Source organism: Lolium rigidum, chromosome 3 (assembly GCF_022539505.1).
Source record: "Lolium rigidum isolate FL_2022 chromosome 3, APGP_CSIRO_Lrig_0.1, whole genome shotgun sequence".
Taxonomy (NCBI): Eukaryota; Viridiplantae; Streptophyta; class Magnoliopsida; order Poales; family Poaceae; genus Lolium; species Lolium rigidum.
In genome coordinates this window covers 204,421,258-204,493,346 of record NC_061510.1, presented here as the reverse complement: position 1 = coordinate 204,493,346, position 72,089 = coordinate 204,421,258, and the positions used below count along the sequence as shown (strand labels likewise).

The 72,089-nt window shown below is 43.1% G+C and overlaps 3 protein-coding genes across 8 annotated transcripts; 1 reads left to right on the top strand and 2 right to left on the bottom strand.

The window, feature by feature from the left end:
• Positions 1–16,730: 16,730 nt before the first annotated feature.
• On the top strand, positions 16,731–20,037 carry LOC124695981 (protein LIFEGUARD 2-like). Its single transcript, XM_047228776.1, has 4 exons — positions 16,731–17,013; positions 17,143–17,256; positions 19,267–19,424; positions 19,526–20,037. Exons 1-4 carry the CDS (start codon positions 16,731–16,733, stop codon positions 19,724–19,726), a joined length of 756 nt encoding a protein of 251 aa, XP_047084732.1. The 3' UTR covers positions 19,727–20,037.
• A 21-nt stretch (positions 20,038–20,058) lies between these two features.
• On the bottom strand, positions 20,059–22,574 carry LOC124698859. Of its 2 annotated transcripts, XM_047231269.1 has the most exons (5): positions 21,562–22,574; positions 21,304–21,456; positions 20,686–20,775; positions 20,469–20,591; positions 20,059–20,377 (listed from the first exon to the last, which is right to left on the bottom strand). In XM_047231269.1, exons 1-5 carry the CDS (start codon positions 21,653–21,655, stop codon positions 20,184–20,186), a joined length of 654 nt encoding a protein of 217 aa, XP_047087225.1. In that variant the 5' UTR covers positions 21,656–22,574; the 3' UTR covers positions 20,059–20,183. The 2 variants fall into 2 exon arrangements, with proteins under 2 accessions (XP_047087225.1, XP_047087224.1); XM_047231268.1 differs by having other exon boundaries at positions 21,304–22,574.
• Positions 22,575–23,328: 754 nt separating this feature from the next.
• Positions 23,329–27,177, bottom strand: LOC124702909 (E3 ubiquitin-protein ligase RNF181-like). 5 transcript variants are annotated; one of them, XR_007002785.1, is made up of 5 exons: positions 26,762–27,177; positions 25,374–25,631; positions 24,382–24,509; positions 24,234–24,286; positions 23,486–24,123 (listed from the first exon to the last, which is right to left on the bottom strand). XR_007002785.1 is itself a non-coding variant. In XM_047235095.1 (3 exons), exons 1-3 carry the CDS (start codon positions 26,962–26,964, stop codon positions 24,093–24,095), a joined length of 492 nt encoding a protein of 163 aa, XP_047091051.1. In that variant the 5' UTR covers positions 26,965–27,177; the 3' UTR covers positions 23,329–24,092. The 5 variants fall into 5 exon arrangements, 3 of the variants coding, with proteins under 3 accessions (XP_047091051.1, XP_047091050.1, XP_047091049.1); XR_007002786.1 differs by lacking the exon at positions 24,234–24,286 and having other exon boundaries at positions 23,329–24,123; XM_047235095.1 differs by lacking the exons at positions 24,234–24,286; positions 24,382–24,509 and having other exon boundaries at positions 23,329–24,123.
• Positions 27,178–72,089: the final 44,912 nt, after the last annotated feature.

Sequence of the window (72,089 nt, the reverse complement as noted above, 5' to 3'; positions counted from 1 at the left end):
CAGATTTGTATTTCGATATTAAAGAATGGACCGGGGTCCACAGCTCACTAGAGGTGTCTCTCCCATAAGATAAAAGCATGTTGGGTGAACAAATTACAGTCGGGCAATTGACAAATAGAGAGGGCATAACAATGCACATACATGACATGATAAGTATAGTGAGATTTAATTGGGCATTACGACAAAGTACATAGACCGCCATCCAACTGCATCTATGCCTAAAAAGTCCACCTTCGAGGTTATCGTCCGAACCCCTTCCAGTATTAAGTTGCAAAGCAACAGACAATTGCATTAAGTATGGTGCGTAATGTAATCAACAACTACATCCTCGGACATAGCGCCAATGTTTTATCCCTAGTGGCAACAACACAACACAACCTTAGAACTTTCTCGTCACTCGTCCCGGTGTCAATGAGGCATGAACCCACTATCGAGCATAAATACTCCCTCTTGGAGTTAAAAGTAAAAACTTGGCCGAGCCTCTACTAGAAACGGAGAGCATGCAAGATCATAAACAACACATATGTAATAACTTGATAATTAACATGACATGGTATTCTCTATCCATCGGATCCCGACAAACACAACATAGAGTATTACGGATAGATGATCTTGATCATGTTAGGCAGCTCACAAGATCCAACAATGAAGCACAATGAGGAGAAGACAACCATCTAGCTACTCGCTATGGACCCATAGTCCAGGGGTGAACTACTCACTCATCACTCCGAGGCGACCATGGCGGTGAGAGTCCTCCGGAGATGATCCCTCTCGGCAGGTGCCGAGGCGATCTCCGTAATCCCCCGAGATGGGATCGGCGGCGGCGGCGTCTCGCAAGGTTTTCCGTATCGTGGTTTTTCGCATCGGGGGTTTCGCGACGGAGGCTTTAAGTAGGCGGAAGGGCAGCAGTCGGGGGCCGCACGAGGGGGCCACACCATAGGGCAGCGCGGCCCCCTAGGCCGCGCCGCCTTGTGGTGTCGCCACCTCGTGGCCCCACTTCGTATGTTCTTCGGTCTTCTGGAAGCTCCGTGGAAAAATAGGCCCCTGGGTCTTCGTTTCGTCTAATTCCGAGAATATTTCGTTACTAGGATTTCTGAAACCAAAAACAGCAGAAAACAGGAACTGGCACTTCGGCATCTTGTTAATAGGTTAGTTCCAGAAAATGCACGAATATGGCATAAAGTGTGCATAAAACATGTAGGTATCATCAATAATATGCATAGAACATAAGAAATTATCGATACGTCGGAGACGTATCAGTCACAAAGGGGTACCTCTATGACGCCTGTACAAAGGTCTAAGGAGAAAGTTCGCATTGGATTTCTCGCTTTTGATTATTCTCAACTTAGACATCCATACCGGGACAACATAGACAACAGATAATGGACTCCTCTTTAATGCATAAGCATGTAGCAAAAATTAATGTTCTCATATGAGATTGAGGATATATGTCCAAAGCTGAAACTTCCACCATGATTCATGGCTTTAGTTAGCGGCCCAATGTTCTTCTCTAACAATATGCATGCTCTAACCATTAAATGAGTGGTAAATCTCCCTTACTTCGGACAAGACGGACATGCATAGCAACTCACATGATATTCAACAAAGAGTAGTTGATGGCGTCCCCGTAGAACATGGTTATCGCACAACAAGCAACTTAATAAGAGATAAAGTGCATAAGTACATATTCAATACCACAATAGTTTTTAGGCTATTTGTCCCATGAGCTATATATTGCAAAGGTAAAGAATGGAAATTTTAAAGGTAGCACTCAAGCAATTTACTTTGGAATGGCGGAGAAATACCATGTAGTAGGTAGGTATGGTGGACACAAATGGCATAGTGGTTGGCTCAAGGATTTTGGATGCATGAGAAGTATTCCCTCTCGATACAAGGTTTAGGCTAGCAAGGTTATTTGAAACAAACACAAGGATGAACCGGTGCAGCAAAACTCACATAAAAGACATATTGTAAACATTATAAGACTCTACACCGTCTTCCTTGTTGTTCAAACTCAATACTAGAAATTATCTAGACTTTAGAGAGACCAAATATGCAAACCAAATTTTAGCAAGCTCTTTGTATTTCTTCATTAATGGGTGCAAAGTATATGATGCAAGAGCTTAAACATGAGCACAACAATTGCCAAGTATCAAATTATTCAAGACATTTTAGAATTACTACATGTAGCATTTCCCGATTCCAACCATATAACAATTTAACGAAGAAGATTCAACCTTCGCCATGAATACTATGAGTAAAGCCTAAGGACATATTTGTCCATATGCAATAGCGGAGCGTGTCTCTCTCCCACACAATGAATGCTAGGATCCATTTTATTCAAACAAAACAAAAACAAAAACAAACCGACGCTCCAAGCAAAGCACATAAGATGTGATGGAATAAAAATATAGTTTCAGGGGAGGAACCCGATAATGTTGTCGATGAAGAAGGGGATGCCTTGGGCATCCCCAAGCTTAGACGCTTGAGTCTTCTTAAAATATGCAGGGGTGAACCACCGGGCATCCCCAAGCTTAGAGCTTTCACTCTCCTTGATCATATTGTATCATCCTCCTCTCTTGATCCTTGAAAACTTCCTCCACACCAAACTCGAAACAACTCATTAGAGGGTTAGTGCACAATAAAAATTTACATGTTCAGAGGTGACATAATCATTCTTAACACTTCTGGACATTGCACAAAGCTACTGGACATTAATGGAACAAAGAAATTCATCCATCATAGCAAAAGAGGCAATGCGAAATAAAAGGCAGAATCTGTCAAAACGAACAGTCCGTAAAGACGGATTTTATTGAGGCACCATACTTGCTCAAATGAAAATGCTCAAATTGAATGAAAGTTGCGTACATATCTGAGGATCACGCACGTAAATTGGCATATTTTTCTGAGCTACCTACAGAGAGGCAGGTCGAAATTCGTGACAGCAAAGAAATCTGTTTCGCGCAGTAATCCAAATCTAGTATGAACCTTACTATCAACGACTTTACTTGGCACAACAATGCACAAAACTAAGATAAGGAGAGGTTGCTACAGTAGTAACAACTTCCAAGACTCAAATATAAAATAAAAGTACTGTAGTAAAAACATGACATGGGTTATCTCCCAAGAAGTGCTTTCTTTATAGCCATTAAGATGGGCTCAGCAGTTTTAATGATGCACTCGCAAGAAATAAGAGTTGAAGCGAAAGAGAGCATCAAGAAGCAAATTCAAAACAAATTTAAGCCTAACCCACTTCCTATGGAAAGGAATCTTGTACACAAATAAATTAATGAAGCATAATGCAACAAGCATAGAAAGATAAAACAAGTGTAACTTCAAAATTTTCAGCATATAGAGAGGTGTTTTAGTAACATGAAAACTTCTACAACCATATTTTCCTCTCTCATAATAACTTTCAGTGGCATCATGAACAAACTCAACAATATAACTATCACATAAAGCATTCTTATCATGAGTCTCATGCATAAAATTATTACTCTCCACATAAGTATAATCAATTTTATTAGTTGTAGTGGGAGCAAATTCAACAAAGTAGCTATCATTATTATTCTCATCATCAAATATAGGAGGCATATTGTAATCATAATTAGATTTATCCTCCATAGTAGGCGGCACTAGAAGACCACTATCATTATAATCATCATAAATAGGAGGTAAAGTATCATCAAAGAAAATTTTCTCCTCAATGCTTGGGGGATTAAAAATATCATGCTCATCAAAGCAGCCTTCCCCAAGCTTATAATTTTCCATGGCATTAGCAACAATGGTGTTCAAAGCATTCATAGTAATAACATTCCCATTAGCATGCATATAAAGTTCCATGGGTTTTTTAATTCTCTCTTCAAACACATCATGTCCTAATTCAAGATAAAGTTCATAAAGATCTCTCATATTTTTGTTGTTTTCCATTAAGCCTAACTAGTGAAATCACACAACTTAGTATTCTCAACGGTACCCATTTTAGCAAGTAGTAAATAAAGCAAACTAGATAAAGTAAATGCAAGTAACTAATTTTTTTGTGTTTTTGAATATAGAGTGCAAGACAAGTAAATAAAGTAAAGCTAGCAACTAATTTTTTTGTGTTTTGATATAATGCAGCAAACAAGAAAGTAAATAAAATAAAGCAAGACAAAAACAAAGTAAAGAGATTGGATTGTGGAGACTCCCCTTGCAGCGTGTCTTGATCTCCCCGGCAACGGCGCCGTGAAAAAGAGCTTGATACGCGTACAGACACGCGTCCGTTGGGAACCCCAAGAGGAAGGTGTGATGCGTACGGCGGCAAGTTTTCCCTCAGTAAGAAACCAAGGTTTATCGAACCAGGTAGGAGCCAAGAAGCACGTCGAAGGTTGATGGCGGCGGGATGTAGTGCGGCGCAACACCAGGGATTCCGGCGCCAACGTGGAACCTGCACAACACAACCAAAGTACTTTGCCCCAACGAAACAGTGAGGTTGTCAATCTCACCGGCTTGCTGTAACAAAGGATTAGATGTATAGTGTGGATGGTAATTGTTTGCAGAAAACAGTCGAACAAGTATTGCAGTAGATTGTATTCGATTTAAAAGAATGGACCGGGGTCCACAGTTCACTAGAGGTGTCTCTCCCATAAGATAAATAGCATGTTGGGTGAACAAATTACAGTCGGGCAATTAACAAATAGAGAGGGCATGACCATGCACATACATGATATGATGAGTATTGTGAGATTTAATTGGGCATTACGACAAAGTACATAGACCGCTATCCAGACATGCATCTATGCCTAAAAAGTCCACCCTTCAGGTTATCATCCGAACCCCTTCCAGTATTAAGTTGCAAACAACAGACAATTGCATTAAGTATGGTGTGTAATGTAATCAATAACTACATCCTCGGACATAGCATCAATGTTTTATCCCTAGTGGCAACAGCACATCCACAACCTTAGAACTTTCTGTCACTGTGTCCCGCATTTAATGGAGGCATGAACCCACTATCGAGCATAAATACTCCCTCTTGGAGTTAAGAGTAAAAACTTGGCCGAGCCTCTACTAATAACGGAGAGCATGCAAGATCATAAACAACACATAGGTAATAGATTGATAATCAACATAACATAGTATTCTCTATCCATCGGATCCCGACAAACACAACATATAGCATTACAGATAGATGATCTTGATCATGTTAGGCAGCTCACAAGATCCAACAATGAAGCACATGAGGAGAAGACGACCATCTAGCTACTGCTATGGACCCATAGTCCAGGGGTGAACTACTCACTCATCACTCCGGAGGCGACCATGGCGGTGAAGAGTCCTCCGGGAGATGATTCCCCTCTCCGGCAGGGTGCCGGAGGCGATCTCCTGAATCCCCCGAGATGGGATTGGCGGCGGCGGCGTCTCTGGAAGGTTTTCCGTATCGTGGCTCTCGGTACTGGGGGTTTCGCGACGGAGGCTTTAAGTAGGCGGAAGGGCAGGTCAGGAGGCGACGCGAGGGCCCACACGATAGGGCCGCGCGGCCAGGAGGTGGGCCGCGCCGCCCGGCGTGTCGCCGCCTCGTCGCCCTCACTTCGTGTTCCCTTCGGTCTTCCGGAAGCTTCGTGCAAAAATAGGCCCCCGGGCGTTGATTTCGTCCAATTCCGAGAATATTTCCTTTGCTAGGATTTCTGAAACCAAAAACAGCAGAAAACAACAATCGGCTCTTCGGCATCTCGTTAATAGGTTAGTGCCGGAAAATGCATAAATATGACATAAAGTATGCATAAAACATGTAGATATCATCAATAATGTGGCATGGAACATAAGAAATTATCGATACGTCGGAGACGTATCAAGTGCCTCCGGTGATGATTTCCCCCTCCGGCAGGGTGCCGGGAAGAGCGTCAGAACCCCCGAGATGGGTTCTGCGATGGCGGCCGCGACATAACTTTTCGTGGATGGAGGCTAGGGTATCCTGGGTTTTCCCGAGAAGATGTATAAATAGGCGGAGGATTTAAGTCGGTGGGGCGCCTGGTGGGCCCACGCCCCCTAGGCGCGGGCCAGGCTTAGGCCGCGCCATGGGGTGGTCTGGCCGCCCTACTGCGCCTCTTCAACCACCCTGTGGACATCGTCTTCATTTCGGTAAAATATTGACTTTGGCTTTTGTTTCGTCCAATTCCGAGAATATTCCCTGTACAACTTTTCTGAAATACAAAAACAACAGAAAACAGGGAACTGGCACTTTGTCATCTTGTTATTAGGTTAGTGTCGGAAATCATGTAAAAGTGCAATGAACTGTAAACAAAACATATATGAATTGGTGTAAAAAGATCATGGAGCATCAAAAATTAAAGATACGTTTGAGAAGTATCAAGCATCCCCAAGCTTAACTCCTACTCATCCTCGAGTAGGTAAGTGATAACAAAATAATTTTTGAGGTGACATGAAGCCAACACAATCTTGATCAAGCATGTAAAGCATTATTAGCTGGGATCTAATTACTCTAACATAGGCACGATAGATATAATTCAATAGAACTTAGCAACTATGTTATAACATGAAGAGTAACTCCAACAAATGATCATGAATAATAGTTCATTGAAAGCAACTGTGTGTTTATGATCATCGAGTAAACATAACAAAGTGGTACTCAACATGTCCTTTATGGAATAGCAAAACATAAATGCAAGGACACCTTCAAAGTTCAGAGGGTGACTAGATACAAGTAATTTGAGAGCAAGTAATAGCACAATCATGAATCAATAAATAATAATTTTGGGACTATGCACATTGCATTTAAGAATGACAACTATGCTCTCTTAATCGGTGCATAAAATAGAAGATGAAGACTCAACATAAAAGTAAAAGAGAGATAATCTTTGCAGAGTAAGCAAGATAAACAAGTTTTATAAACCTTCCAAAAAGTAGGGTACTTATTAGCTTTGAGATATCATTGCCCCTATCATAAGCATCTTGAATGGTTAAAGTTAATGTGAGTCAAAAATGAGCTATATGCTTGCAAATCACAAGTTGAAAATCTCATGCCCCTTGAATGCGAGTACCTAAACCTCATGCTACTCAACTTAGGTCCCAAATAAGTTCTTGTCATTATAAGTATACATGTATCATTGAGAACCACCAATGGGGTACCTCTTGCCCGATGATATGGAGCTACTCTTGTGGAGCAATTCCATGCCAAAATGACAAGACAATCAGACAGTGAGCACCTCAGCAATTTTTTATTTACTATGGGCATAGTTTTTTTTATTGCAAATGCTTCATAGAATGCTCACTATGGCTTAGCTGTAAATTTCCACCTTGAATGATGCATTGCTTAGATTAGCAGCCCAGACATTTCTCTAACTCATATACAAACTCCATGGATATAGTTTCCATTTTATTTCGCACCACTAGGCATCCATAGAGAAAAGAACATGACATCAACTAAATATAAGTGCAATGTCGAAAGTGTTCCCCATGAAAGCATGGTTCTACTAACTCCCAACTCGCAATTTGCAAACATATAAACTTCATAAGATAGGCATAATGATCAAATTTATTAAGTGCAAGAAAGTAAACGTGCCATCAAGTTCGTGAGAGCTTTACTGACTAATTTTCTCATGCCAAAATTTAATTTGGAAGATAAATAAAAACATGATGAATTACTTGGAATATCAATAATGCTACTAGGTAGATATGGTGGACACAATTGGCAAACTTTGGTTATTTGTGGTTGGATGCACGAGTAGAGATCATACTCAGCACAGGCGAAGGCTAGCAAAAGACTGTGAGCGGCCAACTAACAGAGCAATAATGGCCATAATCATGCATAGCGACAAAACATTATCAATCAAAGCATAAAGTGATATTACACGTCAAAAACTAAATGATCATGGAGGCTTTAGTTGACAGGTTATAGTCATAACATGGTGTAAGCATGCGCCAAGTCAACCCAATAAAGCATCAAAGGAGAATACCACAATAGTATGCTTTTTATGAAAACAACACATGATTCTTTCAATGACACATTATGCACTCTCAGCCATTTGAAAAAAGTCATGATACAACGATAAATACTAAGAATATGACAAGAATAACATTCAACATGACATGCCAAAGTCTATGCCACAGTCTAGACAAGCTTCTTTTTTGCATCACTATAGTCATGAAATATTTTACTCGTATCCAACACCAATCAAATTATTTGAAATAACTCTCAGAGATAAAATTCATTATGGAACAGAGAGATAATCATGCACCAATAAAGAATACTAACATGCTCTGAACAAAATTCAAGTGAAAGAACAAGAGCTAAATGCAGTACCGGAAAACTAGAACACTCGCAGAACAATAACAACGAAAACTAGAGCGTTCTATGCAATTAAAAAGGAGCGGGTATTTATCCAAAAAAAATGTGTCGAGATCCAACCTATGCTACAACAAACAAAACAAAACAAAAAAACAAAAGTAAAAATGCTCCAAGAACAACACATAGCGTATGAAGCAACAAAAATATAGCGCATAGAGAGATGACCTATTGCTTTGTTGATGAAGAGGGGATGCCTTGGGCATCCCCAAGCTTTGACACTTGTACCTCTTGAATATGTATTGGGGTGCAGGGTATCCCCAAGCTTGAGATTTTTTCCATTATTCATCTCATCACATCATTCTTCTCTCCCTACACTTGAAAACTTCCTTCATAGAAAACTTCACACAATTTTTCATTAGCAGCATTAGTACAATTAAAATAAACAAATCCACTGGGTTCAGTACTAAGATATATCAAACGTATATTCAACCATTAGCTACTGTAGCAACTCTTCAAAAAGCTCTTTGATCAAAAGAACTTAAAAAGAAAGATATTTAAGAGGCAAATGCAAATAGTGCAGAAATCTGTCAAAACAGAACAACAGATAAAGATCGATTTTTTTTGAAAATCCTCTGTTGCTTATCTCGAAAAGTGGTCAACTAACGAAACTTAGATAATAACCTGGGGCATATTTGTAAACAATGACAGATCAAAATTCCGCTCTGGCTATTTTTAAGATTTTTTTATGGTAATAGCACATAATCTGTTTTCAGGACAGCAGCTTCCCCAAACATTACATTCTTCCTATTAGAGGTTATTCTTGGCACAAAAACGAAATAAATATGATAAGGAGAGGTCATTACAGGGGTAATAACTTCCAAGAATCAACAAAAATAAAAATTACTGTAAATAAAACATGGGTTGTCTCTCATACGCGCTTTTCTTTAACTCCTTTTAGCTAGGCGCAGAAAAAATGGGAGCTTCAAGTATTATCAAACGAAGGAGCACTAAGATCAATGCGAGAAGTATTTTCAATGAAGATTTGTATTTTATCAATATGAATTTTAGAAGACCCATTCTCTGCACTTTTAGGTTCACCACTTTCATCAAATAGATTCTCAGGAACAATCCAATCAATTTTTTTCCCAAGCTTCATGCATTGCTACTAATTTGAAAGGTATTGGTATTTTACCTTCTCTACTACTTTTGGTTTGGTCAAGTGTACCAAACATATCTACACATGAGCCTAGCTTTTCTAACCGGTCAAAAAATTTCCTAGCTTCTATAACCATATCTTTAAATTCTCTAAGCAAAGTTTCCAGGATAAAATCTTTCTTTTCATCATCCTCAATTTCATGGAGTTCAAGAAACATTTTCTGCATAAAAGGATTAAGGCTAACAAATCTAACCTCCAACATTTGAACTAAACAAGCTACAACAGTTTCATAATCAGGAGCAAGTTCTACCAGGGATTTATCCTCAATATCTTTATGCTTACTAACATGATTGAAGAATTTTTCAATGTTATCTTTCTCAATTATAGAACCACTACCTACAGATAGGTCCTTCAGATCGTACTTAGGAATCCACATAATGAAGTAGAAACGAAATGACAACTATGTAAGAAACATTTTTTTTGTGTTTTTTTATATAAAGATAACTATAAAAGTAAACTAGTTTCTTTGTGTTTTTGATATAATGAAACAAACAAGACAAAGTAAAGTAAACTAAGCAAACTATAACAAAGTAAAGAGATTGGAGATGAGAGACTCCTCTTGCAGAAATCCTCTTTCTTCCCGGCAACGGCGCCAGAAAAATAGCTTGATGGTGCTTATCGTTACGCCGACTTCACACTGTTGGGGAACCCCAAGAGGAAGGTATGATGAGCACAGTAGCAAGTTTTCCCTTAGTGAGTAACCAAGGTTTAATCGACCAGTAGGAGAAAGGTGTGACTTCTGAAGGTGTTGCTGACTGACTAGTGGCAGGGCGCACTACCGGCGTCAGCAACAACCTGGAACCTGCACACAACATAACCAAAGTAATTTGCCCCAACTTGCAGTGAGGTTATAAATCTCACCGGTTTGCTGAACACAAAGGATTAGACGTATCGAATGGAGGAGATGTTTGCAGAAAGTAAACAAAATAGGACCACAGTTGAATTTATCAAGTAAAGGAAATAGGACCGGGTTCCACAGTTCACTAGAGGTGTCTCTCCATAAAGAAATAGCATGTTGGATGAACAAATTACAGCTGGGCAATTGATAGAATATCGACCATACATGACAAGATGATTACTAGGAGATTTGATATGGGCATTACAACATAATGCATAGACCGTAATTCAACTGCGTCTATGACTAATAATCCACCTTCAGGTTAGCGTCCGCACCCCTTTCAGTATTAAGTTGCAAGCAACATACTATCGCATTAAGCAATGTGTGTAAAGTAAATAATAGAATTACCCTCGGATAAAACATTTTTGTTTCCCTAGTAGCAATAACACATCTACAATCTTAGAAGTTATATAGTCACACTCACAGAAAACTAGAGGCATGAACCTACTATTGAGCATAAATACCCTCTCTTGGAGTCACAAGTGTCCACTTGGCCAGAGTTTCTGGTAGCAACGGAGAGCATGCAAGATCACAAATAACATATGACATGAAAATATAATCAATCTCAACATAGTATACAATATTCATCTGATCCCAGCAAACCAAACATATAAGATTACATAAAGATGATCTTGATCATGTAGGGCAGCTCACAAGATCGATACATGAAGCACAAAGTGGAGAAGACAACCATCTAGCTACTGATATGGATCCATAGTCTAGGGATGAACTACTCACGCATCACTTCGGAGGCGGGCATGTCAATGTAGATGCCTCCGGCAATGATTTCCCCCTCCGGCAGGGTGCTGAGAAGAGCTTCAGAACCCCCGAGATGGGTTCTGCGATGACGGCCGCGATGGAACTTTTCGTGGATGGAGGCTCGGGTATCCAGGATTTTCCTGAGAAGATGTATAAATAGGCGGATGATTTAGGTCGGTGGGGCGCCTGGTGGGCCCAGACCCCCCTAGGCGGGGGCCAGGCCGAGGCCGCGCCATGGGATGGTCTGGCCGCTCTGTGGCGCCTCTTCGACCCCCTCTAGACTTCGTCTTCGTTTCGATAAAATATTGACTTTGGCTTTTGTTTCGTCCAATTCCGAGAATATTTCTTGTACAACTTTTCTGAAATACAAAAACAACAGAAAATAGGAAACTGGCAATGTGGCATCTTATTAATAGGTTAGTGCCTAAAATTATGTAAAAATTCAACGAAGTGTAAACAAAACATATATGAACTGGTGTAAAACATGCATGGAGCATCAAAAATTATAGATACATTTGAGACATATCACCGGCCCTTATCATCTCTAATCACCACCGCCGTTGCACATGCACGCGCATCCACGAGAAACGCCACGTCCACATTGAGTTTGACATGGTTCGACAGAGGTCGCACCCATTTTGCACCACTCGGAGCTGCACAATGATAACAGGATTTGATAAAATTTGTTGTTAGTTCCAGAATGGATGTGGCCCTATACTTCACTGGTGGCACCGGTTCATCATGGGTTCGCCGTCTTCTAATCCACTAATTATACCAACATGCCACCGCTATCAGTTCTCGGACATTAATCTGGGGCAAGCTTGCCATAGATTGTTCAGGGCATCGTAGAAAAATCTCGAGAATAGATGATCCCGCTTTGTCTTCTCGTAGGACATCATTGATCTCCTGCAGGAGTTTCAGCTCAGTCTAGACCTCCACAGCAGCTGTGCAGGTGAACAAGAGATGCTTCACATCCTCAGCCCCCCTAAGCAAATTTGACATTGACCCGATGTCCCCACATGTCTATTAACCATGTAAAGCATTCCAGCAAAAAAATCACCTTACTTGGAACTTTCATCTTCCACAGATTCTTCCAAACAGGATTAGTACTAGAAGGAGAACCTTGTCTTGTGTTTGGGCATCTCCTTGATCCAAATTGGTGTTTCCACTCCACGTGATATGCAGATCTTAGAGAAAACTGACCCATTCTAGTCTGATTCTAGGCCATAAAATCATCAAAGGCGCCTACATTCAGAGGTATCTCAAGAATCCTATTTACATCCACTGAATTTAGAAGGCTTCGAAGCAGTTGTTCATCCCATTGTCCAGTCACAGGATTTACAAGATCCTCTACCCATGTATATACAGCATCCCCTCAGCTAGATATATCCTTACGGTCAGTACTTGATGGGATCCAAGGGTCATTCCATATGTTTCTTTTTTAGAGATGGTCCCATATGGATGCGAAGTTAAGTGAAAAATCCCAAAGTTGATAAAACAAAATCCATGGAAAGAGAACACTTGAACTGAAAGGTAAAGCCCATTGATACTCGGCCGAAGCATCTGGGACGGCCTAGTTATTGTGGACTGGGTTCCACTCAAAAAAAGTTATTGTGGACTAGGTCAATGCTGCAAAGCCAGGCTCAACTGAAGCCCTTTAGCTTCCCCTCTGGAAAACACGGAAGAAATTGGGTCCTGAGTTTTGGATTAGAGAGGATATGATGGTCTTCTTGGCTGTACAAACGACAGTTGCATAGCAGATATTGACTCCGGTACGTAGCAGGCCGTAGAGTTCTCAGTGGCAGCCGAGACCATAAGCAAAAGAAGAAAACAGTAAAGCACAAGCTGCAGCTAGAGCTATAATCTTACTGCATTTCTTGCCCGCCACAGCGAAGTTACCCTTCTCTCTTTCGGTCGACCAAAGCAACGAAGTCACCCTTCACTTCAAACTTTTTTCCTTTTTGGAACTGAACACGTCCTCATATGCTCTTGCCTCGTCTTCTCACTAGGAATCGAGGTCCTCATCGATCAAAGCTGTCCTGTAACTACTCCACGCACGGTCCGCCGTACACCGGTACAATCTCATCACGAATCACAGCATCAGGTCACGACGTGTCGGCTACCGCAGCAGTTACATGTCCTTATCACGTTTGCGTCTCCACAATTTTCATGGCACGGCACGTACGGTAATTTGAAAACCAGGTGAGTACTGTACGTAGTGTGAATAAGTTTCGATGAAAGCGGGGCTACGCTGCGAAAGATGAGATCATGCATGGGAATGGCGCCCGGTTTTGGTCAAAGAAACGAGCGGTTGGAGAAGATACCTGCACCAAAGAGGAAAAGGGATTGGCATTATCGCGGCTGTTTTTAGGTAAAGGATAACGAGAGAGCTGGGCTGAGGCGGCCCACTCGGGTTTCCGTTTATGGGGTAGCATTTGCATGTGTGCCGCGTAGGCTACTGGCCCAGCCACATTCTATCTCGACAAACTCATCAACAATAATCGCTTTTTTTTTGTCTCCTACAATTCAAAAAAGGTGAACTTGCACGAACCCAACAATCTACAAGTCTATTAATCCGGGGTCGTGGTTTGGCATGGCGACCGTATTTGTTCCGGGAGTTCGCTACGCGCAGTAAATGCATGGCACCATTCAAGAGTGTCGCTAAGCCATAAGCATAAATCATGCTATGTACATATACAAGCACTACCGTCGCAAAGTTGCTAGCTTGCCTATTAACTGCTAATTCATCCGTAAGGAGAATTGAGAAGCACTTTGTTGCCAGAACACAGGGTACCTCTAGGGAGTTCTCTATCTTTTTTTAGGTATCAACCACTATATATAGGGGTGTGCGTGTGTGTCTCATTTGTCATTGTCTCCTTTTACTCTCTACCAGATTTTCATAGTGGGCTTTGCGTTGCCGTGCAACCCGAGGATGATGGCCAAGAAGGGGATATCTCCAGGGAGAGTCAACAAAACGGAGCCCGAAAATAGTTTGGAATTACTATATATATTGTAAAAACAAGTCTCTTGCATTACTTCGAGGTATGGTTTTTTTCCTAGTGGTAGCCACCTAGCAATGCACCATCTACACAAGCAGGTCCACTTTTGGAATTATCGGAACAACATATGTTATGCATATGATTTTTAATGTATGATTCGCGCATCCATGCATTCATACATGTGAAAAAACATAATAAACCCACCAAGTAAATAGACGTACATACACTAGACTCGAAAGTGGAAGGGGCTAGTGGAAGGGAACATCTCGATTCTCGAGGGAGAGGCAACATAATCGAATCAGTTTTGTATGGAAAAAGGAAGGGGCTTGCGGCCCAATTTTGTGTGAAGTCGCGCTTGGAGGAAGTAACGCATCATGTATGCCTTGAATTTCTTTTGGCAAAAAGATTTTTTTTCTCAATGTTAATTTTAGATTTCCTAGAATGAGTTTCTCTGATCGAGGCTAAAGTTTCTTGGTTCGAAGGTTTCTTTATAGTGAAAAGTGAAACCATAGATAGCACATCTTAGTTTCAAAGTGTATGTACGAACGGCCGTGACATATCCATTTCTCACAAACACAAAACCTCTCTCTGCATTCATGCATGTGACAAAAGCATAGTAATCCCGCCAGAAGTAGTGTCGTATGCAACATATGTTTCGTGTTGGAAATGAAAAGGGCTCGGGGCCAACTTTCGTGCGAAGTATCGCTTGGAGGAAGTAACGCATCAGGTATGCCATGTGTTTCTTTTGGAAAAAGAATCGGTTGCTCATAGTTACTTTAGTTTTCCTAGGACGAGTTTCTTCGATTGAGACTAAAGTGCCCTGGTTCCAAGGTTTTATATAGTGAAAAGTGAAACCATGTGTCACACATCTTATGTTTGAAGTGTCTGAACACACAATAGTGGCGTATTCATTTCTCACAACACAAAACCTCTCTCGGCATTCATGGATCCAGCCATTCATGCATGCGACAAACTCCCACCAAATCACTTGTCGTATATAGGCTGGGCACGAAAAGTGTCGCAAGCAAAGAAGTTTTGTTTGGAAAATGCAGAGTAAACTCACGAGATCACTTGTCGTGCACCGGCCAAGCACAAAAGTAGTGTCGCATGCAATGAAGTTCCGTGTGGGAAATGAAAGGTGGTCACGGCCAAATTCCGTGCAATGTCACTGGGAGGAATTGACACATCATGAATGCCATCCATTTCTTTCAGAAACGGAATTGTTTACTCAGGATTATTTTAGGTTTCCTAGAATGAGTTTCTTCGACTAAGGCTGAAGTGTCTTGGTTTGAAGATTTTTCATAGTGAAAAGTAAAACCACAAGGTTGCACATCTTAGTTTTGAAGTGCCTTAACGCACACAAGTGACATATTGATTCCACACAACACAAAACCTCTTTTTTGCATTCATGTATCTAGCCATTCATGCATGTGATAAAAAGCATAGTTATCCACCGGATCATTTGTCGTTCATCGATCAGACAAAAATAGTGTCGTATGCAAAGAAGTTCCGTGTGGGAAATGGAAGGGGCTCGCGGCCAACTTCGGTGCGAAGTCTCGCTTGGGGGAAGTAGCACATCAAGTATACCCTGCATTACTTTTGGAAAGAAAAAAATTGCTTGCTCAAAGTTATTTTAGATTTCCTAGAACAAGTTTCTTCGAGTGAGGCTAAAGTGTTTTGGTTCCAAGGTTTTATATGGTGAAAAGTGAAACTACAGGTCGCACATCTTAGTTTTTGAAGTGTGTGAACACACAACAGTGACATATCCATTTCTCACAACTCAAAACCTCTCCCTGCATTCATGCATCCAGCCATTCATGCATGCATGTAACAAAAAGCATAGTGATCCCGCCAAATCACTTGTCGTACATAGGCGAGGCACGAAAAGTATGGTAAGCGAATAAGTTTCGTGTGGGAAATGGAAGGGGGCCACGGCCAAATTTCATGGGATGCCGCTTGGAGGAAGTAACGCATCGTATATGCCGTGCATTACTTTTGGTAAAGGAATCGTCGATTAGAAGATATCCATTTCTCGCAACACGAAACCTCTCTCGATCTGGGGCAAGAAAAAAAAACACAAAACCTCTCATGCTAGCATTAGAGGCTAGAGCTGTAGGGTACCAAAAGTCCACAACCAGTGTCACACTGTGACGGTAGGAAAATTACCACGATTCAAGGAAAGAGGTCGGTGGACATGACATCGTCTCCTCTTTCGATTCCACAGAACATATGGGGGCCATGGCAATGCCGCACTATCTCTCGTGTTGTACTGACACCCTGGGCACAAAAATGCAGTGACCCAACTGCTCCCTCCGCGTGGCCACAGCCAATCTCTACTCGCCACGACTAGGATCGTCCCGTGGGTGACGCCTCCGTCGCTGAACTGTGGGTCCATTATCCAGCCCCACACGTCAGTGACAAGCACGCGGTATATAACGCTCCCTAAGGCACAGTCGAAATGCTTCGTCTACCTCGCTCCCGTTCCCCCGGCCCCCCCCTCCACTCGACTCCTCCCTCCCTCTCCCTACTCCCAAAACCCGGAAACCCTAACTAACCCCCGCCGCGCCCGCAATGTCCAAGCTCGAGGTCGATCCGGAGCTCGGCGCCGCCGCGGAGAAGCCGGCGGCGGCGGCGCGGGTCGCCGCGGCGCCCAAGAAGGTGGCGGAGGAGGAGGACCCGCGCCTGCGCTGGGCGTTCGTGCGCAAGGTCTACGCCATCCTCGCCCTGCAGTTCGCCTTCACCGCGGCCCTCGCCGCCGTCGCCTGTCTCGTCCACCCCATCCCGCGCTTCTTCCTCGCCGGCTCCGTCGCTTCCTGGTCCGTCTTCATCACCATCATCCTCGCCCCCTTCCTCGGTATGCCCCTGCCTGCTCGCCTCCCTCCCTCCCTCCCTCCCTTAACTGGGGTTTCGATCTACGCCGCTACAATCAACGGGACGGTGCGTTAATTTTTTATCTTCTCTGACGCGGTGTCGATTTCTGCAGTGATGTGGCCGATGCTCAAGTACAGGCAGAAGCACCCCGTCAACCTCTGGATGCTGGCGCTATTCACGCTCTGCATCAGCATCAGCGTCGCCGTCACCTCCTCCACCGTAGCGGGTAAAGATGCAATTACCCTCCTCCACTTTTCTTTCGATTCTCACCATTTTATTTTTATCTCGTCATCAACTGCCGCGGATGTGCAAAATCCTGCCAAACTTTTTTGGCCAATCGATCGCATCTCCGTGTGGTTAACTAATTTGGTGTTGATGGTATTTGTTTTTGGAAACGGTGCTGTTACGTGTACGTTGTTTCCGTGGACAGTTATTACCAAACATTTCTGATCCTCACCTGTTGTGGGCAACTGAACTGGGGATGTTGTTGGTTTTCCATAGATTGTTCAACACAGCAGATTCGTGGTCGCGTCTGATGAATGTTTTGGCCAAAAAGGAGCGTGCTAGTTCTGCTGTTGCCTAGTGATAGATGGTTTGTGTGATGCATGGTAGCACATATTTTGTTTTTATATGCTTCTTTAAACTAGGACCGGTTCCATTTAACTGGGAGTCCATGATACTAACTTGGTTTCAGATAACTATTGTATCTATTGTATGCCTTATCAATGCTATGGATGGTTTTGGTTGTTCTAATGTCTGACCCTGGACCTAGTTCAAATTGTTGCAGAGTTTAAAATGCCAAGGAGCTGGACATAACTAATTAGACTATCATTGTCTCAAGTTTTAAAAAACAAAGCAAATTTGGGGATTTGGGGTTTGTAACCATCTTAGGTCTATTTTCAAGCTTCAATCAATAAATCTTTTCCTGTATGAGGAATTGCGGATACCACATTCATTATGTTGGATAGCAGTTACTTTTTTCTACGTGTGGTTAATTTGGTGTTGCTGGTAATTATTTTTTGGAAACGGTGCTGTTACGCAAGTTGTTTCCGTGGACAGTTATTAGCAAACATTTCTGATCCTGACCTGTTGTGGGCAACTGAATTGGGGATGTCGTTGGTTTTCCATAGATTGTTCAACAGATTCGTGGTCGTTTAATGCATGTTTCGGACAAAAGGAGCGTGCTAGTTCTGCTGTTTCCTTAGTGAGTAGTGATAGATGGTTTGTGTGATGCATGGTAGCAGATATTTGTTTTTTATATGGTTCTTTAAACTACGACCAGTTCCATTTAACTAGGAGATCTTGTGATACTAACTTGGTTTCAGACAACTATTGTATCTAATCTATGCCTTACCAACGCTATGGATTGTTTTCGTTGTTCTAATGTCTGACCCTGGACCTAGAATTGAAATTTTTTGAGAGTTGTAATCTGGTAACAGCACAAAGAGCTGGACAGAACCAATTAGACTATCATTGTCTCGAGTTTTAAAAACAAAATAAATTTGGGAAGGTGGGGTTTTGTAACGATCTTAGCTCAATTTTCAAGCTTCAATCAATAAAACTTTTACTCTACGAGGAATTGATGATACCGCATACATTATGTTGGATAGAAGTTCTTTATTTGTGTTTGCAGAGATTTCTGCATAGTTTTTATTTCTCAAAATTTTCCCAGACAGAGCAACTTGATGTTCAAGTTAACCATCACACTTCCTTCACCATTTGGCTTACCATGTCCATTGTTTAAGAATTAGTCTGTACTCAATACAGTGTCCTCTGTTTATATGCTCCGTTGCATTCAGCTCAGGCCATTAAAGTTAGTGTAGTATTGTTATATGTACCAGTTGCTAGGATAACCGCCCCTGTTTCAGTAAGACTAGCCTGTATTTGTTGTGAAGATAAGACCATGTTGTATGATCTCTGCAGTATTTTTTTTTTGTGATGGAACAATTATGGCCATAATAGTTGGAGAAACTTTAGCTTTAGCTGTTATTTATTGAGCGGTTTGCTACCTTTACTGCCTGTGAAGGTTAATGTGTGAAACTTATCTATATTCCAGTATCACTGGTGCCTGATTTTTCTTCTTACTGATAGTATTGAATTGTTCCATTGATTTTCATGATACACCAGCAAGTTTGTTAGTCCCTACCCTGTTATCTCTGGTGTCTTTTTATTCTCTAAGCTCTTCTTATTATACCGTCAAAATTTAACAGTTTCTTTGCTTGTATTGCTATAACAGGGAAAGCGCTTCTTCAGGCTGCAATCCTCACAGCTGTTGCAGTCGCTGGCCTCACCCTCTTCACATTCTGGGCAGCAAACAGAGGCTATGATTTCACCTTCATGTTTCCCTTCTTATTCACGAGCCTCCTTGTTCTGCTCGTGTACCTCCTCATCCAGGTTCTCTGTCCTCCAACCTGTTTTACTTTTGAGACATTTCTGTCTTGCGCTGTCCTGTAAATCTCACACTTAAAGTGCATTTCTGTTTATCTGCTGGCCAGATGTTCGTTCCACTGGGAAGGGTTGGTGTGACTATCTATGGCTGCGTCGCCACCGTGCTGTTCTCTGCCTTCATCGTCTTCGACACCAACATGCTGGTCAAGCACCACACCTACAATGAGTACGTCGTCGCGGCGATCTCGCTCTACCTCGACGTGATAAACCTGTTCATGGCCCAGCTTTCCTTCGCCGCCATCCAGTGATCTGCCGCTCTCACCTCCCTGCCAGATGACAACGCTCTTCCAGTGCAGTGCTTCATGAACAAAGTTGGTTATGTACTTATGGCACCTTACCTATATGTTCAGAACAGCGGTATAGGTCTACATAGCTGGAGACCATTTGTAATTAGGCACAGCTCTAGCGTGCTATGGTACATTCCGTTGCCCTATTAGCTCTAGATATTACCGAGACCTGGAAGCACATCTTATCACCTTATATAGTCCTAATTGTCGGGTCGCTGCAATGGACATGAAGTAGCCATTCGGTTAAGTTCTGTTGATGTGCTTTTCTGTTCTGTCGAATTTGATTTCTGCTAACTCTTTTATTTCAATGCAATAACATACACAAAAATTATTTATACTGATCCTAGAATGTGAAAATTGGGACCATATATGCCCATATCATCAAACACCACACACTTATAATTTAGCAATCAACAATTCACAGAATTGTGTGGACCAAGAATATGGCAACCAGCATGATGATCTCCGGCAGCCTGTGTGCTGCTGGCGCCCAACCACCTGGGGCACTGCTCTTCTGGAGGGCGAAAGACACTGGTGCTGGCGGCGACGTGCTCGTGTTGGACCCGTTGAGTATGCCTATCCCGAGGCTGGAGCAGTCAGTTCCCAGGGAACCTGCACGGTTGAAACACCAAACCACCAGTTAAGCAGCGTTAGCCTCGTCGTGATCGTACGTTCGTAACGTAAGGCTGTTAGAGCCACTCACACTGGCGGTAGCAGGGGAAGGTTTCGTTATCGAAGAAGTTCTTGAAGCCGTCGCGGCAGGCGCACCGGTAGGTGAAGCCTGTCTTCTCGCAGTTGCCACCCCCACAGTACTGCAGCAAGCAGGCTGCACCATTTGAGAGGTTCAGGGTTAGAATTCAGCGGCGATTGCTTGGGCAAATATTGAAGAGTCGTGATCAGCTGAAGGGATTGTTAATTACGGTCGTAGACTGAAAGGTTTGTCATTGCTGCCGGCGGGAGCAGTGATGGAGCCGGAGGAGACTCGTTTTGGCACGACGACTTGATGGTGCCTGTTCAACAAAGCAATAGATTCAAGCGTTACGAGGTAAAACCGTGTATCTGCCTGCCTGCTTTTGTGTATTCTGGAATAATAGAACTTGAACTTTGAATAACAAGTAGGAGTGCGTGTAGACGTGTAGTGTAGGGAACTCGAGGCTAGCTGCACGAGAAATGGCGCACATTTCTCAAATACTTGAATCAAGACTAGCCCGTTTCGATCTGAGTGAAATCGCAGGCCTGTGATGGCGATGTCTACAATCTGGTAGTTTCTCATCAGAGATTTGACTACTTAAAAATGCGCCGTTGTCATGTGCCAAAACATGTGCTGACTTACTAACCACTCTGACCTCCATCAATTGATGCAGATGATGGGGATATCCCCTTAAGAAAAGAAAAACCACTCTGACCTCCAACACCATAGTCTTACCGTAGTTTTAGTTCAAATTTAAACTCAAACCATTACGGAATGGAGGGAATATATATCTTGATTCTAGACCGGCCGGAGGATATATGGCGTGGCCGCGCCGTGGTTTACTTACAGTTGGGTATGACGCATGGGAGGAAGGGGAATTCCATGTCGCCGAGATGGTTGCGGCTCCACCCGGGGTTGCACTGGCACGCGAAGCCGAATGCGTAGTCGCTGGACTCGTCGCAGCTTCCCATGCCGCACTTCACCTTGCCGCACTCACCCTCTGCATATATATCCATCCGGCAAAACCATTGATTGATTTGGCACGCCGTACGGACGTGTGTGACAAAGGAAGAAGAGGAAGAAGGAGAAGAGAAGAGAAGCAAACCTGCACGAGCTCCCGAAGGTAGCAGTAGCAGCACGGCGGCGATGGCGTGCAGAGACAGCAGCACGAGGGCGGACGGCTTGCTGGTGCGCCCCATTTCGCCCTCTACAGCTCTCTGCTACTTGTTCGGCCTGTGTGCTCCGAAGCTTGGCGTACGAGGATGATTAGATGGAGACAAAGCTTATGTACTATATATAGACCATTGGATCTGGGATACAGCCGCGCGCGTAGAGAACACAGAGGACGTCAGATGCGTGCCTCGTTTTCTTAGGCATGCCCAGGAAATCGTAGGCCCAGTCCCGGCCGGCTACCTTGTCATCTCTTCCAGAATATGGAAATATCTTGGTTTTCTAGACTCAACTCTTTGCAAAATTATATATGCACTCCCTAAACTGAACTGAACATTTGTGACCAGCCCGGCCCCTGTTTGTGACTAACAGTGTGTTATGCTTCTCCAGTCAATCAAGTCACTTGTGCGCGTGACTATCTTTTCCTTTAAAAGTACCCTTTGCCTGACTATTTCTTCGTACCGGTACGTACATCAAGGGGACTTCTCTACAGGGTTGCTTTTGCATGCAGAGAAATATGGGCTGGGTTTTGCACATGGGACCCATTTTGCAGCGACACTGAATGATTCTAGAAGCCACGCAATCAATCAAAACTTAGAGCATCTCCAGCTGCGTTCCCCAAAGGGATTTGAGACGCGTCAAACAAAAAAATGTTCCCAACCGCGTGTTCCAAAGATTTTTTTTTTATCAGGCGCGGTTAATACGGTGTCAAGCGCCCCAAGCCCGTCCCCGCTACATAGCGGACGCTCGGGGCACGCCGGACAAAACGAAAAATGAGGCGCGGCGTGGCGGGACCGACGCGTCAGTAGCACATTCAAGTTTGAACCTAACCGTCGCCTACCTCACGACGGAAGTTGTTGTCGCGCAGTGACACACGAACGAAGCATCGCAGCTTTGACTTAATGGCATCGAAGGGGCAGGCGAGACGTCTCGTCGGTGCTGCGCAGCCTCCACGCGTTGCGTCGTTCGCACGCCACAGCGCGTTCCCGCGCTTTCTTCCCGCCGCTTCTGGACTCTTCCCGCCCTATCTTCCCAACGGCGTCTATAAAGCCCCCCCCCCCCGGCTCAATGGCAGCCACCACAGCCGCCGGCACCCCTTTCTCCGCCGCAAGCACAACCCTCGTCGCTCGAACACCACTGCGCAATGATGAACCGCCCCGGCGCCGGCCAGTTCCCTCCACCATCGTCTCCACCACCACCTCCACCACCGGAAGCATCGCAGTTCGACATCGACGCTGCCGCGGAGGAAGAGTCGCAGGCGAAGCGGCAGCGGGTCGTTGGACGCAATAAACGCTGGCGCGGATGGCCACGCGGCCATGCACGACGAGACGCGTCCTGCGTCGCCTGGGAAATCTGGGACGTCATTAACGTCGCTTGACCAAAGGTAGGCGACGGGGTTTTAGGCTTCCGAGCCGCTGACGCGTCGGTCCCGCCATGCCTCGCCTCGCTTTCGTTGTGTCCAGCGTGCCCGGAGCGTCCCCTGTGGGGCGGGGGCGGGCTCGGGGCGCCGGACACCTTATCGGCCGCGCCGGATAAAAATAGGCTTTGGGGCGCGCGACTGAGAACGTTTTTTTTCCGACACTTTGGAGGACGCAGCTGAAGATGCTCTAATTCCTAGGTTGTAAACTCTTGACAACTGCATAGTATCTTTTTGAATAAAGGCTTCTTTCATGTTATCCTAAGAGTTGATACTACCATCGGGTGAAGATAATAACCATTCTTTTGCTCTACCACGTAAAGAAAAAATGAGAATATCTCAAGTACTGTAATATCATTTTCAACATTCTTGAAATTTTTTATATCACTAATTTCGCATAAATCATGCAAGTGCATAGCAACATCTTCACCAGGAGAATAACTTAAGTTCTGTAATATCATTTTCAACATTCTTGAAATTTTGTATATCACAAATTTCGTATAAATCATGCAAGTGCATAGCAACATCACCAGCACCACCTGCAAATTGACCCTTACATATTAAATTTAGTAACCAAGGACTAACTTCAATGGAATCAAATTTAATTTCAGGGAAGGTAATGAGGTTGCAGATAAATTTTGCATTTGGCACATTAGTGAAGTCATATAACTTAATATTGTTTCCTTCACCCATAGTTCCAGAGAAATAAAAGTTACACTATTTTTATGTGTTTTTAGTATGAGGTAAGTGTAATGCAAAACAGTAAAGAAAGTCTATTTTGTGGTTCCCTTTCTAAGCTTGTTTATTGGGGTAGCTTATGCAGTGGTATGATTCAATGATGTTAGGACTAATAGAACCACAACACGATGACAAATGGTGTCTAGAAGTATTTGAGCCATACCGCTGCACAAATTTTGCAGCAGCATGTAGAAGAGCTGTGGCTGTTACTGTTGTACGTTGCGCCCTCGAGTGCTGAAATTCACCAAACAAGGCATATGTCCTCAAGACCCAACTCGTAATCAGATAATTTTATCTCTCTCTGACCACTTCTAGAGAATGCTCAAATTATCTGGGGAGAACCTGACACATGATAACAAACAGGTAAAGAAGTCAAGCCGGTACCGTGGGCAAATTTTGGTTTGGTGCTTTAAACTGAAGTTGTATTTTCTGTTTTGGTTATCTTATGCTACCTGATCACCCATTAGGATATTGCTCATTTGTTAAAGTCTGATCTTCCAAATGTCTGTTTCAATGGATTTCATTAGAGTTACAGCATAGCAATAGCATTTTCCAAATTGGAGGGTATTATCGATTTCGGAGAGCAGTCCAGTGATATACATTTTGTAACGTGCCAGTAGAAATTCCAGAACCGCTAGCCCCTTTATATATAACTGTTTATGCGATTTCAGGAAGCCAAGTCTGTAGTCCCGCTCAGGTGCAAGCGATTAGCAAAGTCGCTTTGGTTACTGCAATAAAAGTGATGAGAGATTGCTTAGTACTTATGTGCAAAACATTTCTCTTCAGTTGTGGGTTGATCGCTTGTTGTTGCAGCGTAGGAAAAGCTTGTTTCAACAAACAAAACAAAAGAGACATGGTTAAGTGAAAAACTGGTGAGAACATCCCAACATAATTGAAAGCTGCATTAAATTGGTTTGCAAAAACCAATTTTCACTTTCTATATAGATGTACCACATTCAGGGTTAAGTGAAAAACTGGTGAGAACATTTAAAATGGAACTTTTTAAGTTGAAAATACATAATATTTAATGCAGCATGTACACTTCCTTTTTCAGGGATTTTTCCTGGTTTTCTTATATCCGCGAAATATCAGAACTATTCAGAACACAGTTCGCTCAAATACAGAAATCAGAATTCACACAACGAAGTAAAGTGCTGGAGACGAGTTTGATCTTTATGCATTTTAAATTGAAACTAAAAACCGACTTTACTTTGCTGAAACTGACAAGTCTCTCGAGCATGCTAAGTCCCTTAACTGACGGCATTTTTCAGAAATATATCACTCTCAGAGGTATCATACTAATTTTCCCATGGGCAGAAACATCCCAACATATCAAAGTTTTTGCAAACCATCTGATTATTAATTAGCAAATCATCTGTACTTGCAATATATGTTCAGAAAAGGTCAAAGGAAAAACTCTGTTCCGTCCTCAGTTAAGTTAGTACATGCTGCTATGTTAGCCCAAGAAAGATGGCACTTCAAAAAACAGCATGCTGTTTCAGGAGAGGGTTTCTACTGAAGGCACGAGCGTCCTGCAGCAGGGGCAGTCCGGTTGGATGGCCAGCCAAGGGAGGACGCAGTCGGAGTGGTACCTGTGGGAGCACGGCAGCCTCGTCACCCGCTGATGCCTCTCCCGGACCTCATCGAGGCACACCGCGCAGACATCGGCTTTGGACAGCGTCCTCCTCATCTCAGCACGGCGGCTAGTAGTTACCGTCATCGCTGGAACCGGACAGGGGGACCTGAACGTGCTAGCTGCGACTGCGAGGTCCTGCTGCTGCTGCTCTTGCTGGATGCTGTGCTGTCTGGAGCTTGCTCCATTATCTCGCTCTCGCGTTCTCCAGCCCCACCTGTGTTGATTCAGCAATTAGAATGGAGCCAATTCTTAGTGTGGCTGAAGACTGGTCTGCAGCTTTAGCCTATTTTTCAGAAACAATTCAGAATGGCGCAAAATACAATACAAAATGATGCATAAAGGCAATGTGCACATTGAACCGTCAGAAACATGTATACTACTTTTGATCACTTCAAGTTTAAGGTTACTCTCTTCACAATCGATTGACATGATCAGAACCCCATCATGAACTGCATGCAGATGGAGATTACAACACTCCATCCATGTCTAGAGTCTAGACAACACTACACCTATAACGCAGCGCCTCTAAAAACTACTGAGAAAAAATAAATCATAGCAGCGCCTCCAAAATCCAAATGCCGGTGATGCGTAGGACACAAAACCTGGAAAGTAGGGGGTCACAACTTCCTTGTGTGGATGCTGTTGCCGTACATTCTGGGAATCATGCGAATCGAACCAAAATAAAGATCGGAATGCAGATTAGCATAATTCTCCACATATGTCGTGTATCAGAAAGCTGGAACGTCAGATGCTGCCATCCAACCAGCCAGTGTTTTATACTACGAGTAGTAGACGCAAACAAGCCTTCAGGGGTTCTCTGTTTTAGAAAAGCCCTGTGCGTGTGCCATCAAGCAGATGTCATTTTCAGTGGTTTGAGCAGTGCCGATGCGCTGAACTGATGTAATTCCTGCAAGAATTCACGAATACGTTTTACTTAATTTTAGCATTCTCTCAAGGCTAGGTAATTAAACTGCTTGTTGTTTGGTAGTACGTAGTAGTAGCATTCTCTCAAGGCCGGGTCCGGGTGATTAAACTAGTACCTATATGGTGTTTTAAAACGAATTTAGCAACGGCGACACATAGGGGTGCAAGAACCTAACAGCTCGGCTAAGTCGGGTATACCATATCACTGGCAGTGGAATTCAACAACGGGTTGCCTCGCCAATTCAAGTGTATAACCAGCACATGTACCTGAATAAAATCTGATAAAAGTCTCTGGAAACACGGTCGATCTACGCTATTGGTTAGAACCACACGATGCCCCTTTCCTATGGGTTGATAACGTTCACAGTATTCTCCCTGTTCTTATGAGAGGAACGTAATAAGGTCGGGGGAGGAACGAACCTCGAGGAGGAGGAGGGCGAGGCGGCGCCGCGGAGCTTCTCCTGGAGCCGGTTACGGGCCGCCAGCGCCGGTCCGACCATGCCGGTGGCCGCGTGCGACGTCGAGGGGCCCAGCTTTTGGTGGTGGTCGCCGCCCCCCACGCCCACGACGTCGCCGTGGTAGTGCACGCGGCGCCGCCGCGCGAGCTCCACACCCGGAAGCATGGCCTCCTTGGGTGGGTTTCCCTCCCCTCTCCTGGAACTGGAAACGATACCGGCTGCGGGCTACGGCGTGTGGGATTGGGAACGGCCGGGGAAGACGAGTTCCAGGCTTTGGTAGATGCTCTGCTCGTGGCTTTTCTCTCCACCTGGGATTTTGTAGTGGCGGGGAATATCAGAGGGGACGAAGCGCCTTGCGCGGTGCCGCGAAACCACGAGGAAACCCGTCCATGGAATCGCCGAAACGATGTTTGTCAAAAATGAAAAGTCTATCACCGAGGCGAGCTGATTGGGATATGACTGACGCTACCGTCCAGCACTTTTCTGCCCTTGATCTGCTTCCTAAGCGCAAGTCATGCTTCGTGGTACAGCGCCGACCGATGCACGCGCGCCCACCTGCGCCGAGTGTCTCCCTGGTCCCTGCTGCTCCTTATATCTTCAAAAGAGTGAATGTATCAGTTTTTCAAAGCATATTAAGAATTCTTCATTAAAAAGTGTCATCCACCACATCTCATCTCTTTAATCTTTTTCTTTTTGCTCCTGTGTCTCCCCCGTTCTGAAAAGTTGGAGCTGCTCCAGCTTTTGGTACAAATACGTGAAGTTGATTTCGTAGAATAAAAAAGCGGGGAGCGGCTACAATTTACATCCCATTGCCACCGATAACTGACTGAAACATTATGCACATCTTATCTCGCCCCTCCTCCTCTTCCCGGCACGTTTTTTAATGCCCAAACTCTTCCCTGATTTGACTTCATCGTAGCACGATTTAAGTATGCCGCTACCGAATTGGGGCCGTCGGCGAACGAATCGACATACCTTCCGCAGGAGTCGAACTTGTTCTATTCGTTTTCGCCACCATGCAAATCGAGCTTTAGCTCTGCCGCTGCTAGGAGTTTGTCGCCCCTAAACTTGCTCTCGGACGTACAAAATGACCAGCCCTCCACAGTCATAGCTTGCGGTTGCGGGAATCGACCCTGGCCCCACCCATGCTCGCAACCGAAGCAACAAGCTCGTCGTGGCCACTAGCAGCTTGACGCCGTATCTAAGAGCCTCTCGTCGTCAACCACGAGGTCTCCGCTGCCACATCCGACCTCCACAATGGTGGTGTTCTGATACGACCCAACCTCTATTCGCTTTGTCTGACGAAAAAAGGCAAACCCGACCAAGCCTTTTTCAGCTCAGCAAGACTCACATTTCTACCGCACTCCATCTGATATAAATGGGCTTGCAGCCCAAGTTTCTACGGCACGGACTCGCTTTGATCGTTAGAGCTAGATTGAGTGAAATTAATGGAGCCAGCTTCTTGATCTATGCCGGACATGCGTCTGCCAAGCAGCGGCGGTGGAAGATGGTCGTCAACGGCGTCGGAGTCTCACCACCGCCGCGGGAGGGCACGGAGCGCTGGAGGGACACGACCAGGGCCCGGCGGGCTCACCTCACCGCCAAGGAGCGGGCCGATCCAACCTGGGCGGCCACCGTCAACGACGCCTGGTGGGTCGACTACTGCCAGGTGCAGCACGACGCCGAGATGAACAGCACCGCCAGCCTCATCGGCTGGCAGAACAGCCGGAACAAGGAGGGGCGCCTCCTCTTCTGGGGCGTTCCGGGGCGCACCCTGGAGCACATCGTCGATGGCATCTAGAACGGCGCGCCCAGGTTGGAGATGTCGTCATCGCCGCCACCATACCCTACGCCCGCAGTGCGCTGGCAGCCGAGGAGGACGTACTCGTCCTCCTCCAACTCTTCCTCGTCAGGGCCGGCGTGATCGACACCTTCTTCATCGCACCACACATTGCCCTACACCGTGCCTAAGCGCGAGGTGAAGGAGGGGCCGGAGTTCGTGATGCCGCCCATCAATCCGAGGCGCGACGACAACAGCGTTAGCCGGCAGCAGCACAGGCGCACCGGCGGCGCCCTCATCATCCCGAAGCTGGAGGTGTAGGAGGAGCAGGATGACGAGGCAGCCGGGAAGGCGGCGCTGCTGGCGGAGTACGAGCGGCAGTAGCGTCTCATCGCCAGCAGCGATAACCCCGAGGACTGCCCTGGCTTGCGGGCGGCGTGCTTGGCGTCGTTGAACGACAAGGACGCCTGGGGGTGACCTCGACGTGGCGATCACCATGTCCATCCGTGACTCTGGGAAGCCGCTTGTGGACCTCACCGACGACGGCGAGGCTGAGCCAAGCGGCACGGTGAAGGACGAGCCCGTCGACGAGCACGACGAGCGTGGCAAGTAGGACGTCATCGTCGACAACATGTACAACTTCCACCAGTACTACGACGCCTCTGGCCGCCGGAAATACTACTAGATTAGGGTTTAGTTTAACTTTCATTGAATTTGGTTTGAATCTATGTAATATATAGCAAGTTTGAATGAATTCGCTTAAGTTTTAAATATCTTAAATTTTGTTTGGGGGACGCGGCTGGGGAGCGATGTCCCCCAAACGCGGCACGAAGGAAACACGTCCCCCAAACGATAAATTCAGCGCCGTTTGGGGACGCTTTGGGAGACGCGGCTGGAGATGCTCTTAATTCGCATCGTCCAAACACCGTTCGGGCAAAAGCGCTGCATTGGTTGTTTTGGGGACGTCGTGGTGTGGTGCTGCGTTTGGGACGTGCCCATTCTCCGCCGAGTCTCCTAAATGGAATCTCCAAACAAAATCAAGTGTAAAAGTGGTGTTTGGCGTCTCTAATAGAGCCCTGGGCACGGGGAACGGGCTAGGCACGCCGGAAAATATTTGGGGCATGTCTGGACCAAAGAGGCCTTTGGTGCGCGCGAGGAGGGAGGTTAAGTGTTTGGTGCGCCCCAAATTTTTTTGGGAGACTCTTTGGGATCGCGAGGGAGAAGCTTGAAAGAGACGAGTCCCCGGCAAAATGGAAGTATTGAGCTTATAGATTGTCAATTAATTATGATGTTAAATATATTTTTGCAAGCTTTTGTCAATTAATTATGATGGATTTGAGGATGCATGCATCAAGATAAAACATATTCATTAACTTTTAATAATGAATGTGAAACTCTACGGAGTTCATCTAGTTATATATGTAGGGATGTTCCATAGATCATGCACGGAGCATATTTGAGGAATTTAAGGAAAATATTATCAAAATCAAGATATATAACAATATTGATTTTAATGAGTGGAACAAGTATGAAAAATATCACCGGAGGAACTCAAAAGTTAGCGTGACTGGGCTTACGAGTCGAGCTGTGAAGATCAAGAGAACGAGAAATATTCAAGAGAATAGTAAAAAAAATTGTTTCATGATGAGGTTGTGGTGAGATCATGAGTTGTGTCATGGTGGGCCAAATCCTGAAGGAGTTACTAGCAAGTTAGTTAAGGTTGAGCTCTTGAAACTTACGGAGGATCATGATCAACTTGAAGTAACTTACAATGAAGTTCTTGTAACCATAAATAATTGTTCTAGTTAATGATATTACTTGGGCTACTAACTCTTAGAACAAGAAAGGATTTGATAGTGTTCTCGCTCAGCAAAAGGTAAGAATACCAAAGCAATGACTTGGATATAATCCAAGAACAAACAAGACGAATGCCATTCCACCTAAAAAGGTCAATGTTGCACAAGAAGAGCACACGAAAAACGTGAATGGCAAGAAGAATGTGGGGGTTGGGAAGGCCAATAGAGCCAATCCCAATCACTACTTTGCGGGAGATTATAATCCATCCTATGTGCTATGTAAGGGCACAAATTAAAATGTGTATGCTAAATATGTTGGTCCCCATAATGAATATGCTTACAGTTTGTATTCTATTTGGGTACCTAAGTACTTATTACTAATGTTAAGGGACCCATTGCAAAATGGGTTCCTAAATCTAAGACTTGATTATGTAGGGATATTCCTCCGATAGATCAAAATGGGTGCTCGATAGTAGATGCGTAAATCATATGACCGGAGGAAAGGAGATGCTTGAGAAATTCATTAAAGATGTCAACTCAAACTCAAGCATCACATTCGTAGATACTTAATGACCCACAAGTATAGGGGATCGCACCAGTCTTCGAGGGAAGTAAAATCCAAATTTATTAATTCGATACAAGGGGAGCCAAAGAATATTTATAAGGTTTAACAGATGAGTTGTCAATTCACCTGCACCTGAAAATAGACTTGCTCGCAACAGTTTATCAGTAGTAACAGTTTTATAGCAGTGGTAGTAGTGAAGTAACAACAGTAATGAAATAAAAACAACAGTAACGATGATTGCAGTAGACAGCATGATTAAAATATTGTATGCACAGGGATGGATGAACGGGCGTTGCATTAATGAGAGAGTCCATATAATAGCAAGATATTGGCATTGCAAGTAATAATGATATAAACATCCTAGTATAAGATAACCATAGGCGTGTGTTCCTATTTAGTCATGCGTGCTCGCAATGAGAAACTTGCCCAACATATTTTTTCCTACCAGCCCGTTGCAGCGGGGCATCAAGGAAAACTACTGGTAATTAAGGTACTCCTTTTAAGAGAGTACCAGAGAAAAGTATTAACACTCCATGAACACACGTGATCCTCACATCATAGCCATCCCCTCCGGTTATCCCAGGGGCCTCGGGTTCCGGACAACAATATGTGTATACAACTTGCGGGTATGATAAAAAACAACAATCATCCTCATGAAACAATAACATATTCAGATCTGAGATCATGGCACTCGGGCCCAAAGTGACAAGCATTAAGCACAACAAGTTGCAACAATGTCAAAAATACTAACAAGGGATACTAGGCACTATGCCCATAACAATCTTATAGCTATCGAAAGATTCAAGCATCACAGTTATACCACAATTAATCTTATTTTGGGACAAGCATATTAAAATAAGAATGACAGCTATGCTTTTCGAAGAACGGATGGTGACTCAACATAAAAGTAAGAGATTGGCCATGTGCAGAGGGAAGTAAGATTGCTCATGTGCTAGAGATTTTCATTTTGAATGCAATAGGAGTGTTGAAAATATATTTTGAGAAGTGCAACTCATGTCAATAGTAGTAATAAATAATATGGCTCATGCATAAAACTTCCTATAAGTTTGCTTGCCTCATGCATAATATACTAATAGTGCTCACACCTTGTCCTAATTAGCTTGGACTTCCATGGATTTTCATCACATACATATGTTTCAACCAAGTGTTAGAAAGGGGTACCTCCTTTCCTCCTGTACAAAGATCCTAGGAGATGAATCTCATTTGATTTCTCAATTTTGATGAATCTCAACTTTTTGGATATCCATACCGGGAAAACAAGGACAACAGATATTTGGACTTTCGTCCAGCTGAAACTTCCACAATGTGAACATGGCTTTAGTTGGAGCCCCAATTAATGTTCCTCTCTAACAATATGCATACTCCAATCTTTTCAACTCATGGTAAATCTCCCTTACTTCAAACAAGATGAGCATGCATAGTAATTCACATGATATTCAACAAGGACATATTGATGGTGTCCCCATGACAGCATGGTCATCACACAACAAGCAACTTATAAGAACTAAAAATACATAAGTAACATAATTCTTACCACAATAGTTTTTTAGACTACTTTCCCATGAGCTATAAATTACACAAAACAACTGATAATTTTTTGAAGGTTTTAAAGGTAGCACACAAGCAATTCACTTTGGAGTGGCAGTGAAATACCACATATAGGTATGTATGGTTGGCACAATTGGCACTTTAGTTTTTAGTGGTTGGATGCACGAGTAGAGCTTAGTGCAAGCGAAGGCTAGCAATGGACTAGGAAGCAACAATCAAGAAAGCAGTAACTGTCATAATCATGCTTGCGACAGATAAAATTAACAGAAGCATAAAAGTAATACAAGAACTACGAGGCAAGATAAATCATCGAGGCTTAAATGACTTTTTTTAGTCTTATGCATGCTTGAGCATGTGCCAAGTTGATTCAAATGAAGCATTCATAGGAGGATACCACAATGTCAATACCATTATATGAATAGAGCAATGCAAGCAAACATCTATATGACATGTTACCTAATATTAGTAAATTGGAACTAATCATGAGAGAGCATAAACTACTGAGCATCATTAAGTAGCATACACCTTACACAAACAAACTAAGCATGTCCACATAAATGAGTATATGTACAAAAATAAAAACAAATAGAGTTCATACCAGCCTCTCACCACAATTCGAATTGTCGTGACCGTCATTATTGCTCTTCACTTGTGTGACTTGAATGATATGAAATGATAACCAAGCTCCAATAAAGTCATGGAAGACCGTTGAATCCTGCAGCAACTTTACAAAACCAAAGAAGAACAACACATATTTTTGGGTTTTCGATTTTTAATCAACACACAAAGCAAAATCTTTTTAGATTTTCTCATAGCAAACCATAATGAGAAGATGAAGCAAACTAAGAAGCAGGTGAAGAGAAACAACATAAATATTTTTGGTGTTTTTTTTGGAAAGTAAAAAAACGAAAGCAAGAATAACAAAAAGAAAGAAAACTAACATAAACATGCAAATGCAACAAGTGGCAGAAATCTTCCATCCCAGAACAGCAGGAAAAGATCGATTTTTATGAAGATGTTCTGTAGCTCATCTAGAAAATTTCTAAACTAACTAAAGTTAGATAATAACCTGGAGCATATGCTCACAAATTTGCAGCTCAAAATTCCATTCTGACAGTTTATACGAATTTTTACGGTGACAGCATAGAATCTGTTTTTAGACAGCAACTCCTCAAATTCTTACCTCCTTCCTATTAGAGGCTATCCTTCACTAGTGGAGAAGAGGCCTTTGGACCCAAGCAAATGACCCACTGCTGAACCAAACCGGGTCCAATGCCCCCATTGGACCCGGTTCGTTTCTGCCCAGGACGACCCCACCCGCTGGCGCCTGTCCTGTAGCGGCCTTTGGACACAAACCGGGACCAAAGGGTCCACCCGCAGGGCGCGGCAGGCCGTGTCAGCCTGGGGAACCCTTTAGTCCCGGTTTGTATGACAAACCGGGTCCAAAGGCCCCCCTCTGGCTATATAACCTTGCCCTTGCCCAAGTGTGAGCCACACTTAGCCATTTTTTCACTATCTTCACAAGAGGGTGTATTGCTCTCCTCTCTTCTTCACATGCATAAGAGGTGTTTGATGAAATGCTTAAGAGGGTTTGCCACTTGAGTTTACACAAATCAAGCCACACTTAACTTGCTTTTTCTTCTTCATCGAGGTTAACAACTTTATCCTTTTCATCCGCAATTGATAAAATGCATGTGTATATATACATCGTGATGTTCCGTAATGGTTTTGATCAGCTTAATTATATCATGCGGATGAATCGGCAATGGATGTACATTGACCGACGGTTTGACGAGTTCACTCGCGGGCCTGGATAATTTTATGGCCGTGGCGGAGGCAAACAAACATGGTGGCTTCATGTATTGTCCATGTGTGGACTGCAAGAATACCGTAAATTACGCTCGCTCGAGTCTCATTCACAGCCACCTTCTGCGATCCGGTTTCATGCCCAGTTACTATTGTTAGACCAAGCACGGAGAAAGAGGGGTTATGATGGAAGACAATGACGAAGAGGAAGAGGATGATGACGGTTATCCCAATTTCCCTGAATACGATGATACTCGCAGAAGGCAATGAAGACAATGAAGTAGAAGATCAAGAGGCACCGGATGAGCCTGCCGATGATGATCTTGGCCGGGCCATTGCTGATGCAAGGAGAGAATGTGAAACTGAAAAGGAAAGGTTGGCCTTCGACAAGATGATAGAAGATCACAACAAATTGTTATACCCAACTTGCGAAGATGGCCATAAAAAGCTAGGCAGACACTACTCGGAATTGTTGCAATGGAAGGCGAGAGAACGGTGTCACCGACTCGGGATTTGGAAACTTGCTGACAATAATTAAGAGGAAGCTTCCAAGGGGTAACGAATTGCCCGCCGGTACGTACGAAGCGAAGAAGATTGTCCGCCCTCTAGGATTAGATGTGCAAAAGATACATGCATGCATTAATGACTCGCATCCTCTACCGCGATGAGTACGAGAATTTGGATGCATGTCCGGTGTGCACTGCATTGCGGTATAAGATCGACGAGATGACCCTGGTGATGTTGTGGGCGAGCGCCCCAGAAGAGGGTTCTGCCAAGGTTATGTGGTATGCTCCTATAATACCACGGCTGAAACGCTTGTTCGGAAATAAAGAGCACGCTAGGTTGTTGCGATGGCACAAAGAAGACCGTAAGAAAGACGTGATGTTGAGGCACCCCGCTGATGGCTCCCAATGGAGAAAAATCGATAGAGAGTTCCCAAACTTTGCACATGATGCAAGGAACTTACGGTTTGGTCTCGCACAGATGGCATGAATCCTTTTGGAGAGCAGAGCTGCAGCCATAGCACCCGGCCTCGTGACTCTTTGTATATATAACCTTCCTCCTTGGTTGTGCATGAAGCGGAAGTTCATTATGATGCCGAGTGCTCATACAAGGCCCGAAGCAACCCGGGAACGACATTGATGTGTACCCGAAGCCATTAGTCGAAGAACTTCTACAGCTGTGGTCCCTAGCAGGTGTACGTGTGTGGGACGAGCACAAGCGAGGAGGAATTTGACCTAAGAGCGATGCTTTTCGTAACCATCAATGACTGGCCTGCTCTTGGTAACATTTCGGGACAGTCAAACAAGGGATACAATGCATGCACACACTGTTTACATGAGCTCGAAGGTGATTATTTGGAAAAAGGTCGAAGGTCGTGTACCCGGGGCATCGTCGATTTCTTAGGCTTACCCATCCCGTAAGAAAGAAAGGCAAGCATTACAACGGTGAGGCTGATCACCGGAGGAAGCCTCCCCATCGTGATGGTGTTGATATATTTGGTATGGTCAAGGATCTAGATGTAATATTTGGAAAGGGTCCCGGCGGACGGTCCGTTCCGAATGACGATGCCGGACACGCGCCCATGTGGAAGAAGAAATCTATATTTTGGGATCTACCCTATTGGAAAGTCTTAGAGGTCCGCTCTTCAATCGATGTGATGCACGTGACGAAGAATCTTTGCGTGAACCTGCTAGGCTTTCTGGGTGTGTACGGGAAGACAAAAGATACACCAGAAGCACGGGAGGACCAGCAACGTTGGAAAGACCCCAAAAAGTTGCATGAGAGAGTTAAAGGACGTCATTTATCCAGCTACGCTCTTACAAAAGCGAGAGAAGGAAATATTTTTTGAATGTCTTAGCGAGTATCAAGGTCCCGTCCGGCTTCTCCTCCAATATAAAGGGAATAATAAATATGGAGAAGAAAACATTCCGGAACCCGAAGTCTCATGACTCGTCACGTGATAATGACACGGTTGCTTCCGATTGCATTGAGGGGGCTTCTACCGGAAAATGTTCGACTGCCCATTGTGAAGCTATGTGCATTCCTCAATGCAATTTCTCGGAAGGTAATAAACCCGGAAATTCTACCGAGGTTGCGGAATGATGTGGTCCAATGTCTCGTTAGTTTTGAGCTGGTGTTCCCACCATCCTTCTTCAATATTATGACACATCTCCTCGTTCACCTGGTCGATGAGATTTCCATTCTCGGTCCTGTGTTTCTACACAATATGTTCCCCTTCGAGAGGTTCATGGGAGTCTTGAAGAAATATGTTCATAACCGTGCTAGGCCGAAGGAAGCATCTCCAAGGGCTATGGAACAGAGGAGGTCATTGAATTCCGTGTTGACTTTATTCCCGACCTTAAGCCGATTGGTGTTCCTGAATCGCGGCATGAAGGGAGACTAAGTGGAAAAGGCACGCTAGGAAGGAAATCAATGATATGTAGGGACGGGATTTCTTTGACTCAAGCACACTACACGGTTCTACAAAGTTCCACCATGGTGGCTCCGTATATCGGTGAGCACAAGAACTTTCTACGCTCCCGTAACCCGGGCGGTCGAACGATTGGATTAGACGTGAACACATGTCGACTTTCGGCGGTTGGTTGCAAAAACATCTCCCGAATAACGAAGATATTGAAGATCAGCTGTACTTGCTGGCCCGGACACCATCTTCGACCGTAGTGACTTTCCAAGGGTACGAGATAAATGGGAATACATTTTACACGATCGCCCAAGATAAAAAGAGCACCAACCAAAACAATGGTGTCCGCTTTGATGCAATAATGAATGAAGGCCCAAATGACACATATTATGGTTACATAGAGGATATCTGGGAACTTGAGTATGGACCTTCTTTTAAGGTCCCTTTGTTTAGGTGCAAATGGGTCAACAAAACAGGAGGCGGGGTTCAAGTAGACAAGTTGTATGGAATGACAACAGTGGATCTCAACAATCTTGGGTATAGAGACGAACCATTCGTCCTAGCCAAGGATGTGGCCCAGGTTTTCTATGTGAAGGATATGTCTAGCAAACCAAGAAAAAGGAAACATAAGGAAACGAAGAGATCATCAACTCCAATGAGGGCACAGACTCCAGAGTTGTTACCACATGAGCAGACTGAAGAGCAAAAGGCGTTTCTTGCGCCGAAGAAGGTGTTTATTCGACCGCAGACAGTGAAGCACTTTGCCGAGACGAGAATGAAGAGACCTGAGCCGAGAGCTGATTATGACCGCTCTCTTGGACAGTCCTCTAGAGCGAGCAAAGAAGCAAAAAAGTCGCACAGCCTTGGACAAGCAGGACATTCGGGCCGCACCCCACTTCATCGTGGAGCCATATCATGATCCAGAGACGGCATCGATGATCGAACGGGCGGCTAGAGCTCGGGGAGCATCGATTGAGTACGAAGATTACTATCCAACGGCTCAAGTGGTAAACACGTATAGATACGGAAAAGATCTCGTCAAACCCGGCGAGCTCGCGCGTCTAGGGACTTAGATGCGAAGGTTGCATGACCGGTACCCGAAAGCCTGTCGAAGAAGTGAAAGCTACCTCACGGTGTATCTTAGAGATGAGCATTACTTCCGGGGAAGACGAGATAAACCTTGAGATAGAAGAACTGTTTCGGTTATTCAATCAAGACGCCCTCGACAAAGCTGTTATCGGTTGCTACCGCTCGTAAGTGATTTATTTGTGTAATTAAGTTTGTAGCTCATTCATTTGCACTAACAATTATCCTTTGTGTACGATATACATTTAATTATGCAGAATGAAGAAGCTGGAATACAAAAGAGGCAAACTCCTACCGCTGGGGTTCATAGACCCAAACACAGTTCATGAAGTTACGGTTCGACGGTACCCCAAGGACACAGAGGACAACATCGTAATGTTTTTAGAGAAGCAAGCAGACAAAGATGATATATTCTTTCCCTACAACTTCAAGTGAGTGTTATATATAACATACATTATGCTTGTGCACCTTCCACTTTATTCTCGTAATCATTGAGCTATGCTTGTGCGGTTTCCACTTTATTCTCCTAATCATTGATCTTCAACTTGGAGTCGTAAACGTCATGGACTCGAAACGTAAAGAATATGCGGAATGGGCGGACATGGCTGCCATCCTCCGAAGGTAGTTTCAATCAATTTCGTATTGGCATCTTCATCTCGCTCTAATTCGAAGATATCATCAACTAATCAATTACTCATTTACTCATTATTTTTTGTTAGGCGGGGCTTGGAAACGGTTCATCAATACTGTTCCGGGTGAATGGAAACCAGAGCTTACATTTAGAGATTACCTCGTAAGTAGTACTATATATATAGCTATGTCCGTGAAACTTTATATATGATATTTACTTTCAATACGATGCTTGATTATTAGTTTGATCGAACTATTTTTTCGTAAAGTGTATGAGGCAGGAACAAGGGAATAACTTATGTGGATACTACGTCCGCACCTTCATGCGTGACATGTCCTGTCCCAAGGGTGGGGACCCCCAAATACACCACACTCGTGTACGATAACAAATTTTCACAATTAATCTTAATTAGTACCATCTATTGTATTGAGTTCCATTCATATATTGATCTCCTTTTTTAAATATAGATGACACGCTCGCGGGACACTCTCATAACAACGGATCAAATAAAAGCAATTCAAGAGGAAATCGCGGGATTCTTTATTACCGAGGTCCTTACCCCAGGTGGAGAGCACTATCGGAAGATCGTGACGGAGGAGGATATTCGTTCAGGAAGAGTTGTATTGTAAATATGCATGCATTACGTGTACCGTGTTGACTATGTCGTGTACCGTTGACGATGTCTATATATATTCATGACGATTTTTTGTGGTTTCTTGAATGATATATATATGCATTGCTGAAACTCTGCCGCGGCAAGGGAAACAGATTGTTTCTCCGCCGCGGCAGAAACGCCGGTACAGCCCAAATCCGTGCCGCGGCAGAGAAATAGCAATTCTTCGCCGCGGCGAGAAACATAGGCCCGGTTCGTACCACGAACCGGGACCAAAGCCCTTCCAGCCGCGAGCTCCCGGTCGCACCACGTGTTGAGGCCTTTAGGCCCGGTTTATCTTTGAACCGGGACTAAAGGGTACCCCCTTTAGTCCCGCCTAATTGGTCCCGGTTCGGGAACCGGGTCTAAAGGCCCAAATGGACCGGGCCTATTGCCCCGTTTTCCACTAGTGCTTGGTATAAAAACGAAATAAATAAGCTAAAGAGAGGTTATTACAGTAGTAACGATTTCCAATATTCAAATAAAGATAAATTACAGAAATAAACTAGCAAGAACAAAAAGAAAGCGAAACATGGATATACAAAGTTCCGACAGAATATGATATATAGATGAGTGAGATGTCGGTATACCTCCCCTCAAGCTTAGGATTTTGGCCTAAGTGGAGATCAACCGCAGGGTGAGTAGTGGATCCAGGATGGTGGGTCATCCCTAGCATGATCATAGCCCGTCCCTCGTGAGGAAGAAGAAGTTGAAGGCCCATAGTCATAGTCAGGTTGCTGATATGGGAACCCAGCAGTGTTGGAGGGCTGGACGAAGTTATCTTCGGCCTCCCCTCCATCGTCATGTACATGTCGCCCCTGCCCCTCTATGTATGTGTCAAGCTCTTGTTCCGTGAGTGACCATCCTTCCCTAGCATCAAGGTTAAACAAAAGGGGCGTATGCAAATTTACTAGACGATAGGTCTTAGTTACCCACCGAGATAATGATTTTCTCTTGCAAAAGGTAATTTCATAAGGTATGTAGCAAATGTTAGCTTGATAAGAAACAAATTGATGTTGCATCATTGAATTAAGATCAAGCCTCTCTAATGGAAATTGATAGTCCAGAGCATGTGGAACTAGACCGTGAAAGGCTAATAAACGAGAGGTAGTGAGGCCTCCACAAACTCCCCTTTCTCACGGTTAATAGTAAGACGGGAGGCTATCAAAGCACTCAAATTGTATTCTCCATCTTGTTTCAAGGCAGCAACTAGGAAGGATAAATCATGAGAGGATAACTTACTTGCAAGCTTTCTAGCTAGAACGCACTTAGTAATAAAATAAGCAAAATACCGAATAGAGGGAAGTTGAATGCTTCAGATTTTACCATCCTCCTCTGAGAAGCTCCTCCCCTGACAAATTTCTTTGTAGAGTTTCAACAATGGCTTGGGTCGCTGCTTGATTCTTCCGCATGATCCCCATTGTGGCACTCTGATAGCTGCACATAAATCATCGAGAAGCAAATCAACATCTATATTATATATTTTGTAATGAACCATGGGGTTAGGTAATTTCCAACTAAATCTGAAATCCTGCACCACAGACATAGTTAGATTAACATGTTGGTATGGTTCACCATCAACAAAACTTTCTAACCCTGCATTGGAAACCAAAGTCCGGAAATCCTACAGAACTCCTCCAGAATTCCTGCAACACTCATGAATTCCACACATGGATAAAGAGAAGGAAAAACTCCTTCCTCCCGGTGAACCTTCATGAATTCATTTAACTCCAATTCATGTTGATTGAGTTGGTATGCATTTCCTTCCATCTCTGAAATTTTTAACAAATCTCATAACAACGATTTTTAGACAAACAAATGAAGGAGAACACTATGGAGACTTATAAGAGGACTAAACATGCATCAAAACAACTTGTACCAGCATAATACAAGCATGCAAGCTCACTTAACATGTCATCTACAGCAGCAAAATATTCAAGATATACTTCACCAATCAAAATTCTACTTGGATAATCGCAGGAGTCACATACCGGAGAGAAAATGCTTTAAATTTCAGCAGGACATATGGGCTGAGGAAGGAGATCGAAAATTCGCGACGAAGAACAGCAAGAGCACGGGTTTGAGCAATGGTGGGGTGTTTTTTTCGGGAGAGAGAATGGAATGGTAGAGGAGGGAGCAAGTGGAGGGCCAGGGGCCCCACACCAGCCCTTGGCGCGGCCAGGGGGCCAGCCGTACCACCACATGGCGTGGTCGGCTGGTGGGTCCCCTGGCTGCCCCAGGTGCCTCTCTGCCCCTTTTCATGCGTAAAAATTTTCTATATATTTTTTGGAATTTTTCGAGAAACTTTATTTTTTGGCAATTTTCAGAATTTGAATAATGATTCTATCGTAGGAAAACAATTATGGAAAGATGAAAAATCAAATCTACAACAACTCTAAGACATTCTAATATAAAGTCAATCAATTGTACATAGGTGAAAACATAGTTTCATTCATTCATTACTTTGTTAACAAGGTTGATCAAGTATTGTTATCAAAATAATTTTATATGAAGAAAAATTTGCATTTCACGCAATGATTATGTTACCTAGGAATAGTTCCAACCATGACAATATCATTCTATTTCTTTGGCTTAGGTAAAGGCAAATGAAATTTCCCAATTTGGATGGTATCAACATTAATAATTGAGTTTAGACCATAATTCCCTTCAATCTTCTTGGAAAAAACCGTATGCTCTTTGTCATCAACATTGAAAGTTACTTTTCCTTGGTTGCAATCAATAACAGCCCCTGCAGTGTTAACAAAAGGTCTCCCCAGCCATTTGCAAATATATATCAGTCGATATTAATTTTTCTAGATCAAGTCTTCTATAGAGAGAAAAAAGGCATAACACTAACTCCTGCTCCCAAATCACATAAAGCAGTTATAACATAATTATTTTTGATGGAGCATGGAATAGTGGGTATACCTGGATCACCAAGCTTCTTTGGAACCTTACCATTAAAGGAGTAATTAGCGAGCATAGTGGAAATTTTCTCATTTGGAATTTTTCTCTTATTAGGGACAATATCTTTCATACAATTTGAATAAGTAGGCAATTTAATAGCATCAGTCAAAGGAATTTGGAAAAACAAAGGTTTCATCCATTCACAGAAATTATTATAATGTTCTTCCTCCTTCGATTTATGTTTCTTATCAGGAAAAGGCATTGGTTTTTGCACCCAAGGTTCTCACTCACTACCATGTTTAGTGGCAATAAAATCTTCCTTAGTGTATTTTGTATTCTTAGTATGCTTTTCAGGTTCCTCTTCAATTTCTTCTTTATCAAAAGCATCATTTTTATCATTACCACTTTCAGTTTCAGCATCAGAAATAAATATATTATTAGGATCCTTAGCAGGTTCAGATGATTCTACAACAGTTTTATGTTTCTTCTTCTTTTTCTTAGACTTAGTCCTAGTATCATCGACTCGTTGAGAATCTTGTTCAATTCTCTTTGGATGTCCTTCAAGATATAAAGGATCCTGAGCAGAAACACCGCTTCTAGTTCTTATTTCATAAGCATGTTTTTCCTAGAAGCATTTGCTAGCAAATCTTTTTGCACTTTAGTGAGCTGATCAATTTGAGTTTGAACCATATGGAAATATTTAACAAGCATTTTAACATCATTAGAAGTTATTTCCACAATATCATGCAAATTATTGATAGCTCTAGAATTTTCCATTAGGTGATGTTCCAATCTCTTATTAAAATTATCTTGCTTAACAATATAATTATCAAATTCATCTAAGCATTGATTAGGAGGTTTGGAGTAGGGAATATCTCTACTATCAAAGCATTGGAGAGAGTGTACCTCAATAGTGGAAGAACGAGGGATTGGCTTACATAATTCTTCTATAGGTGCCAGATTCTTCACATATTCAGATTTAATACCCTTCTCCTTAAGAGATTTCTTGGCTTCCCTCATCACTTCATCATTTAGTTCAATCATTCCCCTTTTCTTCGGTGTTGATGTCGGCTCCGGTGTAGTCCAATTATCATAATTCTTGCTTATTTTAGCCAATAATTCCTCAGCTTCAGCCGGAGTTCTTTTCCTGAAAACACAACCAGCACAACTATCCAGGTATGTCCTAGATTCAATGGTTAGTACATTATAGAATATATCAAGGAGTTCATTTTTACCTAATGGATGTTTAGGTAACCCTCTAATTAAAGAACAAAATCTTGCGCAAGATTCAGACAATTTCTCTCCTTCTACCTGCACAAAGTCAAAGATTTTCTGCAAAGCAGCATGTTGAGCACTAGCAGGGAAATATTTCTGAAAGAAGGCATTAACCAAACCAATAGGACTATCAATAGATCCAGGAGACAAATTATCATACCAAATTTTAGCTGCTCCTTTCAGAGAGAAAGAGAAAATTTTAGTGACAAAGTAATTAAGTACGTATCTTAATATCATTGGAGAATAAATTGCTCAAAGTAGAGAGTTCATTGTGGTGACCCTGCATACCACTGCATGGTGTAGTATGCCAGTTGTTGATATAACATTCGCGAAGTACCAATCCGCAAATATTACATCCCTTAGAGTAGTACAACAGAACATAGCTGGTCCATAACTCATTCACATATTATTACAAACCAAACATATACATCATCTCCGAGCTCCTCCTGGGTCCAAAGTGGTTTACTCCTGGGTTCGAGGTGAACCCAACTTAACTTCAATATAAAAGTCTTAGCAGGTTATACATTTATTCCACTCGAGCAACTAAGTACTATAGGGTTCGTGCTGCTCGGTTACTACTAATCCTCCGGTAGTTTAAGCTTGTTCTCCTTCAGAAGCCTCCCCGGTTCCGTAGACAATAAGGTAGTCTACGCCTTCTACCCCGCCTGAGAAGTCTAGCTCCTCGTAGCAGATCTCCTCTACTCTGTCTTGTCCGTCAGTTGCCTCCTCAGGTGATTCAGACAGTCTAAGCAAGGGATTATAAGAGGTATGAGTACGAGCGTACTCAACAAGTTCATATTAGGAAAGAGGTGTTTAATGCACTAGCTACGATATTAGACCAGAAAATCTAATACCAATGCATTTTTATAACCATTCTTCAAAAGTTTGCTTTTATTCAGAAGAACTATGTCCGTCAGCCTTCACCGGTTTACTAGAACTTCATGGAGTTCCTTTCCGGCAGCGTTCCCAATTCCAAATCCCATAACAAGGAGTGATAGGTCACGATTCATTACACTCTGCAGAGGTGTGTTGCTTTACCCATAAGGGATCTTAACCTTGGTGCCAACCGGGCAGCTTTCCCGTCCACACTTCCGTGGTGTGAGGCCCGGTATAAGGTCTTCGACAATATTGCGTTCCTCCGCGACCTCGCACACCCACCCTTTGTTGCAATTCCGACCTTGGGTCCTCGCCGGGCTATATCACTTGGATATCTTCCGACCTCGACAACTACCAGGTCACAACCATGGTCCTTCGCCGGTCGTTGCAACCCATCATAGATCACATTACCGTGGGGAATTAGAATGGTATCCCCACCCACCGGTTGTTCTCGCAAGACACAACTGCTACGGTAAGCGCATCCATTGATGTACGAGAGGAAAAAACACACTTGACTACTCCGTCCCACTCCAGATCTTATGGTTAACACGGGTATTACGGCACAAGAATCACTGGACGACATTTGTTGTTTAATCCTAGATGGATACAAACCCTTGCAATAGAACCTCCACCAAACTCATACCACGGTTCCATTGCCAAACATTTAGTCATATTCATAGTTATGAAGATAGCAATTTTACTTTTCATGCAGGAGTGATAAGTATAGTAATTTGCAAGTAATTTCGAAAAAATACTCAAATTGACATGAGCAAGCGATGAACTTGCCTGAAGACTGCAAAGTGTTGCAGTTGGATGGTGTGGACTGACCCTTGTCCTCTGTTTCTGAAAGATAGCATCATTGTCCGATAAGGGCAATGGTTAAAGAAGCAAATATGCATGCTTTTCAGCTTTTAGGGTTTGGTTCCCCCTTCCCGGTGTTTTATTATTTCATGTCAGAGGTGATTACTAAGAACAATTTAGAGATACTCCTTAAGAGTAAAATACTACCTTGGAATATTTCCAAGGTGTTTTTAAGTCCAAAATAATTTATGGACTTATTTTATCATTAAAAATATAGAGTGTGATTTTTAATGATTATTATAATATTTATTCCTTGCATTTAATTATGACTCAATTTTAATTGTCTCAAAAATTCCATTTCATAATTTATTATGATAGAGAATTTTATTCTGAGTGGTTTACATAATTTTATTTATTTATTTAGAGCTATATTTATTTTATAAAATTATGTGAATTTTTTTAATTAAATGGACATTTATGAGATGACCAAAATGCCCTTGGGCCCACCTGTCAGGGTGAACCCGAGTGGGTTGGGTTCAACCCCCTTGGCCTGGTCCAGCCCACTCGGTCGCCCTCACTTCTTCTCCTCCCCGCGTCTAACCCTAGCGCTCGCCTCTCACGACGTCGTGGTCGCCCGTGCTGTCGCCGATTTACCCTGGCCGTCTCCGGCTGTCTCCGGCGATGAGATCGAGTGCGTTCGCTTCGCCTTCCGACGGTGCAGAAGATCGTCTGCGTCGATCTAGAATTGGTGGCCTTCCTTGCTCGCCCCAACCCTGCTGCAAGCTAGGATTTGCGGTGCTCATGGCGATTCTCCGCTCGCCGGCGCCCCTGGCGAGGTGGTGATGCCGTGTGCCTCGCCTGGTGGTGCTGGAGCGCTTGCGCTCGACGACGCTTGTATTAGCCGCGGCTGGCGTTGTCGTGGCCAGGCAGTGCCGCCGTGCCGCCACGGTGACGTCGTGGTGCTCTGCTCCAGGTACGCCCCTCTCTGCTCCTTTTTCTCCTCCTCATCTTCTCCTTGCTCTAATCCCTGGTGCTGCTCCCCCTCCTGGAGATGCTAGCCGTGCCGTGCTGCTGTTGCGTCATTTTGTGCCATGGTTACTGCGCTTGCCCCTGTGTGTGCTACTGCATTCCTATGGTTACCTCTGTTACTGCCATGGTGTGCTAGCTGCTGCTGCTCTACTTGCCATGGCCTAGCTCTATTGCTGTGATTGTACTGGTGCTCACCTCTCTCTAGCTTATGCTTGTGTGCTTGCCATTATTGCTGTTGTAGCTCATGTGTAATTGCTCATGAGCATCATGTGATGCTCATGGCCTGCCAGGTTGCTCCTTCTATGCTTCTAGTTATGCTACGGTCTATTCAATTGCTTGCTTGTTGGACTCTGGTTGTTGCTATGGCTTATTTATATGTTTGTGCCATCCATGTATGTCTCCCTGGCTTGAGTACTTGAGTAATCCTTGCTTGAGCAAGGCCAGTGATGTGTGCTATTCTTGTATAGCTTGATCCAGTGGTACATCATGTATTTGATGTGCTTCTGGATACAATTATAAAGTCATTAATTCAATTTCTTTTTATTCAGTTATGGCTTGGTGTATTTCTTCAGTAACTGTTTAATACCTGATACTGGGCTTGACTCTAGCAAGCTCTAGCAAGATCTGATGATCTTAGGATCATCATCTGCTTGATGGTTGCTGGTTGTGCTTCTGTCTGTGCCTTGTGGTGATGCTCTCTCGTATACGTGTAGCATCTCACCATGTATCGGTATCTGCTAATGCTTAATTAAGCATATATTGTTGCTTGCAGTGATCCTTTGGCTCATTTGCATGTGTTCCAGTTACTGGTTGCTTGTGTAATTCATTTATCTGTATAGCTCATCATGATTTAATGGATAAATGAGATGAACTCGCTTGCGGTGATGAATCTTATGATTGATTTGCTTGAGCTATAGGGATGCCAACCATTGGTTGGGGACCCTAGCTCACTCTGAACCCTCTTGGGTAATGATGCAGTGACTTGGGTGGATGATTTGTGGGTTTGAGGTGGCCCTGACAGCATATTACTGTTGTCCAAGGGTAGCTCCCCCTTTGTGGCTTGCTGTGGCTCTCTTATGCTTTCTGGTTGATCCATGGTTGGATCTCCAGTAGCCTTTCTTGTTGAAAACATAAATAGCCAAGATTTTGTCTATCTGTCTGATGGTGTAGCTAGCTATTAGGTTTGTCAACACCCGAATTTTTAAGTCCAGATGCCTATTATGCCATTCCTCGCAATCCCAGGAATATCGTTTTTGTGAGACATAATAGATTGATATCACAACACATCATTCATTACATACCATAATCGTCTTACAAATAAAGGATCACATGATCCAGTCTCATTACAATAATAGCAGTTCTATTGATCCATTACATAACACATAGCGGAAGAGAAATAGCGTAGTAGTAGTCCATCTATTCCACATGCAACTGTTGACGTCAGGAGTGATCCTAGTTGTCGTAGACGTCCTGCTGTCCTTCTTCCGGGTTCTGGTACTCGTCTTCATAGTCTGGCCATTTGAATAGCCAGGGACACAACCATGAATACTTTAAAGTACTCGCAAACTAATACTAAGGTAAATACTATCAACTATAGTAAGGGGGTTCTAAGCTCTAGTTTCATTTGCAGAAAGCCAGTTTTATTTCATAAACACTTTAATAATCAAAACTCTTCATTTGCTTAACTAACTCAAGTGGGAACATTAGTGTCATCCCCACAACTCAGTTGTGATTCAAAGTCAAAGTCACTTTTCAACTCAAATCACAAGTCACCATTCATATTTTTAGAAAAGTTCTGATGACGGAACAGTATGGCCTTTCCAACTGTCCATGACCGCGGATGCGGCTATTCGAATAGGTTAAACTCTGCAGAGGTTGTACACTTGTGCCACAACAATTGCAATAGTTCGTCGAGGGTAATCGGCCCCGATTTATCGTACGCGAGTACGCGAACTACCAATCCTAACCTTTCATTTACATACCCTAGTATAGGCACCTCTCCCCATGAGCTTGGCCTCCCGGTGAAGACAGACGATCAGCACAGGAAGTGCACAGGGCTTGGGCCGGACATTCACCTCATTTCACGTCATTTCACATCATTCCTTTTGTTGTAGAGGCATCCTCCGGCATAACCCCGATGACGCTTGTTTTAGAGGGAACCCATACTAAGACACATAAATTTCCAGCTAAGCCTTACCCGGATTCGGGTATTGTGGGGGTACTTGTAAAATTGGAATGGTATCGCATCCGAACCCAACCATCAGTTTTTGGTAAATTTCACCAAGTCATTCACAAGTCATATTCACCTTCAAAATCTTTCAATAGAATGACTCATCATTCCAAGGTTTTCAAAGTCATTGGTTTTCACAAGTTCCCATCTATAGTAGTAAATTTTAGTTTAGCACTAGCAACTAGGCATAAGGGGTGCTAAGCAACTTGGATTGCTCTAGGCTAAGTTTGATACTCTTGCACTACTCCATAACTAAACTAAGTGAATCATGAATCAAAAAGTACTTTGATAAACAAAATTCAGTAAAGCTTGTAAAGTAAAAACTTGGGATAGGAGCATTAAGCATAAAGTAAAAGTAATGGTGCCTTGCTCTTGTAGAGGTTTGCATTAGTCTAGTTGCATTGGTAATAGCTTGCAAACAAAATAGCTTGCATTAGTCTAGCTTGCCTTGATTGGTGAGGTGATCAAAGTTTTCTGGCTCTTCCTCTTGGTAGAAGACCTCTTCCTCTTGATAGTCTCCGGTACTAGCGTCTATAAACGAATACGAGGATACAATCACCAAACAACACTTAAGTAATCTTAATTAGCCTTATTGGCTCACACAATTGATCTAGCATCACTATTTAACATTTATTCACAAATTATGCTAGGGTTTCTTACATAGTAATAGGACAATAATTTCCTCTTATTGAAATTGGAGTTAGGGTTTCTATGTAGTTCTTTGGAGAAAATAATTTCCTCTCATTGAATCTTCTTAAGATTTAATCTTCTCAAATAACCAGGTATGATCACATGTTTACCAAGGTCAACACTTCACACTTATTATTTGAGAAAAATGATTTAAATGAGATTCATCATCTCATGTGATTTAAATAACCATTGTAATTTAACTACTATTTTGATTTAAGTTCCTCAAGTGAGCAAGTGTGAACCTAAGCAATAGAGGTCATCACATTACTTCATAACACTTGAGAAAATGATTTAAATGAGGTGCTACACCTCATAGATTTAATTTCCTAAAATTTGAAATAGTTTAAATGGACTAGTATTGACTGCATAGCAAATATTTTGCTTCTAGCCCATGATCATACACAATACCTATATCATATTTTTACATAGTAAATTAGAGTTGGCGAAAAGTGAATTATAGCAATTGGATTCACTTCAAAATTCAAATTGGTTGATTTTCTATATTTATTTGAATACTAAAAAGTCTCTATTTTGTTAATTCTGTTATTCAAAATCTACACAAGGTATGGGGTTGAATCCAGCGGGGTTAGTTAGAAAATTTCATTAGCTTTCCAACGGTATAAAGTTTGCTAGATTTGGATTGGTAGATTTCAAACTATTCAAACTTTACTAAGTCATCTGCAGGACATTTGAAATATAATTAAATCTAAGTTTGAATCTGTGGGCTAGGCGGGAAACTATAATGGGCCGAAACGGTTTTAAATAACACTGCGCAGCCCATCTAGCAACTGGTGCCTTTGGGCCGCCCTGACGAGGTGGGGACCACCCGTCAGTGGCTCGTAACAGAGCGAAACGGTACGCTCGATTTAGACCGTAGGATTAGAACACGATCAAACGGTCAGTGATCGTCGTCGTCTCCGACGAGCGACGGGCTCACTGGCGGCGAGCCTAGGGGGTCGGAGGGAGTACCAGGCCGTCGGAGAGGAAAGGCAGGCTGCTCGGTGAAGTGGAAGTAGATGAGGAAGCGTCTGGTGCAGCGGCGGCGCTCGGCGAGGCTCCAGTAGAGGCAGAGGTTCCGCGGGCTCCGGCGGCTTCGAGCTCTCGATTGGGGCTGCTCCGGTGAGGTGGGGTGAAATTGATGGGTGGAGAAGGATCAGTGATGGGAGGGGAGCAAGTTGTGTGAAGAAATGGAGGGCTGAGCTCCTCTATTTATAGCAGAGGGAGGTGGCCGACGGGTGCTGTGGAGGAGCGTCCATGGCGCGGCGCTTCTGGTGCTCGAAGGGGCAAGGCGAGGATGGCTATGGATAGGCGTTGTCCTGGCGATGCTCAACGTGTAGCGGCGCAGAGAAAAGGGCGACGGGATCGATCACGAGCTTGAATGGAGTGCGGCAGGGCGTGCGGCAGGATTCCGTCGAGGACGACGGCGACGGTGCAGGGGCAGGCTAGGGAGTGTGTCTAGCGTGTAGAGGGTGGCGAGTGGATGCTCGACGCAGGCGTAGTCTTTGCAGGGGTGGAGTAGGGCGCTCGATCGCGTGGCGTCCTGGCGCGTCCAGAGCGCGGTCACCGCGTGCACGGGCGTGTACTGGCAAGCTTTGGACGCGCGCGTTCTGGCCAATGCCAAGCCTTGGCGAGCTGGTGCTGTGTACCGTCGGTGTCCTCGTGCTGCAGAGATGCTCCAGGACAAGGATAAGGGTTGAGAGGGAGGCCAGAGATGGATTGGCCAAAGGTGGCCGGGTGTGCACGGCATGGAGCTTCTCTCCTCTCTTTTCTACTTTAAACGACCATGGCAAGTACCAGGCTTGATGCAGGGGAGGCAGAGGGAGCTAATGATCACAAGATAAAGTTGGTTTAGGCTATGATACAATGGACAATGGTGTGTAACACAATTCTGAAACAATGCCAGCAAGGTGTTCGGTACAATGCCCGCAAGAATCTTTTTGATGAATTTTGGAAATCCTTTTGGTACATCTCATTTATATAATTATTGTGTTAGATTGGTGGCGGTGGTGTTCATTTTGGAGTTGTTTTGCAAAATTTTAAAAGTGAGAAGATCTTGATTTCATTCTCGGGTTCCATCTTTGCGCATCATTTCTAGTCAACTTAGTCAACTCTAGCCCTGGTGGTCAACACCAACATTGTTCATCATCACTTGGTCTTGGATGAGGTGGCCTTAGTTGACCAAGTCTGGTTTAGGAATAAAAGATAAGGAGGGGCAACTTGGTGAAGAAAATAAAAAGGTGACATATGACCATTATCATATGTGTGAAGGTTTTGAGATTTTATTTGGTTTGATTCTTGTTTCTTTGATGCAATTGTGTTGGTTTATCATATCTAAGCATTCTACAAGCAAGAGATCAAGCAATGGTGGTCTTTGGTGAAGATTTGCAAAATTGGCCTTATGTGTATGTGAGTGAAATTGGGATTTTCTCACTATTTGATTTCTCTCCATTTGATTTGACTTTTCTTGACTCTAATGTGATTCTTATTAGTTTAGAAACATTTTCAAACCATTGAATCCATTCCAAAAGGTCTAGCTCAAAGATTTGCAAAATTGGCCATAACACATAAGAGGTGATATGTCAAATTTCATTATTCTTGTAAATTGTTCCCCTTGCTTTACTTAGGCATGGGTTAGGGTCAATTTAGTGTTATATTAGGTTTAGAGATGGTTTCACACCATTTGGTCAAGGTTTGAAGTCCTAGGTCAAAGTTTGGTGAAATGGCTATGTGTCACATATGCCTCTATGCATATGTTGCATTTGATTTTGAATTTGACTTGGCTTGACCCAATCGGTGTTGTTGAGTGTTAAAATGGTATATAGGAGTGATCCCACCATTCACAACAAGTCTTAGGGTCAAGATTCCCAAATTCATAAATTTGCTATTTTACTCTCATATGCCTCTATGGCATTTTTAGTTTCTTTTTATTTTCTTTGGTTTCATTTTGGATTTGGTTTGAGAAGTATTAGGTAAGGTGTAAGAAGGTTTTCCAAACCTCTAAACAAAGTAGAGGAGCTTAGGGTAAAGATTTATAAATATAGCCATAGGCACATATGCCTTTTTCTTATTTTATTTTAACTAGGATGGTGAAAAGAGGGGTGAGGTTTAGGGTTTAAGCTCACTTCAAAATACTATAACAAGCAATCATGGCAATTGCACAAGAATTAAGCAAGGTCACTATGTCTCACACTTAATTTAATAAAAGTTTTTGTTGGTTCCAAAATTTGGAACTAGGGAAATTCATTTGTTTTGATTTGAAATTTTTGGGATGTTACAAACCCTTCCCCCTTAAACAAATCTCGTCCCGAGATTTTAAGAAAAGTTAGGTTCCTAAGAGAGATTGAGCATTTTGATTAAGAGGAATACATACTTGGCATGGTCTGGGGTGCTTCCTGAGCTTCATTGGCAGTCATGTGGTAGAAACGGCCGTTGTTGTTGTTCTGGTTCCTTCTACCTGCGACAGCGCGCGTTGCTTAGGCAGGTGCAGCGGTGTTGGCGGCAATCTTGGCAAGCTTCTTGGGACACTCATTGGAGTAGTGGCCCACAACTCCACATTCATAGCAGTTCACAGTTGACTTGTCCTTTGGGGTGACGGGGATGGCATTGCTTCCAGTCCTCGGGCCAGTGTTGGTGTTGTTGTTGTTCCCATTGTTGTTGTTGCTGTTGTGGTTGTTGTTGTGGTGGTTGTTGTTGTTGTGGTGGCTGTTGTTGTTGTTACCTCCGGGCTTCGGGGGTCCTCCGTTGTTGTTGGTGTAGTTGGGGCGATAATTCTGAGCAGGGGGCTGATGACCCACAAGTATAGGGGGTGTATCGTAGTATCTTCGATAAGTAAGAATGTCGATCCCAACGAGGAGCAGAAGGTGTTGACAGGCAGTTTTGATGAAGGATTCACTGTAAATGCTCACAGACAAGTATTCGGGGGTTTTGATGTAACGAGATGAATAAAGTACAAGTAAGTAAAATGCGAGAGAAATAATTGCAGCGAGTGGCCCAATCCTTTTTAGCACAAAGGACAAGCCGGTTTGTTTACTTATAATGACCAAACGTTCTCGAGGACACACGGGATTTTAGTCTAGTGCTTTCGCTACATACAATTGATTAATCTTCATGGTTTTGATAAGTGTTGTGTGGGTGAACCTATGCTAATGTACCGCCCTTCCTAGGACTAATACATACTTGTGATTATACCCCTTGCAAGCATCCGCAACTACAAGAAAGTAATTAAGATAAATCTAACCACAGCCTTAAACTCTGAGATCCTTCGATCCCTCCTGCATCGATATACCAACGGGGGTTTAGGTTTCTGTCACTCCGGCAACTCCGCAATTGGCAAACGAGTACAAGATGCATTCCCCTAGGCCCATAAATGGTGAAGTGTCGTGTAGTCGATGTTCACACGACACCACTAGAAGAATAACACCACAACTTAAATATCATAACATTGAATATTACTCAACCATAGTTCACTACTAACATTTAGACTTCACCCATGTCCTCAAGAACTAAACGAACTACTCACGAGACATCATATGGAACATGATCAGAGGTGATATGATGATGAATAACAATCTGAACATAAACCTTGGTTCAATGGTTCCACTCAATAGCATCAATAACAAGTAGAAATCGATGTACGGGAGAGTTTCCCCTATCAAACAATCAAGATCAAACCCAAATTGCTACAGCGGTGACGATGTCCAGCGGTGGAGATGGCGGTGATGATGGTGGAGATGATGATGATGGTGATGGAGATGATGTCCAGCTCGATGGCGGTGACGATGGCGTCGATTTCCCCCTCCGGGAGGGAATTTCCCCGGCGGATTCACTGCCGCCGGAGAGCTCTTTTCTCTCTGGTGTTCTCCGCCCCGCGAGGCGGGCTGTAACCCTTCGTGAGGATTCCTCTGTGGCTTAGGTCTTCGGGACGAAGGGTTTCGCGAAGAAAAGGAGGCGAAAGAGGCCGTGGGGGCCCCACACCACATGGTGGCGCGGCCGGGCCATGGGCCGCACCGCCCTATGGTGTGGGCCCACCATGGGTCCAGCTGGCTCCCCCTTCGGCTTCCTTCGTCATACGGAAAAATAGGATTTTTGGTAAAACTTCCTTCCACGAGTTGATCTTCCGAAATATTGCATCCCGACGGTGCTTTTTCCAGCGAGAATCCGGCTCCGGTGCTCGATCTCCAAATAATCATGAAACATGCAAAATAGATGAAATAACATAAGTATTGTGTCCCAATATGAAATATATCAATGAATAACGAGCAAATTATGATATAAAATAGTGATGCAAATTGGACGTATCAACTCCCCCAAGCTTAGACTTCGCTTGTCCCCAAGCGAAGCCGAACTCGGTAAACGGGACCGCATGTTTATGGAGTGAAGAGTCGATAAACAAAATACGGACAAGAAGCATCATATTCATTCACACAAGACATTATAGTAAACAACTTCCTCATATAACTCAACTTGAAACAAGTATAAGGTAGTCACAAATAAAGGTGCATAAGAAATCATAATTGGTGATGGCAAACTTTGTTCTTGGTCAGAGAACGAGTTAACAGATTATACTTATCTATTGAGCAGCGCTCTCATATTAAAGCTTATGGTAAACTTGCATACTCAATCATATTAATCATTGATGACTTTCAAAGTTATATTCATTCAAGGTAAAACTTGTACTAAACAAGAAAGAGTAAAAACATGATGAAGCAAATCACAATATAATAGTTTGATCACAACAACTCAAATGCTTGCTTGAGATGGAGGGAAATAGGTTTACTGACTCAACATAAAGTAAAAGACAGGCCCTTCGCGAGAGGGAAGCAGGGATTAAATCATGTGCTAGAGCTTTTTCAGTTTTGAAATCATATAAAGAGAATAAAAGTGAAGTTTTGAGAGGTGTTTGTTGTTGTCAACGACTGGTAGCGGGTACTCTAACCCCCTTGCCAAACAGACCTCCAAAGAGCGGCTCCCATGAAGGACGTTACCTCTACCAACAAGGTAGATCATCCCTCTTCTCTTTTGTTTACACATGTACTTTAGTTTATTTAAGGATGACACTCCCCCAACCTTTGCTTACACAAGCCATGGCTAACCGAATCCTCGGGTGCCTTCCAACAATCTCATACCATGGAGGAGTGTCTATTGCAAAATTAAGTTGCTTACGATGAATCGAGGGCAAAACACGTGAAGACAATTATTAATGAAAGTTGATTAATTGGGGCTGGGAACCCCGTTGCCGGCTCTTATTGCAAAATTATAGGATAAGTGGATGAAGCCACTAGTCCATTAGTGGAGGCTGCCTAACAAGGCTGAAAGATAAAACACCACATACTTCCTCATGAGCTATAAAACATTGACACAAATAAGAAGTAATAAGTTTTGAATTGTTTAAAGGTAGCACATGAAGTATTTACTTGGAATGGCGAGAAAATACCATGCGGTGGGTAGATATGGTGGACACAATTGGCATAGGTTTGGGTTCGGGTTTGGATGCACGAGAAGTATTCCCTCTCAGTACGAGGTCTTTGGCTAGCAAGGTTAAATAGCAAGCATAGGAGTTGAGGGAAACAAACAAATATACATGTGATAGAAACAATCATGCATCTTACTTGTAAGCACAAACAGTTATAACTTTAGAATACTTAGCTAAGGACTGATAAGAAAGATAATAACATCTTCTACATGTATTTCCTCTATTCTTCTTAAACTCAAAGTGTTGTTGCTATTGACCATTGCTAAGTTTGCCAAAACCAAATAGATTTACTCAATGCTCCCAAAGTGGTACCAATACTAAAATCAAGATCAATCATATAGTAGAAATTGCAAACTAAAATAAGGTGTGCAATATGTAAATGATAAGACTTCTCATTAATATTCCATAACGATAACTCACACCAAGGGATACATAGACAAACTAAAGGAGAGATACTTCCACATCGCAACCCATCTTATACGATAACTTCCCTACTCATGATATGACACTACTTGATAATAAAAAGTAAAAGGTAGTAATGATGTGATACCGCGGCACTCCCCCAAGCTTGGAACAAACCAAGGGGATGCCAATACTGATGATGAATTACTCCTTTGGCGATGGTGGTGATGAATTCCTCACAAGCTTTTCCACAAACTCCTGAAGCTTGTCAATCTTGTACATAAGGTTGCGGATCATTTCCGAATTGTGCTCGACGCGATTAAGAAGTATGTCCGACGGTGAGTCCCAATTCTTGGAGTTATTTCCCCAACCTTCAGCTTCAGGCTTCGTCCTTCCTGCGGTGTTAGAACGATCTATATCCCAATTGCTAGGCAATGCTGCCTTGGGGGTCCTTTTAATTTGATTATTGTAGATTAGATTGCGGAAGGGATGGTGAATGCCGAAGAAGATGTCCTTGGAGCTAGGTAATGACGGGAAATCCTCCTCCGGACCTAATCCGTGCGCTCTTCTTGGCGTTGAACGAGTCTGACACCACTCCGATGCTTGCAATGGTGGTGCGCGGGCGCTCTTGCGGAACTTCTTCGACTTCCTCTTCATCCTCCTTTGCTTCTTCCTTGACGCTCTTGTCCTCTTCTTTCCACTCACGATCTTGATTATCTTCATCAGGAAGCTCCTTGCCCTTGTTCTTGGAGACCATGGTGCTTCTAAGCTGAAAACGAGATCTGGCAGAAACAGCTCGAAACAAAACACGTCGAGAAAACGATATACGGACCTCCGGGGGTCGGGGGATTTTATAATAAAAATTTTCAGAACAAACGGAAAGTACCAGGTCGAACCAGAGTCGGAAAGGGGCGACGAGGCGGTGCCACCATAGGTCGGCGCGGCCAGGCTGGGGCCGGCCTGTGGTGGCACGCCCTCGTGCGTCTTTTCCACTCCGTTTCGATCTCGTAATTTTTCATATTTTCCAAAAACAGCAAAAATATTGTTCGGAAAGTAAATTGCGAACTTTTCATTACCGATGCTTGTTACCTATTCAAAGTTGAGTTACGGCGGATTTGTCAATTTGTCCTTTGATGAAAGCCTCCGGTGTTTCCACTTGAATAATATCAACATCAACATTATAAGAATCACACGAGATATAATGCTTGAGTCTTTGTCCATTCACCACTTGCGTAGCATTGCCTTGGAGAGAGCTAATTTTAATTGCTCTGAACGATACACCTCCTCAACAACATATGGTCCTTCCCATTTTGAGAGTAATTTCCACGCAAAGAATGCGAGACGAGACCGATACAATAGGACTTTATCCCCAATATTAAACTCTCTTTTGATGATCCTTCTATCATGCCATTTCTTAACTTTTTCTTTAAAGAGTTTAGCATTTTCATAAGCTTCACTTCTCCATTCATCTAGAGAACTTAATTGTAGCAACCTCTTATTACCGGCAAGTTTAGGATCTTTATTTAATTCTCTAACGGCCCGATAAGCTTTGTGTTCTAGTTCTAAAGGTAAATGACAAGCTTTTCAGTAAACCATTTTATAAGGTGACATTCCCATGGGGTTTTTATAAGCAGTTCTATAAGCCCATAGTGCTTCTTTCAATTTACTAGCCCAATTCTTTCTAGATTTATTAACGGTCTTCTGTAAGATAGATTTAATTTCTCTATTTGATAATTCTACTTGACCACTACTTTGAGGGTGATAAGCGGAAGCAATTCTATGATTAATACCATACCTAGCAAGAGTTTTTCTAAAACCTCCATGAATAAAATGAGAACCTCCATCGGTCATAATATATCTAGGTACTCCAAATCTAGGAAAAATAATATCTAAAAGCATTTTTAAAGAGGTCTCACCATCTGCACTTTTTGTAGGTATGGCTTCCACCCATTTAGTAACATAATCAACAGCAACAAGTATATGAGTGTTACCTTTTGAAGAGGAAAAGGTCCCATGAAGTCAAATCCCCAACAATCAAACGGTTCAATAACAAGAGTATAATTCATAGGCATTTCATTGCGTGTGGAGATATTACCAACCCTTTGACATTCATCACAAGATAAAATAAACTTCCTTGCATCTTTGAAGAGAGTTGGCCAATAAAAACCTGATTGTAGAACCTTTTGCGCGGTTCTATCTCCGGCGTGATGTCCTCCATAAGCACTGCCATGACATTTACTCAATATCTCTTGTTGTTCATATTCGGGAACACACCTTCGCAGAATACCATCCACTCCTTCTTTATATAAGTGTGGGTCATCCCGGAAATAATGCCTCAAGTCATAAACGAATTTCCTCCTCTGCTTGAGCTGAAAAGGTTGGAGGCAAGTACTTGGAAACAATAAAGTTAGCATAATCGAGCATACCAAGGACTGTCTCGCGAGCTCACCTTTATTACAGCCAATTGTTCATTTGGAAAACTATCATTAACGAGAACAGGATCATAAGAAATATTTTCCAATCTAGACAAATTATCGGCAACAGGATTATCAGCACCTTTCCTATCTACAATATGTAAATCAAATTCTTGCAAAAGAAGTACCCATCTAATAAGCCTCGGCTTAGCATCTTTCTTTGTCATAAGGTATCTAATTGCAGCATGACCCACAAGTATAGGGGGTGTATCGTAGTATCTTCGATAAGTAAGAATGTCGATCCCAACGAGGAGCAGAAGGTGTTGACAGGCAGTTTTGATGAAGGATTCACTGTAAATGCTCACAGACAAGTATTCGGGGGGTTTTGATGTAACGGATGAATAAAGTACAAGTAAGTAAAATGCGAGAGAAATAATTGCAGCGAGTGGCCCAATCCTTTTTAGCACAAAGGACAAGCCGGTTTGTTTACTTATAATGACCAAACGTTCTCGAGGACACACGGGATTTTAGTCTAGTGCTTTCGCTACATACAGTTGATTAATCTTCATGGTTTTGATAAGTGTTGTGTGGGTGAACCTATGCTAATGTACCGCCCTTCCTAGGACTAATACATACTTGTGATTATACCCCTTGCAAGCATCCGCAACTACAAGAAAGTAATTAAGATAAATCTAACCACGGCCTTAAACTGCGAGATCTGCGATCCCTCCTGCATCGATATACCAACGGGGGTTTAGGTTTCGTCACTCCGGCAACCCCGCAATTGGAAAACGAGTACAAGATGCATTCCCCTAGGCCCATAAATGGTGAAGTGTCGTGTAGTCGACGTTCACACGACACCACTAGAAGAATAACACCACAACTTAAATATCATAACATTGAATATTACTCAACCATAGTTCACTACAAACATTTAGACTTCACCCATGTCCTCAAGAACTAAACGAACTACTCACGAGACATCATATGGAACATGATCAGAGGTGATATGATGATGAATAACAATATGAACATAAACCTTGGTTCAATGGTTCCACTCAATAGCATCAATAACAAGTAGAAATCGATACGGGAGAGTTTCCCCTATCAAACAATCAAGATCAAACCCAAATTGCTACAGCGGTGACGATGTCCGGCGGTGGAGATGGCGGCGATGATGGTGGAGATGATGATGATGGTGATGGAGATGATGTCCGGCTCGATGGCGGTGACGATGGCGTCGATTTCCCCCTCCGGGAGGGAATTTCCCGGCGGATTCCTGCCCGCCGGAGAGCTCTTTTCTCTCCGGTGTTCTCCGCCCCGCGAGGCGGGCCGTAACCCTTCGTGAGGATTCCTCCGTGGCTTAGGTCTTCGGGACGAAGGGTTTCGCGAAGAAAAGGAGGCGAAAGAGGCTGTGGGGGCCCCACACCACATGGTGGCGCGGCCAGGCCATGGGCCGCGCCGCCCTATGGTGTGGGCCCACCATGGGTCCAGCTGGCTCCCCCTTCTGGCTTCCTTCGTCATCCGGAAAAATAGGATTTTTGGTAAAACTTCCTTCCACGGTTGATCTTCCGAAATATTGCATCCGACGGTGCTTTTTCCAGCGAGAATCCCGGCTCCGGTGCTCGATCTCCAAATAATCATGAAACATGCAAAATAGATGAAATAACATAAGTATTGTGTCCCAATATGAAATATATCAATGAATAACAGCAAATTATGATATAAAATAGTGATGCAAATTGGACGTATCAGGGGCTTGTTGTGTCTTGGGGTGAATCCTCGAGAGGAGTTGTTGCGGTACTTCTGGGTATGGTGGGGTCCACTCTGGTTCATCATCCTGCGCTTGCGGTTCTCATTGGCCTGATGTAGCTTTCCTTCCATCTGTATGGCTGAGTCCACGAGGGCTTCGAGGTCAGCGAACGGAATGTTCACTAACACAGTTTGCATCTCGTCGTGCAGTCCGTTCAGAAATCTTTCCTTCCTCTTCTCATTGGTATCGGTCTCGTCCGGGGCGTACCTTGACAGAGTGAGAAACCTGTCGCGGTATTCCACCACGGACATCCTTCCTTGCTTGAATTCCCGGAACTCGTCTCTCATCTTCTTGATTAGTCCTTGGGGCACATGGTATTTGCTGAACTTCAGCTTGAAGTCCTCCCAGGTCATCATCTGTCCTGCATTCATTGCACGGGCACTTGTCCACCAGGCTCTGGCAGGTCCTGACAGGTAGTGGGTGGCGAACAGTACTTTTTCTGCGGCTTCTACTCCCGCAACTTCGAGGTTGTTCTCCATTGTCCGGAGCCAGTCATCGGCGTCAAGTGGCTCTTCGGTCTTGTCTGAACATGGGTGGGTTGGTGTTCTGAAAATTCTTCGGCTTCGATCCAGGGTGATCGTGGTTTCTGTGGCCTTGATTGTTCTGAGCTATCTGTTGCAGTGCGGCAATGTTTGCTTGGCGTTCAGCTCTTTCGGCTTCTCGGTCTGCCATCATCGTCTGCAGCAGTTGCATCATGGCATCCGGGGTGGCGTTGCGGGCTGGTGGGGCCATCTGAACATTGAGGTAGATGATAAGATAAGAGGGAAATTTATAGGGTTTGTTTTGTTAAAGTTTAAAAAGTTCATAAATTGAAAACTTGAGTAGTGTTGCGGGGGTAAAACCAACAACACTTTTTCATTCATACCAAGCATCACATATTACAAAGCTAACACACCGTTGGTTTGAAGAACCATTCATCGCTCTATGATACAAGGGGATCCTGATACAACTCACACATACGAAAGTGCTTTAAATGATACTACTCTTTAGGGTGGAATTCTTCGTCTTCACGGGTAATGTGCTTGGCGAGAGGCGAGGGCGTTGTCCAAATCCCTGCGGGTTTTGTACATCTTGAAGTCCTGGTGTGCTACATAGGGGTTCATCTCCGTGTGCGGGGGCATGGTCATCGGTCTTCCCATGGGGTCATGTCTTGGGTAGTAGATGAAGCGAGTGTTCTTGATTTTGTTCTCATTTTTTCCACACAGATGGGAAATTGCTTCTTGCATAGCTCTGACTAGTCCTTCCTTCCAAGTGTTTCCCGTTACGTGAAAACCAGATGGTTTCCCATACCGGGGCTCCAAGCTTTCTTCGTAGATCAGTAGAAACTTCCCACCGAGGTGGTTTTCCGGAGTGGTTGTTGAGGGGTATTCCGAAGAACTCGGGATACGGGTGTCCTAGATATTCCACTAGTTGCTTCAAATCCTTTTCGAACCTTAGGTCGCCTCCGGGACCAAGCTGATAGAACTCCCATTGGTACTCCATCTGTGAGCAATTAGGATAGGTAAGTTAAATAAGTAGTCAAGTGTGCAAAATTTTATGTAGGTTTGCAAGGAAAGTAGAGTATAGATTTCTTATTTTTTTGAAAAAGATCTCAAGGATAAGAGTAAGAACAAGTTTTCACAAATATTCACTTCATTGGTTTTTGAAACTAAGTTTTTCAGACGTCCATTCTAACTAGGGTCTCCTAAGGTCAAACAATGGCTCTGATACCAACTTGTCAACACCCGGATTTTTAAGTCCGGATGCCTATTATGCCATTCCTCGCAATCCCGGGAATATCGTTTTTGTGAGACATAATAGATTGATATCACAACACATCATTCATTACATACACATAATCGTCTTACAAATAAAGGATCACATGATCCAGTCTCATTACAATAATAGCAGTTCTATTGATCCATTACATAACACATAGCGGAAGCGAAATAGCGTAGTAGTAGTCCATCTATTCCACAGGCAACTGTTGACGTCAGGAGTGATCCTAGTTGTCGTAGACGTCCTGCTGTCCTTCTTCCGGGTTCTGGTACTCGTCTTCATAGTCTGGCCATTTGAATAGCCAGGGACACAACCATGAATACTTTAAAGTACTCGCAAACTAATACTAAGGTAAATACTATCAACTATAGTAAAGGGGTTCTAAGCTCTAGTTTCATTTGCAGTAAAGCCGGTTTTATTTCATAAACACTTTAATAATCAAAACTCTTCATTTGCTTAACTAACTCAAGTGGGAACATTAGTGTCATCCCCACAACTCAGTTGTGATTCAAAGTCAAAGTCACTTTTCAACTCAAATCACAAGTCACCATTCATATTTTTAGAAAAGTTCTGATGACGGAACAAGTATGGCCTTTCCAATCGTCCATGACCGCGGATGCGGATATTCGAATAGGTTAAACTCTGCAGAGGTTGTACACTTGTGCCACAACAATTGCAATAGTTCGTCAGGGGTAACTGGCCCTGATTTATCGTACATAGTACGCGAACTACCAATCCTAACCTTTCATTTACATACCCTAGTATAAGCACCTCTCCCCATGAGCTTGGCCTCCCAGTGAAGACAGACAGTCAGCCTAGGAACTGCACAGGGCTTGGGCCGGACATTCACCTCATTTCACGTCATTTCACATCATTCCTTTTGTTGTAGAGGCAGCCTCCGGCATAACCCCGATGACGCTTGTTTTAGAGGGAACCCATACTAAGACACATAAATTTCCAGCTAAGCCTTACCCAGATTCAGGTATTGTGGGGGTACTTGTAAAATTGGAATGGTATCGCATCCGAACCCAACCATCAATTTTTGGTAAATTTCACCAAGTCATTCACAAGTCATATTCACCTTCAAAATCTTTCAATAGAATGACTCATCATTCCAAGGTTTTCAAAGCCATTGGTTTTCACAAGTTCCCCTCTATAGTAGTCAATTTTAGTTTAGCACTAGCAACTAGGCATAAGGGGTGCTAAGCAACTTGGATTGCTCTAGGCTAAGTTTGATACTCTTGCACTACTCCATAACTAAACTAAGTGAATCATGAATCAAAAAGTACTTTGATAAACAAAATTCAGTAAAGCTTGTAAAGTAAAAACTTGGGATAGGAGCATTAAGCATAAAGTAAAAGTAATGGTGCCTTGCTCTTGTAGAGCTTTGCATTAGTCTAGTTGCATTGGTAGCTTGCAAACAAAATAGCTTGCATTAGTCTAGCTTGCCTTGATTGGTGAGGTGATCAAAGTTTTCTGGCTCTTCCTCTTGGTAGAAGACCTCTTCCTCTTGATAGTCTCCGGTACTAGCGTCTATAAACGAATACGAGGATACAATCACCAAACAACACTTAAGTAATCTTAATTAGCCTTACTGGCTCACACAATTGATCTAGCATCACTATTTAACATTTTATTCACAAATTATGCTAGGGTTTCTTACATAGTAATAGGACAATAATTTCCTCTTATTGAAATTGGAGTTAGGGTTTCTATGTAGTTCTTTGGAGAAAATAATTTCCTCTCATTGAATCTTCTTAAGATTTAATCTTCTCAAATAACCAGGTATGATCACATGTTGACCAAGGTCAACACTTCACACTTATTATTTGAGAAAAATGATTTAAATGAGATTCATCATCTCATGTGATTTAAATAACCATTGTAATTTAACTACTATTTTGATTTAAGTTCCTCAAGTGAGCAAGTGTGAACCTAAGCAATAGAGGTCATCACATTACTTCATAACACTTGAGAAAATGATTTAAATGAGGTGCTACACCTCATAGATTTAATTTCCTAAAATTTGAAATAGTTTAAATGGACTAGTATTGACTACATAGCCAATATTTTGCTTCTAGCCCATGATCATACACAGTACCTATATCATATTTTTACATAGTAAATTAGAGTTGGTGAAAAGTGAATTATAGCAATTGGATTCACTTCAAAATTCAAATTGGTTGATTTTCTATATTTATTTGAATACTGAAAAGTCTATGTTTTGTTAATTTTGCTATTCAAAATCTACACAAGGTATGGGGTTGAATCCAGTGGGGTTAGTTAGAAAATTTCATTAGCTTTCCAACGGTATAAAGTTTGCTAGATTTGGATTGGTAGATTTCAAACTATTCAAACTTTACTAAGTCATTTGCAGGACATTTGAAATATAATTAAATCTAAGTTTGAATCTGTGGGCTAGGCGGGAAACTATAATGGGCCGAAACGGTTTTAAATAACACTGCGCAGCCCATCTAGCAACTGGTGCCTTTGGGCCGCCCTGACGAGGTGGGGACCACCCGTCAGTGGCTCGTAACAGAGCGAAACGGTACGCTCGATTTAGACCGTAGGATTAGAACACGATCAAACGGTCAGTGATCGTCGTCGTCTCCGACGAGCGACGGGCTCACTGGCGGCGAGCCTAGGTGGTCGGAGGGAGTACCAGGCCGTCGGAGAGGAAAGGCAGGCTGCTCGGTGAAGTGGAAGTAGATGAGGAAGCGTCTGGTGCAGCGGCGGCGCTCGGCGAGGCTCCAGTCGAGGCAGAGGTTCCGCGGGCTCCGGCGGCTTCGAGCTCTCGATTGGGGCTGCTCCGGCAAGGTGGGGTGAAATTGATGGGTGGAGAAGGATCAGTGATGAGAGGGGAGCAAGTTGTGTGAAGAAATGGAGGGCTGAGCTCCTCTATTTATAGCAGAGGGAGGTGGCCGACGGGTGGTGTGGAGGAGCGTCCATGGCGCGGCGCTTCTAGTGCTCGAAGGGGCAAGGCGAGGACGGCTATGGATAGGCATTGTCCTGGCGATGCTCAACGTGCAGCGGCGCAGAGAAAAGGGCGACGGGATCGATCACGAGCTTGAATGGAGTGCGGCAGGGCGTGCGGCAGGATTCCGTCGAGGACGACGGCGACGGTGCAGGGGCAGGCTAGGGCGCTTGTCTAGCGTGTAGAGGGTGGCGAGTGGATGCTCGACGCGGGCGTAGTCTTTGCAGGGGTGGAGTAGGGCGCTCGATCGCGTGGCGTCTCGGCGCGTCCGAGCGCGATCACCGCGTGCACGGGCGTGTACTGGCAAGCTTTGGACGCGCGCGTTCTGGCCAATGCCAAGCCTTGGCAAGCTGGTGTTGTGTACCGTCGGTGTCCTCGTGCTGCAGAGATGCTCCAGGACAAGGAGAAGGGTTGAGAGGGAGGCCAGAGATGGATTTGCCAAAGGTGGCCGGGTGTGCACGGCATGGAGCTTCTCTCCTCTCTTTTCTACTTTAAACGACCATGGCAAGTACCGAGGCTTGATGCAGGGGAGGCGAGAGGAGCTAATGATCACAAGATAAAGTTGGTTTAGGCTATGAATCCAATGGACAATGGTGTGTAACACAATTCTGAAACAATGCCAGCAAGGTGTTCGGTACAATGCCCGCAAGAATCTTTTTGATGAATTTTGGAAATCCTTTTGGTACATCTCATTTATATAATTATTGTGTCAGATTGGTGGTGGTGGTGTTCATTTTGGAGTTGTTTTGCAAAATTTCAAAAGTGAGAAGATCTTGATTTCATTCTCGGGTTCCATCTTTGCACATCATTTCTGGTCAACTTAGTCAACTCTAGCCCTGGTGGTCAACACCAACATTGTTCATCATCACTTGGTCTTGGATGAGGTGGCCTTAGTTGACCAAGTCTGGTTTAGGAATAAAAGATAAGGAGGGGCAACTTGGTGAAGAAAATAAAAAGGTGACATATGACCATTATCATATGTGTGAAGGTTTTGAGATTTTCTTTGGTTTGATTCTTGTTTCTTTGATGCAATTGTGTTGGTTTATCATATCTAAGCATTCTACAAGCAAGAGATCAAGCAATGGTGGTCTTTGGTGAAGATTTGCAAAATTGGCCTTATGTGTATGTGAGTGAAATTGGGATTTTCTCACTATTTGATTTCTCTCCATTTGATTTGACTTTTCTTGACTCTAATGTGATTCTTATTAGTTTAGAAACATTTTCAAACCATTGAATCCATTCCAAAAGGTCTAGCTCAAAGATTTGCAAAATTGGCCATAACACATAAGAGGTGATATGTCAAATTTCATTATTCTTGTAAGTTGTTCCGCTTGCTTTACTTAGGCATGGGTTAGGGTCAATTTAGTGTTATATTAGGTTTAGAGATGGTTTCACACCATTTGGTCAAGGTTTGAAGTCCTAGGTCAAAGTTTGGTGAAATGGCTATGTGTCACATATGCCTCTATGCATATGTTGCATTTGATTTTCAATTTGACTTGGCTTGACCCAATTGGTGTTGTTGAGTGTTGAAATGGTATATAGGAGTGATCCCACCATTCACAACAAGTCTTAGGGTCAAGATTCCCAAATTCATAAATTTGCTATTTTACTCTCATATGCCTCTATGGCATTTTAAGTTTCTTTTTATTTTCTTTGGTTTCATTTTGGATTTGGTTTTAGAAGTATTAGGTAAGGTGTAAGAAGGTTTTCCAAACCTCTAAACTAAGTAGAGGAGCTTAGGGTAAAGATTTATAAATATAGCCATAGGCACATATGCCTTTTTCTTATTTAATTTCCTTTTATTTTATTTTAACTAGGATGGTGAAAAGAGGGGTGAGGTTTAGGGTTTAAGCTCACTTCAAAATACTATAACAAGCAATCATGGCAATTGCACAAGAATTAAGCAAGGTCACTATGTCTCACACTTAATTTCATAAAAGTTTTTGTAGGTTCCAAAATTTGGAACTAGGGAAATTCATTTGTTTTGTTTTGAAATTTTTGGGATGTTACAAGGTGCTAGGTGACTCTGGTTGGCTAAATAAGATCAAATCCTTGCTGGATTTCCTTGGTTGTGTCACTGTGTTGACACAACCAGTGTTCCCTTGGATGAATTCTTGCTGGCTTATCCCAAGTTTTGTTTGCACCAAATGGCTAGTAGCCAAGTGATGATACAAACAGGGTATTCCAACCCTTTTGGCTCTTGTTATATATGCATATGCTTATTTATGAGCAAAACAGTTGCTTGCTCATGTTTATCTGTGTATACCTCACTCCAGCTCCTAGATTGTGTGCTGATGTAGAGGTTTTGCTTCTGGTTGATGTTCAAAGCTTGCCCTGCTCCTCCTGGCTAGCTTATGATGATTCCCTCCTTGTGGCTTGCTCTACAGCAACATTTCTTGGTCGAACTGTTCTGGATGGTTTGGATGGCTTTGGTGTTCTTCCTGTTCTAAAAGTTCTTGCTGTTCTTACCCTTGGAGATCCTGTTGATGGATTTCTAGGGTTTGCTGATGAAAAGCTTTTATACTGTCCCACTCCTTGTTGTTCTGGTCGACAGCAATGCATGTACTGGGGTACTTCTCCCCTGTCTATGTGTGTGTGTGGAGAGCATGCAGCTATCCTTGTGAGCTGCTTGTGTGCTCTCAGGTTGGAACTTGGGCCTTTGGCCTTCTTCCCTCGGCGGGCTTGGTACTATCCACCATTTAACCATATTTTCACTAATCTGCCAAGTGGCTTTGCCACTTTTTTTTGAAGGGTCAACAGTGGGGAAAAAGCCCCCACTGCAATTTTTATTATTATTTATAAAAGGAGTTTACAGATGTACAAGATGTACAAGAAAGAAAGAAAGAAAAGAAAGAAAAGAAAGAAAGAAAGAAAGAAAGAAGGAAAGAAATAAAGAAGAAATAAAGCAAGGAAGCACGCTAAAGCTAAAGCTAAGAAGACATGAAAATCTGAAGCCAAGCCTTGAAAGGATTATCCCATTTTTTCTTCATTCTGTAAGAGAGTAACTGGATCTCTTGTTTGAACACGGATTTACAGGCTTGAAAAGTTGGTGTTTGTCCTTCGAAAAATTTCCTGTTTCTGATTATCCAAATGGACCATGAAGCAATCATAATAATCTCCACTGCAAACGGTAGATTTGCAGAGATCATTTGGATGATCAAGAGAAGATAATTCAAGTGTTGATCAAGAATTCTAGAAGATCAACTTATTTAGTTTAGAATTCTGTGATTAATTGTAATTCTTTTATTTTCCTTTTTCTTTTATTCATTTCTGTAATGTGTTGTAATATTTATAATTCAATTGGATAATGTAATGATAATGTATCATGTGTGTGAATCAATAAAGCTCAAGTTTTCTCTAATGAGCTTTAAATATATGTTCTATTATTTTATATTCTTGGTTTACTCAATTATTTATGAATTATCCATTGTTTGTGAGGTTTGAATTTGAAATTCAAACATACTAATTTGAATTTAATCATGCAACTTACGTTGAAAAGGGAATTGTTCCCCTCTCTTCTCAAAAACCCTAAGTTATGATTAGTTAGGTCCTAGTTTATCGCACTCTCGAAATCCTAACCCTATCTGGTGTCGAGAGAGAAACTTGTCCCCCCTAAGATACATTTTCAATAAAGCGCGAAATTTCCCCAGATTTTACGATGCAATGCACATCCCTTTCTAAATTGTACCCCGCAATCGTCTCGAATACTAGGATATTACAGCCTTTCCCCCTTAAAGAAAACTTTGTCCCGAAGTTGTGGTTGTAATACCTGAACAGTTCTGGATAGGATTTCATTAGGTCTTCCTCTTTCTCCCAGGTAGCTTCTCTCTCAGGATGATGTTTCCATTGGATCTTGCAATACTTAATAGCTCTGTTCCTGAGTTGTTTCCAGTTCTCCTCGAGAATCTTGGTTGGCTTCTCGATATAAGTCAAATCTGGCTGAAGATCTAGCTCGTCATGAGATACTGGCTCGTCTGGTGTCTTTAGACATCTCCGGAGTTGTGACACATGGAATACATTGTGTATCTGAGCTAACCTTCCTGGTAGATCCAGTTCAAAAGCTAATCCTCGGTTCTGACTCAGTATCTTGAAAGGTCTGATGTATCTAGGGCTAAGTTTCCCCTTCACTCCGAATCTCTGTAGACCTTTCATCGGACTAACCTTTAGGTATACCATGTCTCCAACTTTTGGTTCCCATGTCCTTCTCTTTTGATCTACATAGCTCTTCTGTTGGCTTTGAGCTATCTTGAGTCTGTCCCTTATGACATCAATGATCTGCTGTTTCTCCTTCACATAATCTGGATCAAACTCCTTGCTCGAACCTGCCTCGTACCAACAGATTGGTGACCTACACTTTCTTCCGTACAGAGCTTCAAATGGTGCCATCTTGATGCTACCTCGATCGTTGTTGTGGTAAGAAAACTCTGCTAAGGGTAAGTGTTCCTCCCATGATCCTCCGAAGACTAGGGCACAAGCCCTAAGCATGTCCTCAAGTATCTGGTTTGTCCTCTCAGTTTGTCCTCCCGTCTGAGGATGATAAGTTGTGTTGTAGTCCAATTTGGATCCTAAAGCTTCGGGTAATTGTTTCCAGAAGGCTGATGTGAACACAGATCCTAGATCTGATACTATCTTCTTGGGAACTCCGTGTTTACTCACAATCTCTTTAATGTAAAGATCTATAAGCTTCTCACCAGTATCCTTCTGATTTACTGCTAAGAAATGTGCACTTTTAGTCAACTTTTCCACGATTACCCATATCATGTCCTTCTTTTTATTGGTCATGGGTAGTCCGGTGATAAAATTCATTCCTATCTCTTCCCACTTCCAATTCTGGAATTGGTAAAGGTTGCAATGGTCCTGCGGGACTTTGATGTTCTGCCTTAACTCCCTGACAGGTGTGACATTCTGCCACATACTGAGCAATTTCCCGCTTCATGATATTCCACCAGAACAACTCTTTTAGGTCCATGTACATCTTTGTACTTCCTGGATGGATTGAATACGGTGTTTGATGTGCTTCTCTGAGTATAACTTCCTTAATCTCGGAATTATCTGGAACACAAATCCTTTTCTGAAACCATAAGGATCCAGATTCTCCTATATTAAACTCCGATGGTCTTCCTTCTTCGATTCTTCGTATCTCTTCCACGATGAATGGATCATCCAACTGACTCATTATAATCTCATTTTTCAAATTCATGTTCAATTCTTCTGCAACTTGCAGTGCTGATATTCCCTCATGAGCTTCTTTCTCCCAAAGTTCTATCTGTGCTTGACTTATTTCCTTCTTCAACTCTATTGGTATCTCTTGCTCAACTCCCCCGGTACTCTTCCGGCTTAAGGCGCCAGCTACGACGTTAGCCTTTCCTGGGGTGTAATTGATGGTCAAGTCATAATCCTTGATTAACTCGAGCCATCTTTTCTGTCTCATGTTAAGTTCCTTCTGAGTGAAGAAGTATTTGAGACTTTTTTGATCTGTATAAAGCTCACACTTGGCTCCATAAAGAAAATGTCTCCAAGTTTTCAATGCAAATACAACTGTTGCTAGCTCTAATTCATGTGTTGGATAGTTGACTTCATGAGGTCTCAATTGTCTTGATCCATATGATATCACTTTGCGATCTTGCATAAGTACACATCTTAATCCATGCTTGGATGCGTCACAATAAACTGTGTAGTCCTTTCCAGTTTCTGGAACTGCTAACACTGGTGATGTTGTTAATTTCTCTTTTAGAGTTTGAAAACTCTTCTCACACTCATCTGACCACACAAATGGTGTGTTTTTCCTTAATAACTTGGTCATTGGTCCTGCTATCTTGGAGAATCCTTCGATGAATCTTCTATAGTATCCTGCCATTCCTAAGAATCCTCTGATTTCCTTGACATTCTTAGGTGCTTCCCACTCTAAGACTGCTGCAACTTTGCTTGGATTTACTGCGATTCCATCCTTGCTAATCACATGTCCAAGAAATTCTACTTGGTCTAGCCAAAACTCGCACTTGCTTAATTTGGCATAGAGCTGATGTTCTCTTAGTGTTTGCAACACTATCCTGACATGCTTTGCATGTTCAGTCTTATCCTTGGAATATATCAAGATATCATCAATGAACACGATGATAAACTTGTCAAGATAAGGCATGAATATCTAGTTCATGAGGTTCATGAATATTGTTGGGGCATTGGTCAATCCAAAAGGTACGACTAAGTACTCATGATGTCCATACCTTGAGAGAAAGGAAGTTTTCAGAACATCTTCTTTCTTGATCTTAATCTGGTGATACCCTGATCTCAGATCAATCTTGGAAAAGACTCCTGCTCCCCTGACTTGATCAAACAAATCTTGAATTCTGCGAAGTGGATACTTGTTCTTGATAGTAACATTGTTCAAGTTCCGGTAATCTCAGCACATCCTACGGCCTCCATCCCTTTTATCCACAAATATCACTGGTGATACCCAGGGTGAAATACTTTCTTGTATGAATCCTTTTTGCTCCAAATCATCCAATTGCTCTTTGAGTTCTTTTAACTCCTTAGGTCCCATCTTGTATGGTGCCTTGGCAATCGGAGCTGTTCCCGAAATTAGGTCGATGGTAAACTCTATCTCCCTATCTGGTGGCATTCCAGGTAATTCCTTCGGGAAAACATCTTGGAATTCATTGACTATTGGTATGTCCTCAAGTTTCACCTCCTTCATACTATTTAGCTGTAGCTCAACCTCAATCTGGGTATGCTTGTCTCCTTGATAAATCATCCTTCCTCCATCTGGACTTTTCAAAGACAATGTCTTGTTTGCACAATCTATCAAGGCTCCATTCGCCTCTAACCAATTCATACCCAGAATGACATCTATGTCCTTCATAGGTAGAACGAACAGGTCTACGTCAAACGCACATCTACGGATCATGATGACCTGCTCTTGCTTAATGTGGGTAACTAATATCGTCCCCCCCCCCGCAGATAGTATGGTAATGGGTGTTTCTAACTTAGTGCAATTAATCCCATGTTTGATGATGAATTGCTGAGAAATGAATGATGTGGTTGCACCAGTATCAAAAAGTACATTGCCAGGATGAGTGAGTATCTGAAGCGTACCTATGACTGCTCTGTCTGAATTAGTCACCTCCTCCAGCCTGGTACAATTAAGCTTCCCGAAGGGCTTCTTATTCTTCCAGTTCCCTCCGGAATTCCCACTACGATTCCCACCTCCTCCTGACTTTCCACCTCCATTATTTCTGTTAGGGAAATCCTTGAGCATATGCCCCTCCTGGCGACAACCAAAACAGATTATCTTGGGCTTCCTGCAATCCTTCGAGTAGTGTCCTTTGAATCCACAATTACA

Coding starts and splice junctions, on each gene's coding strand:
- LOC124695981 (XM_047228776.1), top strand. CDS start 16,731: ATGTCCAAGCTCGAGGTCGATCCGGAGCTCGGCGCCGCCGCGGAGAAG. Junction 17,014..17,142: donor CATCCTCGCCCCCTTCCTCG/GTATGCCCCTGC, acceptor CGATTTCTGCAG/TGATGTGGCCGATGCTCAAG. Junction 19,425..19,525: donor TCGTGTACCTCCTCATCCAG/GTTCTCTGTCCT, acceptor TCTGCTGGCCAG/ATGTTCGTTCCACTGGGAAG.
- LOC124698859 (XM_047231268.1), bottom strand. CDS start 21,655: ATGGGGCGCACCAGCAAGCCGTCCGCCCTCGTGCTGCTGTCTCTGCAC. Junction 20,592..20,685: donor AAACCTTTCAGTCTACGACC/GTAATTAACAAT, acceptor CAAATGGTGCAG/CCTGCTTGCTGCAGTACTGT. Junction 20,378..20,468: donor CTTCCCCTGCTACCGCCAGT/GTGAGTGGCTCT, acceptor TCAACCGTGCAG/GTTCCCTGGGAACTGACTGC.
- LOC124702909 (XM_047235093.1), bottom strand. CDS start 26,964: ATGCTTCCGGGTGTGGAGCTCGCGCGGCGGCGCCGCGTGCACTACCAC. Junction 25,632..26,761: donor TCGCCCTCCTCCTCCTCGAG/GTTCGTTCCTCC, acceptor GAATCAACACAG/GTGGGGCTGGAGAACGCGAG.